Source organism: Rattus norvegicus, chromosome 15 (genome assembly GCF_021556685.1).
Source record: "Rattus norvegicus strain SHRSP/BbbUtx chromosome 15, alternate assembly SHRSP_T2T, whole genome shotgun sequence".
Taxonomy (NCBI): Eukaryota; Metazoa; Chordata; class Mammalia; order Rodentia; family Muridae; genus Rattus; species Rattus norvegicus.
Window position 1 is genome coordinate 10816332 of NC_141548.1, and position 72089 is coordinate 10888420.

The 72089-nt window shown below is 44.0% G+C and overlaps 1 protein-coding gene across 2 annotated transcripts; it reads left to right on the plus strand.

Moving 5' to 3' along the window:
- Positions 1-2536: 2536 nt before the first annotated feature.
- On the plus strand, positions 2537-28982 carry Nr1d2 (nuclear receptor subfamily 1, group D, member 2). Of its 2 annotated transcripts, NM_147210.2 has the most exon segments (8): positions 2576-2799; positions 11345-11611; positions 13012-13100; positions 16280-16424; positions 17785-18410; positions 21193-21378; positions 24688-24898; positions 26121-28982. In NM_147210.2, coding segments are annotated over 8 exon segments (1737 nt in total). In that variant the 5' UTR covers positions 2576-2783; the 3' UTR covers positions 26318-28982.
- The last annotated feature ends 43107 nt before the right edge of the window (positions 28983-72089 follow it).

A 72089-nucleotide genomic window follows, 5' to 3' on the forward strand; every position in this document is an offset into this window, starting at 1 on the left:
TGTGCTTGGAGTTCTCCGTCTTTGATAGTAACTGCAGACCTCTGGAGGAAAGAGTCAGGCTTCTCCATTTATTTATTTTTTTATTGTAGGGTATTGCCAGTTTATGTGTGTGCCACAGCCTTGCAATGCACGCAGAGGCCAGAAGAGGGAGCTGGACTCCCTGCAACTGGGGTCAAGCTACCGTGTGGGCACTGGGACTCAAACTCAGGTTTTCTGGCCGAGTGCTGCAAGTCTGCAGTCTTAGAACACTGGAGGCGTAGGCACAGGTTTTAGTTTTACCTATATTATTATTGATGGGTCAGGCTTATTTTCCTGGGAAATATTTTCAATTTTGATTATTTTAAAATTTAAATGTGTGGTTTCATATACTTTTAAGTTTGTGTGTGTGTGTGTGTTAGAAAGGCACCTCATGTGTTCTGGGCTTGAGAATTAATGTCCTGTCCTATCTATCTATCTATCTATCTATCTATCTATCTATCTATCTATCTATCTATCTATCTATCTATGTATCTGTTTTCAGAGCAAAAGTGGATGGAAAGTGCCCAGAGTTCCTATGTACCTTCTGTCCCCACAAAGATGAGACTTACCGCACAGTCAGCATCCTGCTCCACAGTGGCACACGAATACATTGTTACCACCAAAGCCCTCCTTAACTCCCGATATCAGACCTCCCTGTTATTTTGACAGACACATTCGCAAGCATTCAGTGCAACAGTGTCTTACAGAATGAGCTTCCCAGACCTCTCTACTTCCTTTGTGCTCAGTGTATTAAACTCTTTTCTGATGCTGCCTAGCAACCAGTGATCTTTTTCTTCACCTACTTGTAGTTTTGCCACTCACAATGCCATGTAGCTGTGATCTCACACTAGATAGCCCTTTAAGAGCACCATCCACTTGTGATTTTTCTTTCTAGACTGTTTGCATTATTTTACTTGAGGTAGATAGTAGTTGATACCTCATATGCAAAGGCAAGGTGCAACAGAAGCTGGAAACTTGTACTGACATCACGTGGGGAGGATAAAGCCCAGAGGCAAGGAAGTAGAGGACGTCTAGGTCAGAGACCTAATTGAGACTCAGGCAGAGTCCTTACATGTCTGAGCAGATTAGGGGAAGACCGTGGAGTTTTTTTCGGTGTTGAGGCAGAGTCGTAGGGTCTGTTTATTGTTTTAAAAATAACTGCTGGGGAGAAGAGACTGCTGGAGTCGACTCCAGAATTGTAGCAGCCCAGGATAGACAGGATCTAGGCTCACAGCCAATGCCCCCACCCCCGGCGTGTGTATGGGGAGAACAGCAGAGGGTAGACTAGCTCAGTTTGCTAAGGGTGGAATAGAGTACAAAAAAGTATAAAAAGAGAGAGCATGCTAGAAACTTTTAAATTGCTGATTTCAGGTTGATTCGCCAACATAAAAGATTGGCAGGAGGTGGGGGAACGTTCACACGTAAACTTGTTTATCTTACGACACGCTCCAACATTCTATACCGAAATATTTCAGCGCAAACTGAGATGCATTTTGCCACGGTCATACCCAAAGCCTAAACTTTACATCTTACTGTCCATCTGTAGGCGCCGACATCTGTAGTGCATTTAAAATGTATACCTCAAAGCACATCTTCCTGGATTCACCTGAGCACGTATATTTGTTTCCATTTTCAGTTTGCTAGAAATTTTACGCGCAAGGTGAAATGCACCAATCTGTAGCATACACTTGCTGAGTTCTAAAAATGCGTGTACCTGTCCACATTCTAAAATGAGAGGTCAAAAGGCATAGCTAAGTCGATTTATGGATATAGGAATCCAGAGCTGAGGTCTTCTCAGGAAATGTGAATTTGAGGATCACCACAACACAGGTTTATTTAAGCGATGAGCTTGGATGGAAACACCTTAGGGGACAGCAGGAAAAGAAAGGGTCGGTGACTCCGGAAGCTCGGCGTTGAGAGCCTTGGGCAGGAGACGCTAGCCAAGCTCAGAGTCCTGGAAAGCTTGGCGGCAGTAACCTTGTGGGACCGCAGAGATGACCAGATTGGCTTGTGATGGGGAAGAGCAAGAAGCGGGGAGGGAGCGAAGAACCGCTAGCAACCAGAGATCCACCAGCGAGAGGCACAAGGGGCTGACAGAGTAGCCGGGAGGGAAAGAGGGTTGAGGCGAAGTGGGCGGGGCCAGAGCCGGGAGGAAGGCCGGGCCAGACCGGGCAGAGGGGGGCGAGGCTCGAGCAGAAGCATCAGAGGGGGCGGGGCCGACGGGGCCCAAGTCCAGGGAGGGAGGGGGCGTGACCAAAGGAGGGGGCGGTGCCGGACGTAGGGAAAGTCCAGAGCAAGAGTGTGAGGAATGGAGGAAAAAGGAGAGGGCGGGTCTAGGGAGGAGCTGGTGAGTTCACGGATTGGAAGGAGAGGTCAGGAACGCGCATAGTGGGCGGAACCTGCAGAGAGGAAGCGGGCGGAGCCAAGAGTAGGAGCGGGAGAGTCGAGGAGAGAGGAGCGGGCGGAGCTGGAGGTTGGAGCGGGAGGCCTGAGGAGGAGGAGCGGGCGGAGCTACCGCACTGCCCGCGGCGGCGGCGGCGGCGGCAGCGGCGGAGGAGGGGGTGTGCGCGGGTCACATGGTTGAGGAGCCCTCCCCGTCAGCTGCCGTGCCCGCTGCCGAGCACTGCCACAGGAAGCCGCTGCGCCGCGCTTGTGCCGTGCGGCCCGCAGGAGCCGCCCGCACCCGGTGCTCATGAGGCGGGCCCGCGAGCCCCACCGCCTGCAGCCCCGGGCGGCGCGGTGAGGGCCGCACCCCGCTGAGCGCCATGGAACTGAACGCGGGTAAGAGCGGGAGGGAGGCTCGGGGCGCAGGATCGCGTGTCTGTGCGTCCGTCTCGCGTGGGGCTGCTGGAATCCCGCGCTCGGGCTCCCCGCGCGCCGGCCGCCCCCCTCACATGGCCTTGCCGCACGGGCCACGTGCACGGTGTGTTTACGTTCGGCGGCGCGGGCGCCGGTTGGCTGCGCGAGCGTGTGACGCGGCATTACATAATGCGCGCTGGGCGGTGGCGGGCGGAGACACGTGAGGCCGCGCGGTGACCCACATTCCCCGGGGCTGGAGGGACACGTGGGGGCGGCGCCGCTGGGGAGCCCACAGTCTGCGCGAGTCCCCGCCCCCGGGGCCTCCGCCGTGACGTGGCCGTGGTCCCGGGTCTCCCGCTGCTGTCCACTGCGGGACCGGCTGCGCATGCGCACGCGCCACAAGTTCGGGAGTCTGTCCCGCCGCAGTGCGCGCTGCAGCCGGCGCGTCCCGGGGTGACCCCGGCAGGGCTGACCTTGCTAGGCAGGGAGTGCGTGGGTCGTTCTCGCTCAGAGGCCCGAGGGAGTCGTGCAGCACCCTCCGGATGGACGGCGTGTACAGAGCAATCCGCCTCCAGGGGGGCTTAGCCCAGAAGTCCTTTCAAGCATGGAGGGGAGGGGCTTTTCTGCATGCAGCTCCCTGTGATCAGAACACTGGTGATTTAGGATTTAACAACCTTACATAAAAGTTTTATTTACATTAAAAATCTTTTAGCTTCGCACCCAAGTGTTTGAGGCAGATGGCCGCAGAAAGTTGCAGAAATGCCAAAAGAACAACAACAAAACCCAACCGTTTTTTTTTTTTTTTTGTTCTGGACCGACTTTGTCTGAAACCAAAGAAAGATAGTACATTTCTTGCAACATGGTCATACCACCTTCCCAGCTTCTCTTTAGTCGACCCCAGTGATGGCCTTTATACCTGAAGCAAATGAAGTTTTCATTTGGAATTTTTTGAGTTCTTTGCACTCTTAAAAATCATTCTTGTTCTAACAGATGTTTTATGACTTTTTAGACCACTGGTCAAAATAGTTTCATGATCGATATGATTGCCTATAGTTTTTCCTAATCATTGCTGCATATAAATATTCAGTCACCATTCATGGGGGTGAACCTTTTTTTCCACTCAAAATTGAGGTAGATTCAGCCAGCCTCTTCTAACCCTGCCCTCCACATGGATTCTTCAAGCTTTGTAACTTGATAATGTAATTGGATCAGTTGGGTTAGGTTCCTCTGATTTGAGCCTTTGGAGGACAAGATTGTTAATATTTAGTCTTGATTTTGGGAGCTCCAAAATGTGAACATTTTTTTTGGTGACTGTTGATTGCTTTTTTCCCCTGCCCGTCCCTGTTGCCCTCTGGGATGTAGGAAGTGGGTACTGTGGAAGTGGTTGGGCATTTTCCATGGTTCAAGTTGGGTTCTTTGCTTTGGACCCTGTTGTAGATTAATTCTTTGCAGCACCCCTCGCCCCCCACCCACACTTTGGCGTATTGCTCTGCTGACTTGGGGGCAGCTAGGAACCTTTTCATGGGAAGTATATGAAATTAGTTTTCATCCGTTGTTCAGAAATTGTCACCTGGTCTGAAATACATAAATTTGCAGTTAGTCATGAGTTTCTTCTTGATCATTTGACAATGAGTTTAGGTTACAGTTTCTGCCTTCCAGATGAAGCTGATAGCATTCCTTTTACCTTTGTTTTGAGTGTTGTAAACATTATCTTGTTGGCAAATTCAGTGGTATCAGTTGACACTTTGAACCATAGGTCATTTATCATACTGCCCTATGAATCATGGCATGCTGTCTCTGCTTCCCGTGCTTGACTCACAGAAATCCACTCTGCATTTTTGTCACGGAAGGATCTCGATCGTGTATACTAAACTCTCCAGAGTATTATAAAAGAGATGTCATTGCAGCCATTTCACAACCACAGCTTTGGCTCACATTTTGAAAATTAGGAAAATGTTCCTGTATGGTGTATTCTTAGGTTTCAGTTTGGTGGCAGAACATCAGAGGGACACACAGACAGAGGCTGCTCTTTGGAGAGAATCTGCAGGACAGTGGCCCTGGTCATGGGTGGAGTAGAAAGTGTTGGAGCAGTTAGTGAGGTGAGTGGGCTCAGAAGAGAGTTTGAAAATAACATCTACAGAGAAAAGCCCTGGACCTGTATTAAGGGACAGCAAAAGACTGGGCAGAGGAGAGGTGGGTAATGAGGAGAGGGGTAGTGTCTTTCCAGTACTCTGATAGCTTGCTCCCAGCACAGAGATGGCAGAGTAGTCATCACAGTGTCTTGTTAGTAATTTCCCTGGGTCAGGCCATATGCCCCTCATGTTAAGTCATGAAAGAAGGTACTGTTGTCAGCTTCCTAAAAATGAAAGGCTGTGTAAATTAAAGTTAGGTAACTTACCCAGGCAAACGGTTTAGTGAGACATGGAATCTACAAAGGCCACGTCACTGCTGTGCTGTAAGGGAATGTTGGCAAGTCCTTCTGCAAGGGGTCGCATATCAGATATCCTGCATATTAGATATTTACATTACAATTCATACAGTAGCAAAATTACAGTTATGTAGCAGCAACAAATAATGTTATGGTTGGGGGGGTCACCACAATGTGAAGAACTATATTAAAGGGTCACAGCATTAGGAGGGTTGTAAGCCACTGACTTAGAGGATCTTTAAAGTATAGGGATCTGTTGTGTGAGGTTGGAGACAATGTGTAGATCCACTCAATAAAGAAATAGGCTTGTGGGGGTTGGGGATTTAGCTCAGTGGTAGAGCGCTTGCCTAGGAAGCGCAAGGCCCTCGGTTCGGTCCCCAGCTCCGAAAAAAAGAACCAAAAAAAAAAAAAAAAGAAATAGGCTTGTGGCTGAGAAAAGGGTCAGGTGCCCCTGTCAGCGTCCCTGATGTCATCATTTTGCTGGTTCCCTTCTTTTAACCCTGTTGTTAGAGAAGCTAGCTTACTTTGCAGACCCAGATTAGCTCTTGTCTCCCCTCCTCTAGTGCTTTACATAGAAACCAAAATACTGCTAGTTTATCATATTAAGACCTCCTTTTTGTAATCCTACTGAAAAGTATAATCTATCACAGGATACATCATTTAGCAGTGGATGCGTTATTTACCCCTCCTGACCTCTGCCCTCCCTGCTCGTGGAGGGCCTCAGCCTTCTGCCCTTTCTTGGGTACCACTGCTCACAGTTCTTCACTTCATCGTTAAAGCTTTTTAGGAGGGAGACCAAATTGCTCCAGAGCCATGGACCCGCAGACACACCTGTGAGGAGGAATTACTAATAAATGAGGCACAAAACAGGAGAGTATAGTTGTGACTTGGTAGTGAGCCTCCTTTCCAGGAGGGTAGATAATCCCAGAGGAGGAGAGAGTGGACCCCAGCCCACAGGAGGGCACTGACTCCTGGCTTACATGAAGTTGATGCCTGGGTAAGCCCTGACTGGGAACCTGGCCCAGCTCCACTCCCCTTCCAGCTAAAAATAGAGAGGACTGCTGCCCGAGTTAATTTTAGCTCAAGGCTCTGAGAAGTGCATTCTGCTTGTTTCTGGAAGTGTTGGGATTTGCTGGATCAGGGATTTTACATTTCTTGCTTTGTCATCAGAGACTGTGTGCACAAAAAATATGATAACCTCTTTTATGTACACTTTCATTTTAAGTCTTGCAATTACTGGCAGATATTTCTGTTTTATGGGTGATGACTCAGGGTTGGTGAGGTGGAAAGAAACTTGCTTGTTCAGGTCTTCTCTGTAAGAGTGATCTTGTGTACTCATTCATTGGGTGGCTGGGTGACTTTTGTATCTGGTTCTGCTGCTTACTAGAATTCTGCCTCCTTACTCAGTGTTTTTCAGCTCCAGTTTCCTCATTTGCAAATGGGCTAATGGAACTTGGAAGGCTGAGATGTGACCTGGAGATTGAGTAATTTTATGGTTGGCTTTAGTACTGCCTGAGGACTTAAGAGTTTCACTTTTCTTTCTTCACAAGAGGAGCTGCTCAGTAAGCTTTACCTTCTAGGAAGTTTACATTTAACCTCCACTTTGCTCACCGGATTAGTAGATAGGTGTCTAGAGGAGAAAAGGAAAGAAAATCAGTATTGAAGATCTTACCAGAAGAGGCAGCTGCTTCTGGATGGGTCCCAGAGACTTCAAGGTGTTGAATACAAGCACTTGAACCTGCTAGAGACTGGAGATAGATATGACCTGGATTGGTCCAGGACATTTTCTTTTCTTTTCTTTTCTTTTCTTTTCTTTTTTTTTTTTTTTTCTTCGGAGCTGGGGACCGAACCCAGGACCTTGCGCTTGCTAGGCAAGCGCTCTACCACTGAGCTAAATCCCCAACCCCCAGGACATTTTCTTATGTTTTATTTTGGAGCTTTTGTGAAGGAAGTTTTAAAACTTACCACGGCCCAAGCAGCACTTTTGACTAGTTTTAAGTAATCTGGATTTGCTCAGATTTCTAAATTTATTTAGTGTGTGTGGTATGTGCAGTTGTGCAGAGGTCAGAGGAAGATGCTGACTTTCCTCCATTGCTGTCCTCCTAATTCCCTTGAGACAGTCTTTTCTGAACACAGAGCTGCAGACCGCCTGTCCCTCACACAAGTGCCGTCACTCCATGCCATGCTGCTGCCTGCACATGCCTCATTTGCTTGGCTGGCTGGCCAACCGTCCTGAGTCATCCTCCTGTCTTGAACCCTTCCTCCCAGTCCTGAAGTCACAGAGTTACATAAAACCACACCTGACATTTTATGTGGGTGCTTGGCATCTTAGCCTGCCCTACCCTGACCCCAGTAAGAACTGGCCTTGGACTTGGGATCTTCCTGCCTCAGCTTCCTGACTTCTGGCATTATGCTCTAAATGTTTATTTCTCAGCAGAGGTACTCAGAAGACCTCGGGAACTTCCAGTGTTGGTCCCAGGAAGGTTTTCAAGAGCCTAGTTTTTAATCTTCTCAGGTTGTGGGTATGCACTGAGTGCCTAAGGCTGTATTTCTTATAGACGCAGAGTGAGATGCTCCACTGGGAACATATTCTTCTTGGTGTCCTACTCTGAGCAGAGACACCTGTAAACCCAGTAGCAGTTTGCTAACCCTGGAGTTTGTGATGTTTACTTCAGATCTCCTAAGTTCTCTGCAGACAGCTGGTGCAGTGAATAGGCTTCAAGGCTCTCACTGAGATACACGGTGTTTCAGTGGACTGCACAGTTGTGTGTAGCAGACTGCAACCTCTGTCACTGGCCAGTTAATGCCCCCTGCTTGTTTTGTTTTAGTTTTGAGGCACACTTGTCATGTGTAACTCAGGATCCCTCTTGCCTTGCCTCTCAAGTACTGGGACTTAGGGGCATGCCCCACCATGCTCAACTTGCCAGTTTGTGTTTGAATTTTCTGATTGTAGCCATTGTTAAATTTCTATAGACAAAGAGCTTGTGAAAGTGCCCATTTCTGAGGCCATATTGTCCAGTTTGGGCAGGGACTGGGAAGAGTAGTTTACACTCTCGACCATCGAGCATCTTTTCAGTTTCTTACCTAGGTCACTTGCCTGAAAGGCAGGATAGCAAGATCCACGTTTGCTGCTGCCCTCCAGATCAAGAGGTTGCAGTGATCATTTCAGCCTCTCCATGGTTTTGATGCAGTAGAACTGGGGTGGGCTTGAGAATGTACATTGCCAACAAGTTCGCAGACAGATGCTGATGCTATTGGTCCAGAATGATTGACTAGGGACCACATTACAAGAAAAGTACAAGTTGTGGGGTCCTAGCTGCCCTTTGGGTAGATGAGAAGCACACATCAAATAGCATGTGGGTAGTGGGCCTGACCAGGAAGAGCAGATTTACACCTCCAACCTTTACAGATGTCAGACATGGGTTTAATGGGTGGCATGGGGATGGAGTTTCCTACATTAATGTGTGTGCATATATGCATTTGCAATATATAATGTATGTGATTTGTTTGAGAGAGGTTCTCATGAAGCTCATCTGGCCTCAATTTGATATGTGCCTGAGGATGACCTTGTACTCCTCATCCTCTTAACTTCCCATGTAAATGGAAATACAGGCATATGTCATCATGCCTGGCCTAGTAAATTATTGCTTTTGTCTTAAAAGTGAAGTGTAGAGGCTGGAGAGATGGCTCGGTCATTAAGAGCATATCCTGTTTTACTTAGACGACCAGATTTTGTTCCCAGCACTCATATTGGGTTGTTCATAACTGCCAGTAGCTCTAGCTGATCTATGTCTTCTTCTGGACTCTGTGGACACCCATGCGTACTTGGCATACATTCATGAACACAAACTCAGGCACATAAATGAAAAAAAGAATCTTGTGAAATGAGTGCAATTTTAACATACTAAGAAGTTCCCTAGCCAAGGAGACACTTGTCTCCTCTCCCAGAGAGCTGTGGTTGTGCCTTTCTCCTCAGAGGTTTCCAACGTGCATGTGGGTGATTAGTGTGAATATACAATAGAGCGAAGTGGCTGCAGGTCCTGTGCCTTCTTTTTCTTGTCTGTAAATGAAAGTATCTGGATGTGAAAGGTTGTTTGAACCTCAACTTTTTGTTGTGTAGTTTGTTTATATTGTATTATTACTATATTATTGTGCATATAGGTGCAGGTGTGTTTCTGTGTGTATACGTGTTGGCATGTGCACAGGTATGCATGTATGTGGAGGTTGGAGACTGGTGTGTGGTGTGTCCCTTGATTGCTGTCTACCTTATATAGTTAAGGCAGGTAAGTCTTCTTACAGAACTGTGTGGGCTATTCTGATTCCAGGGATTCACTGTCTCCTCCCATGCAAGCACAGTGATTACAGGCAGGCCATATGTCCACCTGGCATTTATTTTAAGGTGTGTATGTATGCACCTATGTACTTACAGTATGCAGGGTTCCCTGTGGAGCCCAGAAGTGGGTGTTGGCTTTCCTGGAAGTGGAGTTAAAGGTGATCGTGAACAGTCGATGTGTGCACTAGGAACTGAATTTAGGTCCTCAGCAAGAGCAGGGAAAGTGCTCTTGATGGCTAAGCATCTCTTTAGCTTTTTCTACCTGTCTTCTTCCCTGGGTTCTAAGAATCTGAATCCTGTCTGATCCTCACATGTGGCACAAGTCTGTGTCTGCGGAGCCGCCTTCTACCTCGTACTTAATTTTTTTAAACAACTGATAACACAGATCCATCTTTACAAAAATTGGGCCAAAGAACTATTATCTTTTGGACATTTATTTTCTTTTTTATTAGTACTGAGGATTGAACCCAGGGTCTCATCCATTCTAGGAAAGTGGAATTCTCTGAGCCATATCTTATCTCCTACATTTTATTGTCAAGTTAATGCTCCCACTGCACTTGAAATTCTCCAGGTCCTTATGTATACTATCATCTAGGTTGTCAGGGGCCCCCTGGCTTCCCACTTATATTTTAGTGCTTGGAATCTGTTAGTCAGTGTGGACTTCAGAAGTAGATGTTAAAGTATGTGGTGGGACAGGCTTCATCCCTGTAAAGTGTGCCGAGAATTACAGCACTGCCCAGGTGCTTATGGTTAACAGAAACATAGGTGGATGCAGGCAGATGCTGGGTGCATATAGTGCTGGAGAAAGGTGACCATTGTCTCTTGTCTCTGCTGTACATTGAGGAACCATTGAGTATTTGATGATGGGGGCAGGAGAAACACAGTGGACCTTGGCAGAGAAGAGGACTTATTTGGTCTGGGAAATAATTACTTATTTGGGAAAATTATATGTTTGGCCTTGGTGTTACTCTTGTAGCAGTTTATCTCTTTAAGGGAAGAAATTTAAAATTATACCCTAAGAATGACTTTAAACACTGTTGCTCATTCTGAGAAGATTACAGTTTTGCAGAGGCCAGGCCAGTTTGCATAGGGGTTGTGGTGTGTTTGGGGCCTAATAATAGGGTTAGTCTTTACCTTAATGTTGTTCTTGCACAGTTGTGTGTCTTCTGCCACTCTTCAACATGACCTGTAAATGTGTTAGAAGGGCACATAGTGTGTCTGCATAAAGATGAGTGTACAAGTGTAATGGTGTGTGGGTCCAAAAGGGAAGTGGACTCCCTGGGGAGTCCTGTCTTCAGTGCATGTCAGAGCAGCAAGATTCAGAGACCTTGTCTGCTGTTCCAAATGAAATCCCTGTCCCCTATTAGCCTGTGTCTCAGCTGAGTGCCAGGGAAGCCAGCTCTGGAATGATGGGGAGGCTGAGGCTCAGCCAGTGAAGGTTTTGTGTGTGGCAGTTTGCTGCTGTGAGCCGGGAAGGTACTGAGATTAGAAAACGGAAAGCCTTAGGTCACCTTAGGTCAGTGTGCTTGTGACAGACAAGCACTGAGGGTTTTCTCATGCTCAAATCAGTAATCAGTGGGTATAACATAAGTGTGACCTTTGTGGAAGGAGTAATATGACACATAAAGAATCTCAAAAATAGTGTCAATCACTTTTTGTTTCTGGAATTAGTGACATCTCTTAACAATTCAGTAAAGGAGTCTATTTACATGAGAAAGTCAGATGTGCGCATCATTCTGTATCTGTCTGCTTCCACTGCTTCCTAGGAGGTGTGATTGCCTACATCAGTTCCTCCAGCTCTGCCTCCAGCCCTGCCTCCTGTCACAGCGAGGGCTCTGAGAACAGTTTCCAGTCCTCGTCCTCGTCCGTTCCGTCTTCTCCAAACAGCTCCAACTGTGATGCCAACGGCAACCCCAAGAACACGGATGTCTCTAGCATTGACGGTGTTCTCAAGAGCGACCGCACAGACTGTCCTGTGAAAACAGGCAAACCTGGTGCCCCTGGCATGACCAAGAGTCACAGCGGAATGACAAGTAAGTCCATTAGTACTACACCGTTGTCACTAATGCAGGTAGTCTTTATGTCCCAGGCTTGTTACTTGGTGCCTCAATACTCTATTCCCTCTCTGGTAACCATGGTCAGTGATGAGGCAAAATATCAGTGATGCTTTTAACTTTCTGTTGGGTGCTGGCCGTTATGTGGTCCTATGGGGTTGTCTTAGTTAGGGTTTTAATGCTGTGAACAGACACCATGACCAAGGCAAGTCTTAAAAAAAAAACATTTAATTGGGACTGGCTTACATGATCAGAGGTTCAGTCCAGTATCATCAAGGCGGAACATGGCAGCACCCAGGCAGGCCTGGTACAGGAAGAGCTGAGAGCTCTACATCTTCTGAAGGCTGCTGCACAATACCGACTTCCGGGCCGTTAGGACTAGGGTAGCTGGGCTTGGGAACATTTGGGATTAGGAGACCCAAGCGGGATTGCACTGGTAAGTGAGGCAGCTTCCCTGAGCCGTGCGGGTGGAGCAGGTCTGGTAGGTCAGGCAGCGGAGGCATGGGGCTTGCCTGGCTCTTGCTGATTGGAAGCAGCGTAGCTCAAGACCTTGGCACCTTTAAGTTTCTTACTGATGCTGGGGTTCGAGCTCAGGCCTCATGCTCACTAGGCAGGCACTCTTTACTAATTATGTCCCCAGCCTTCTTTACATTTTCTTTTTTTGAAGAGATTTTACTTACTTGCTTGCTTTTTAAATTTATGTGTATGTATGTGAGCCTGGAAATATATGTGCACCACGTGTGTTGGAGACCTGATGATGCGGGACTGAGTTCCGTGTTATTAGCCACCACGTGGGTGCTGGGAGCTGAACCCTGGACTCTGAAAGTATTCTTAGTCATTGAGCCATCTCTTCAGCCACCATCACCCCTGCATTTTCTATTGGTTCATTTCTCTGTTTAATTCTTAATTTTTTTTTATCTAGAATTGTTTTTTTAATTCTTGTTGCGTGTCTGACATAAGGTAACTACAGAATGATAAAATTTCCACACATGCTTAAAATTGTCAAAAAAGTAAAGGTCAGCTCTTGCTGGGGCTGCAGTTTGGTGCACTTGTCCTCATGTGGGCAAGGGCCTCTGTAGGGGCTGGGGGGGGGGGAGGAGAAAGGACTGGTTTTCCTTTGTTAATTTTTTTTTTTTTTTTGGTTCTTTTTTTTCCGGAGCTGGGGACCGAACCCAGGGCCTTGCGCTTCCTAGGCAAGCGCTCTACCACTGAGCTAAATCCCCAACCCCCCTTTGTTAATTTAGTAGAGATTCTTTTTTTCTAGCCTACAAAGGTACTGTTTCAAAGCACTTGCAAATCGAATGAGATAAAATATTCAGTTGGAAAAAGTGTTTGAGCGACTCCTCCAGCTTTTTATTTCCTGTCTGTTTGTGCCCTAGAATTTAGTGGCATGGTTCTGCTATGTAAAGTCTGTGGGGATGTGGCCTCAGGATTCCACTATGGAGTTCATGCTTGTGAAGGCTGTAAGGTAAAGAAAGCTTTTATTTCTTACTAATAATCTAATTCTGGGAGTAAAGAAAGTGGGCTAGGTTTGTGAATGTCCAGTTTATTTAGAAGGGAGGGGGTGGGAATCTGTTCCTCTTCAGCTTTAAGAGTCTCGTAAAAGTAAATTGTTGTCTCAGGTTAGTCACTCAGGATGGAGCAGTCAGTTCTGGCCCGTTCACTCTCCAGTCAGGTAGGGGCCTTGATGGGCAGGAAACAGGGATAAGCCGGACAGATAGGGCAGTGTACTGCCTTGTTGGAACAGTTCTTTTCTTTTTTTTTTTTTTCCTTTTGAGGCAGAATCTGAGGTATTCTAGGGCTGGCCCAGAACTTGCTTGTACAGCAGTGGAGGATGACCTATTGCTTGCTGAGTATGGCAGTGGAAGATGTCCTGGTGTTTGTGATCCTGCCTTCTGCCAAGGGCTGGGATTACAGGCGTAGGCACTGCACATATAAACCAACATTTGAGTTAGGTTTTAGTCTGTTTGTTTAAGCAGAGCATACCACAGGTGGAGTAGTTTGAAAGTTAATTTGCCTCAGAAGTTTGGAGACTGGGGCTGCATCTTGGGAGCCTTTCTGTTGGAATGTGGAAGGCATTGAATAGAAACACAGTGCTCATGTGGAAGAATGTGAGCTTGAGTGTGTATAGCTCACTTTGTTTTGTTTTGTGTAAGGCAGGATTTTTCTATGTAGCCAGGCTGGCTTCAAGCTCACAGAGGTCTTCACCTGCCTCTTCTGGAATTAAAGGCACCACCATGCCTGGCTCCTGTAGTAGTCATAACAAACTCATTTTCATATTAACATTAGCCAATTCAAGAAAGCATGTGACCCATACAACACTGTATGTTGGGTGTTGGTTTCTAGAACATGATCTTTGGGGAACATAGACCATATCAGATCTTATCCTGTTAGGTGCTGTGGACAGGTAATAACTGCTAAGTTTTTACTTAAATGTACTGTGCTGAGAAATAGTGCTTGAGGCAAGAGGATTGTAGGCCAGCCTGAGCTACTTAGCAAGATCTTATCTTAAACACAGCACAAGCAAACAAATAACAGCAACAAACATAGAGCACAAGTGAGTCAGGTCGTTTTAAGTAGAACGCCAGGAAAGAGTTGGTTCTGCAGCCGGAATCTTAGGTAGCCTCCTTGACGTGGCCCTGCCTCCTCACCTACCTCCAGGAATCTCTCTTAAATCTGCCCAACTCTTTTTCCTGTTTCCAAAAAGTTTAACAAGATCACCATGTGTTCTTGCTGTTTTCTTGCTGTAGGCTAGAGTAGGAATCCAGTTTGCCAGATGTGGCAGGGTGAATAAGATAAGAAAGAGCAAGTCTTTTCTGGGCCAGTTCTGAATGAGTCGTATAGTATATATTATATATTAAAGTGAAGTATTTCAAAGTGAGATTCATGTTTGTTTACAGCTAGAAAATAAAACAATTTGAATGAAATGTATTATATATTATTCTCTTTTAAAAAAAGTATCTTGGGGTTGGGGATTTAGCTCAGCGGTAGAGCACTTGCCTAGTAAGCGCAAGGCCCTGGGTTCGGTCCCCAGCTCCGAAAAAAAGAAAAAAAAAAAAGAAAAAAAAAGTATCTTACTTTTTTATGTGTGTTCCTGTTTTACCTGAATGTATGTCTGTGCACCACTTGAGTTCCTGGTGCCCGTGGAGGCTAGAACAAGAGCTGCAATGGTTGTAAGCTGCTATGTGGGTGCCGGAAGAGCGGCTGGCGCGTCTAGCCACTGAGCCCTCCCCACCGCTGTAGATAAATACAAATAACTGATCAGTATCTTGTACAGATAAATATAAATAATTGATCAGTATCTTGGTGGTGTATGTTTGAGACAGTCTTGTGATGTACCCCAGGCTGGCTTAGATCAAAATCTGCCTCAACTTCCCAAGTTACTGTGATACAGGTTTGTATCACCAAATCATGCTAAATGTATACTTTTTGGGGCAGTGCCCTGCTGGGAGTGAAACCCAAGGTCTAACACAGGCTAGGCAAATGTTTTACCCGATCTACTTCGTAGACTCTAGTACCTTTTTATTAATTTGTTTGGTTTGTTTTTGAGACAGGGTTTCTTTGGGTAGCACTGGCTGTCCTGGAGCTCGTTCTATAGACCAGGCTGGCAGAACACACAGAGATTCACCTGCGTCTGTCTCCAGAGTGCTGGGATTCAAGGCATATGCCACCATCACCGTGCCCTTAGTACTCTTAAAAATGCATTTTTCTTAGCTCTTGCATAAATCGAACCAAGTGTACAGTATCAAAGTAGTAAAATGCAAAAGTCTTATATCTGGTTAATATTTAGTTAAGATGTATCATGTGTAGTCAGTTATAATATTAAGGGGATATGCAATTCAAAGTGATTTTGTGGTTGTTTTTATTGAGTTTTCTATTTTTCTTGGGGACCTTGAGCTAGGAGTAGATGAAGACCTGGCTTAGGACATGTGCTATTGGTTTATGTAGTCAAGATAGTTGTTCATGGTCATCAGTCTGGGAACCCTCTTTCCCTAGATCATTACTTGGATGTGGGCATGTGCTATAACACGTGCTGTTGACTTTTGGCCAGGGACGTCTAGAATGTGTGTCTGTTCTGTTGGTGTCAGCAGAGAATGTTCCAGAAATGACCAAGCTCTGCTATTGTAACATAAGGTTCTAGTGATAGAATTCAGCTATCAAACTGTCAGCTTTTATGTTTCAAAAGTTTTGAAAGCTCGATATGGTGGCATGTGATTGTCATCCCAGCACTTGGGAGGTAGAGGTATGAGGATCAGTAGTTCAAGGTCACCTTGGGCTAATTAATTAAAATCCATTCACCGTGCTCCCCTGACCCCCCCCCCAAAAAAAAAAGGAAGTTTTTTGAGCCTTGCTTTCAAGGTGAAGCTTGCGGCTGCTGCCGCTGAGGTCTAGCAGCAGGAGTGCTTATAAAAACAGTGCTTTGGAGCAGCACAAAGAACCTTCCGCTGGAAGAGGAGTTTTGTTTGTTTGCTAAGTGCAGTACCTACTGATTGGGACCAGTGAGGATCCAGTTGCCTTCTTGGTCAGGACTCTGTTTCTTTGATGTAGGTCTAGCTCCACATGTTAGCGTATGTGCTATGGGAATGTCCTGGTGAGGACTTGATGCGGCTGTTTTTATGTGGACGGATCCATCTTCCTTTACTCTAGGGCTTCTTCAGGAGGAGCATTCAGCAGAACATCCAGTACAAGAAGTGCCTGAAGAACGAGAATTGCTCCATCATGAGGATGAACAGGAACCGCTGCCAGCAGTGCCGCTTCAAGAAGTGTCTGTCCGTGGGAATGTCGCGGGACGGTAAGCGCCTGCCCAGGGAGAGTGTGCAAAGGAGGTTGGTCACTGATGGTCAGCAGGTACCAGGCTCCTCAGGGTGCTTAGTCCAGATTCAGAAAGCACATTGTGACCTCCTCTAGACTTAAACTCATTATGGTGGAATGAGCGCTGTCATCTCAGAGGCAGCCATTGGTACGGTTGCCCTTTATGTTGCTTTTTGTAAATTGACTCACATTTTTTCGTAAATGATTTTTTTTTTCGAGACAAGGTTTTTCTGTGTATCCCTGGCTGTCCTGCAACTAACTTCGTAGACTAGGCTGGCCTCTAACTTAAGAGATCTGCCTGCTTCTGCCTTCTAGTTCTGGGATTAAAAGGTGTGTGCCACCATTTACTGCTTCTCCTAAATGATTTTAAGTTTTCTTTTTCTGGGGATGAAGGGCAGGATTTACTTGGTGCAGAAAGATAGCTCAGTTGAATAAAAGCACACACTACTCTCGAAGAGAATTCAGATTCAGTTCCCAGTATTTACAGGGTGGCTCACAAGTGCCTGTAACTCCATACCAGGTGTCTTAGTTAGGGTTTTAGTGCTGTGAACAGACACCATGATCAATGCAAGTTTTAGGGAGCATGGCAGCACCCAGGCAGGCATGGTGCAGGAGGAGCTGAGTTCTACATCTTCACCCAAAGGAAGCCAGGGACAGACTGAGCATCCTCAGGCAGCTAGGAGGAGGGTCTCCAACCTGTCCCACCCCACAGTGACACACTTCCTCCAACAAGGCCACACCTTCTAAGAGTGACACTCCTTGGATCAAGCATATGCAAACCATCACACCAGGGGATCCTGATGCTTTCTTCTGTTATCTGTGGCACAGTATGTGCAATATATATGCATATACACATGCAGGCAAAACATCAATACACATAAAAATCATATATATATTATTTATTATGTACTGTATTATCATCACCTCGGGTCAGGTACTTTTACTTACTGAGCTGTCTTCTCATCGGTCTTAGTTTTTTTTAAACTTTCTTTTTGAGGTGGGGTCTCCCTGTGTAGTCCTGGTTGGCCTGGAGCTCACAGAGATTGTCCAGAGTGCTGTGTGGCTTGCCTGGCTTTAGTGAAGTGCTGGTATGCTTTCTCTTGCAGGTCTTATATTTCCATGTTGCTTAGATTTTTGCTTAAGTAAAATCATGTTTTTCTTTGTTTTGGAAAGTTTTCTCTTCTTTCCCATATCCTTTACTGGATCTACATGCAAAGTTAGAAAAACTTAGGCTGAGGACATGTAGATACTCTGTACTTATATGACAAGAAGCCATGGGTCTCAGAGCAGTTTTGTGTCATTTATTAGGATATAGAGGCTAATTAGCTTTCTCTTCATAGCTGTTCGATTTGGCCGGATTCCCAAGCGTGAAAAACAGAGAATGCTAATTGAGATGCAAAGTGCAATGAAGACCATGATGAGCACCCAGTTCGGTGGCCACCTGCAGAGTGACACCTTAGCAGAGCCGCATGAGCAGTCAGTACCACCGGCTCAGGAGCAGCTGCGGCCCAAGCCCCAGCTGGAGCAAGAAAACATCAAAAGCACCCCTCCTCCTTCTGATTTTGCAAAGGAGGAAGTGATTGGCATGGTGACCAGAGCCCACAAGGATACCTTTCTGTATAATCAGGAACATCGAGAAAACTCATCTGAGAGCATGCCACCCCATAGAGGAGAACGGATTCCCAGGAATGTGGAGCAATATAATTTAAATCATGACCATCGTGGCGGTGGGCTTCACAGCCACTTCCCCTGTAGTGAGAGCCAGCAGCATCTCAGTGGACAGTACAAAGGGAGGAACATGATGCACTACCCAAACGGGCATACCGTTTGTATTTCGAATGGACACTGTGTGAACTTCTCCAGTGCTTACCCTCAAAGAGTCTGTGATAGGATTCCAGTAGGTGGATGTTCTCAGACTGAGAGCAGGAATAGCTACCTGTGCAGCACTGGAGGGAGGATGCATCTGGTACAGTGAAATCGATTCTTTGCTCACCTTGTATCAAGGAAAGCTTGGAAGGTTTTCTTTTGGGGGGCTGCTGAGTTGGGAGGTGGGTCAGAAAGTCCAAGAGATTTCTAGAAGCCTCTTTGTGTAGTGTTTGTAGTGAAATGTTAATAAGCAGTACATGAGGAGTAACTCAATTTCACTCAACAGTAGGTACAAGCTTGTGCTTTAATTGCTACTGTGGGAATAAGATTTGTATAAAATATGATTGACACAGAGGGGCTGGGGATTTAGCTCAGTGGTAGAGCGCTTACCTAGGAAGCGCAAGGCCCCGGGTTCAGTCCCCAGCTCCGAAAAAAAGAACCAAAAAAAAAAAAAAATATGATTGACACAGAACTGATCCTATAATTCCTGGAAGTGTCTTTGGAAATGTAGGTGTTCTGATCGTTTAGTATTTCATTAGCTATGGGATCTTTCTCCAAAGGGTTGGTTCACCTTCTTTGATTTCTTTTTGTTGTTTTTGTGGGAACAATCTTGGGATATTGCCCGGGCTGGGCTGGCTTTGAGCTCCTGAGTTTAAGTGATCTTGTGGATCATTGGACTTCAGGGTGCATCACTGCTAAGCAGAGAGGTTTTACTAGTCATGTGGAATAGAAAGAGCTTTGGTGATAGATATTTTATAATTTGAGAATGAAGAAATAAATAACATAAATAATTTTTTTTTCAGATAGGGTTTTTTTTGTGTAGCTCTTGCTGTCCTGGAACTCAGTCTAGACAAGGCTGGCCTTCAACTCAGAAATCTGCCTGCTTCTGCCTCCAGAGTTCTGGGAAGGAATAATTTAGTAGACTAATTTCTAAGATTTTTATCCTGAGATCAGTTAATATTCATATCAAATTCATTTCATCATGATCAACATTCTACACAAAAATACAGTGTGTATGGTCAGCCAGAATTTCATCAGAACAAAAGTGTCCATGTCATTTCCAGTTTAAACCATGAGGTCTTTTGGTGTAGTGCTTGCTTTCAGCTGCCAGGTAATTAAAGTTATCTTTTTTCTTAATCTTAAAAACAGTTGATTCTACTACAGTCTTCATGTTCTCTTCCCAGTGTCTGAGGTCTGAGGGTGGCCTCCGGGTGCTTCAGGTGCAAGGACTCTCTCTCCTTCAAGCACTTGTAGGCTTTTTAGGCACTGGTTTCATAGCAGTCTCCAGGCTTAGGGCTCCTCTCCGTCCTCTGTTCCTATGGGTTTAAGGGAAGTTTAAGGGCTAGTTCTACTGATAGACCATGTTCCATATCTTTATAGCAGTCCTGCAGCTTCCCTGGCTTCCTCGCTCATGTTTAGAAGGTGTGCCTCATATCCACAGTCAGTTTCCTAACTGCACGGCTGGAGGTCCCTAAGTCTCAGCATTATTAACAAGAGAAAGGATCAGTGATCCCCCCCCCCCAATAATTTATTTTCACTTACTTTATACCCTGACCACAGCTCTACTCCCTTCTCTCCTCCCAGTTCTGCCCCTACAAGCTCCTCCTGTCATCCTCCCCCTTTTCAGAGAAGGGGAGCCCACCTTGGGTACCACCCCACCCTGTGACATCTAGTCCCAGGAGTGAGCCTCTTAAATCGAGGTACCTTACACTACCTTTCTTCTTGAACTTGAAGTGTTTTTGTTTATTGAGAATAAATAAGCTCTGAAATCAGAAGTAAATAGAGGTTTGTAACCTCACTGTGTTTGGATAAGGCACTGAGCCTTTCAGAGGATCATGTACTCAACTAAGAGAAGGTAATTATGGACTGAGCTGTAACTTTTGTAGAGGAGCTCTTTCTTAACTTGTGCTAAAAGACTCTGGATTTCATCTACTAGCAGAAAAGACAAAGATTATATGGGTATAATTGACCATAATAGCCAGGGTGAGAAGTAAATCTGTTTTCAAAATTCAAGGCACTGTACATGTGTACGTGTGTGAGGTGGCAGCTGTTGCCCGTGCAAGAGGTTTTCCAAGCTCTTGTTTATGCAGTGTTTTCCTCCTATAGGGTTACCTCCTACAGTCGGGTCCATAGCTGTTTAAATTAGGTTGCCATGAGGCTTTTAAAAGCACATTTGAGACAGGGTCTCATGTAGTCATGCCTGGCCTAGAACTCATAGAGATCTGCCTGTCTCTGCCTCCTAGTATTGGGATTAAAGCTTTACAAGGCTTTTAAAGTGTACAGGATAAGTGATTTCTATTTATTTTTAATTTTATTATTAATTGCTTTTTGTTTTGAGAGAGGTTCTTATTACACACTTCTGGTTGGCCTTAAACTAAATGTGTATGCCACTTGGTCTTGAACTCAGAGATCCTCATGCCTTTTCCTCCTTTGTGCTGAGATTAAACTCATGTGCCATCACATCTGGCTGTTTTAATTTTAATTACGTGTATGTGTGAGTAGTGTGGGTATGTGCACATGTGTGACGGTGCTGAAGGAGGCCCCTGGATGAGCCCCTGCTGTGTGTGCTGGGAACTGAACTGCAAGAGCAGTTTACTACTGCTAAACCCTCTCTCCAGCCTGAATATGTGATTTGTAAACCTCCATTTTAAAGTATTTACCCACCTTTCATTGCTTAGAACTCACACATTTTCTTATGTACATTGAAGATGTGTAACTGTATTTACTGTGGTGAGAATTCCTGTGTGGAGGAGAGATGCATTCAGAGAAACGGTTAATGGAAGACCTTGATTGAGTTAGAAGTCACTTCATGTTGTGGTTTCTCACGATTAAACTGAAACTTGGAATTCTATTTAAGAGTTTTTCTATTTCCTGTAAATTAGGTTTGTCCTATGAGCAAGTCTCCATATGTGGATCCTCAGAAATCTGGACATGAAATCTGGGAAGAATTTTCAATGAGTTTTACCCCAGCAGTAAAAGAGGTGGTAGAATTTGCAAAACGTATTCCTGGCTTCCGAGATCTGTCTCAGCATGATCAGGTCAACCTGTTAAAAGCTGGGACTTTTGAGGTAAGTTTCATTTATCCTGACTGTTGATGCAAAGCCATGTATTTAATTCTTCTTTCTTTTCTAAATAAATGTTGATAGTTCAGAGTCTCAAACTAACAAAACAGTAACTATCACAGGGTTCCAAGAAGGGAGGGACAGGTACATTGAGCTACTTGGGACTGGAGTATTGAACTCACCCCAGTGAGTTACAAGTTCTGCTGGTAGTTTCAGGTGTAGACATATTGTTTTTTTGCTTAAGACACTCAGAAGCTGAGTCTGCTGTTTTCTCTATTGAGTACAGAATAAGTAAGGAGAGTGGGTTGTGTGTGGCATGGTGGCGCATGCCTTTAGGCCCAGCCTTTATGAGGTAGAGATAGGTGAGTCTCTGAGTTCGAGGCAAGCCTGGGCTGCATAGTGAGATCCTGTGTCTCCAAAACAAACAAAAGTGATACCCCAAAAACCCAAGAAAGGAGATTGCCTTATGGTTTCTACTTTTACAAGTATATAGAATATTTAGGACTCAGTAGACATCTCTGTGCTGCCCTTTCTTGGGATTCTTGGCTGCTTGTCCTCAGTCACTGCTTTTGAGATAGGGTCTTGAGTAGTCCAGATTGCCTCAATTTCCCTCTCTTGTCTCGCTCCCAGTTGATGAGTTTGAGGTGTGCCACCGTGTCCTCCTGAGTTTGGGATGTGCCGCTGTGTGGTTCTGCCACTGCCTTTTCACTCTCCACTCCAGCTTCTCTTGAAGACATGCTTCATTCCTGTGCTTGGACAGCCATGACTGCCCCTCCTGTAGGTGGGCTGGCCAACTGCTGCCTCCCAGTGGTGACTTAGAGGTCGCTTACACATAGCTCTGAAATTTGAGGGGACAATAAGAGTTGAACATCTAGTGGGCCAGACCTTTAAACTCTGAGTGGAAAGAACGTAATCTTTAAGTCCAGGACTTGTGTTGGAATCCTAGGCGTGATATACTAGTCACCTCTGGGCAAGAATTACTTCTCCAAAACAAGTGGACTGCATCAGCTACTGACTTGAAACCCTCTGATTGAAAACCTAAGTTTCATTGGGTTCCTTTAAACTGAAAGGCCCAGTGTTGCTGGTTACTCTAGGGATGGTGTATTATCAAAGTGGTGCTTTTTATGTTCCAGTCTAGATAGTCCAGGCAACAGAGGCTGAGGCAAAGGCTTGTGTGGAAGTTGGGTAAGGAAAGAGGAAATGAGACCCAGGAGAGTGAGCAAAGACTAGAGGTTGCTCCAGCCAGGCACAGTCTGTGAAGGCCAGCACTTAACACCAAGAGTACCTGATAGTTGACATTTGTGCAACTCATCAGGGTCTAACATATGTTTGGTCCCTTATCACCCTGCTCAAGAGTTTAAAGGTCTGGCCCACTATTCAACTCTTACTGTCCCTTCAAATTTCAGAGCTTTGTATAAGCGACCTCTAAGTCACCACGGGGAGGCAGCAGTTGGCCAGCCCACCTACAGGAGGGGCAGCCTTGGCTGTCCAAGCACAGGCACAAACAGAGCATGTCTACAAGAGAAGCTGGAATAGAGAGTGAAAAAGCAGTGGCAGGCGAACAGCGACTTCAAATTAGCACCATTAGCAGAGGAGATTCGCTTCCCTTTGGGTGGTCTGGGCAGTCCACTTTTATTTGGGCATTGTAGAAGAATGGTTTTGCCCAATGTAAGAGAGGCATACAGACTGCATTGATGTCACAGAGAGATATGGACTCGTGCTGCAGTCCTGTGATACGGTCAGTCAGCACTGATGGGTGTCCTGAGCAGCGACTGTCCGTGCTGCAATGGCGGAAATAGAACTTGTCTTACACCATAGACACCCAAAGCATGCTTCAGACCCTAGGCAGTTTCATAAATGCCTTTGGCGAGCCTCATTTTTTTCCCCTAATAATTTTTTTTATTCACTTAATATCCTGCTCACAGCATCCCCCCTCTTCCCAGCCCCTCCCTAACAAATCTGTCTCCCCATTGACCAGAAGGGGAATCCCTCTTGCATATTACCCCCTAAGACAACTAGATCCAGCAGAACTAGGCACATCTTCTCACAATGGACCCAACCAGGCAGTTCAGGTAGGGGGAAGGGAATCCATTGGCAGGGACTAGAAACCAAGACAGCCCCACTGTACTTGTTAGGTGCACATCTACTACATGTGTGTAAGGGGCCTAGGTCCAGTCCAAGCATGCTCTTTGGTTGGTGGTTCAGTCTCGGTGAGCCTCCATGAACCCAGGTTGACCCTGTAGGTTTTCTTGTGGTACCCTTAACCCCTCAGCCTCCCTTAGTCCTTCCCCCTACTCTTCCACCAGCCTCCCTGACCTGTGCCTGATGTTTGCTGTGGTCTCTGCATCTGCCTCCATCTGCTGCTGGACGAAGGCTCTCAGGAGACAGTTACGCTAGGTTCCTCTCTGCGACTGTAGCAGAGTTCATTAATAGTGTCAGGGGTTGGCTCCTTCAAATGGATCAGTCTCAAGTTGGGGTAGTCATTAAGTTAAGTGTTCCTTCAGTCTCTGCTCCATTGTACATTTTATATGGAAGACAGATTTTGGGTTGAAGGTTTTATGGGTAGACTCATGTCCCCTTCTCTCCTCTGGAAGTCCTGCCTGGCTCCAGGAGGTGGTCACTTCAGTCTCTGTATTCCCCACTGGTAGGAGTCTCAGCTAGGTCACCCCCACAGACTCTCTGAACCTTCGTCCCCATCCAGGCATCCAGCTGGTCATCAGAGGTGCCCCCCAGTGATTTCCATTCTCATCCCGCCCTCTCCTGTCACTCCTCTCTGCCATCTGCATGCCATCCCCTTCCCCTTCTCACCCCTTCTTCTCAGTTCCTTCTCCGTCCACCTCTGATGACTATTCAGTTTCCCCTTCGGACCGAGATTCATGCGTTCTCCCTTGGGCCTTCCGTATTACTTAGTTTCTTTGGATCTGTGCATTGTAGCATCATTATCCTGCACTCTATGGCTAATGTCCACTCCTAAGTGAATGCATACTATACATATCTTTCTGTAGGCCACATTTTTAAACTCAGTAATGTCATTGCTCACTTTAATTTTATACTTGAATTTCTGAATCTTTGTTTATAGGATTTAAGAGTCTTCAGCATCTTGGCATCGCAGATTAGATTGTCTTTTGATGTTGGGATTTATTTTGCTTTCGTGGAGAATTTGCTGCCTTAAAGTGGTTCTAGATATACATTCAATTTTCTTTTCTATGAAATTTCTTTTGTATGAAGGATGTTTCTTAACTGACTTCAATAGTTACATCGTAGTTCAGTGAGAACTGAACTTCCTCTAATACATCTGAACTTTCTGTCTCTCAGGTTTTAATGGTGCGATTTGCTTCGTTATTTGATGCAAAGGAGCGGACTGTCACCTTCCTGAGTGGTAAGAAGTACAGTGTGGATGACCTGCACTCCATGGGAGCAGGCGATCTGCTCAGCTCTATGTTTGAGTTCAGCGAGAAGCTGAATGGCCTCCAGCTCAGCGACGAGGAAATGAGCTTGTTCACAGCTGTTGTTCTGGTGTCTGCAGGTAAGCAAGCAGGCCGCCCTAAACCTGGCCATGCCGACTGATCGTTTCATCCTTCTGTTCTTCACATTCCAAATTCTGCTAGAGAAAGGGGCTGCCCCATATGAACCTAGTGTGGGATTACTTACTGTTTGAGTAAGTGTCTTAGTCCATACATGGTGTTTCCTCCTGAGTCACATGATGTATTTAGCCCGCTTTCTTGTATTTAGGTTGTAGCAACTTTCTCTGAAGGTCTCTCATTCAGATAGTAGCCATCATGGTGCAGGTTTTTCCTCTCAGTGGTTACATTCATTGTGTGGCAATCAGTAAGTAGCCCTTTCAAGAGGAGAGGACAATAAGAGGTGTGAGTAGGGAATCTACTGTGCATGGAGTGGAAACGTACTTTGCATGTGGTAAAGATATATTTCTGCACTATATTGTTTTATCTTGCCAGTTAGAAGCAGTTGAAGTTAGCATCAAATTTAAAGAAATGGGAAACTGGGTTGGGAAGCTGTCTCAGCAGTTAAGAGTAATGGCTGAATTTTCCAGAGAACTAGGGTTTGATTCCTAGCAGCCACATAGTGGCTCATAACCATCCTCCAGTCCCAGAGGATCCTACTTGGCATCAGGCATGCACGTGGTGCAGGGACATACTTGTAAGCAAAACACCCAAACATGTTAGAAAAAAAGAAAATCAGAACCTCTGAACTTATATGAATGAAATTCCAACTCACTGAAGAATTCTGATTTACCAAGTGTGAGATTTATGTAGAATCTCCCATTGAGAATTTTCCTTTCCTGTGATTCGACACAGGGTTTGCCTGTAGCTGTAGCTGTAGCTGCCCTGGAAGCACCTGAGAAGGCCAGGCCAGCTTTGACCTCTGACCTCTGCCTGCCTTTGCCTCCCAAGGTTAAAGGCGTGAGGCGCACAGTGCCTGGCTGGAATGTTTTTCCCCCAAGGCAAGGTTTCTCTTTGTAGCCTTGGCAGTCTTGGAACTTGCTCTGTAGACTGGGCTGGCCTCAAGAGATCCAGCTGCCTCTGCCTCCGAGCGCTGGGATTAAAGGCGTGTATCCCTGGCTCGTTTTTTATTGTTATTGATGTTACTTTAGCTGAGAATTTTTACAGTTTATGTATGTTGCAGTGTATAAAACCCTATTTTAAATTTGGTAGTGGTCAGTGAGTAAGGAATCATTTATTGCTAACATGTCTTCCCTTCATATTTCTCTTTTCTCTACTTCCCATTAGATCGATCTGGAATTGAAAATGTCAACTCAGTGGAGGCTCTGCAGGAAACACTCATCCGTGCACTAAGGACCTTAATAATGAAAAACCATCCAAATGAGGCCTCCATTTTTACAAAATTACTTCTAAAGTTGCCAGATCTTCGATCTTTAAACAACATGCACTCTGAGGAACTCTTGGCCTTTAAAGTTCATCCTTAAGGCCTTTGAACATAAACTGATGCTAATGTACATTTTATGCTGAGATGTTTATTTATATGTGTATACCATATTGTGAAAATAGAAAAGGACTTAGCGCCAGGTCCTGGACTGTCTGTAGTCAGTCACCAGTAGCTGTTCAGATGAGAACTCATTGTCTTGTTAGACATTGGCCCACCCTCCCTGTAGACCAACCAGCTGTGTTGCACTTAGACTGGAGAAGTTACACTGAATTATAATCACACTGAATGTTAGACTTTTTCATCTGCCAAAGCCAAAATACCATTTGATCTCCCCGTGGTATAAATCTAGCGCACATTGCAGATATAGGAGGACTTAGACATTAACCCTTTGTGCCAGGAATTCGGTTGTACCACAAGACTGAAATGTGGTAAAGGAGACTGAGAGCCAAGAGGTTTGCTCTGCCACTGTCAAAGTACATGGTCCTGGCAGTCCCTGGGTTGTGGGAAATGATAATTGATAGTGTCCCCAATGTCCTGCCTCACAGAGATACTGAAAAAATGTCCATAAAGCGTCTTTACCTCTTGGGAGATAGGCACTATGTAAATAAGGTGAAGTTTTTATTATAATTGCTCATAATAATATTCTTGTCTTATTTCTAAGCATTTCTGGGAAACTTTGACAGTCCACACCAATTTATTCAGGGTTCCTGCTCAAGTGGGGTTCCCTACTGATAAACACATATTCCAGGTTTATGGACACCTCAGATAGTATGTGTACATAGTGTGTATGTGAATATAATTATATATAAAATCTTACTTCACAATATTTTAAACTGTGAAGAACTTTATCATACAATAAACTTAAACAAGAGGTGTCAAGGACCCAAATTAGGTGCATTTTACCTGTTGCTGCTGATGTATAACCATTGCTTTATGATGTTTAGATGGTAGAATACTGAAGTTAATTCTCATATTTTTGTTTAAGCAACATTTAATGTAAAAGTGTAATGAGCAGTCAAATCCAGGTCAGAAAAAACATGGATTTTAGAATACATCTTTGATACAATCTGCAGTTGAAGGTAATAGATGTTTCAGTGTTTCAGATTTCTACCTTGCGCTATTAATAGAGGTGGTGTTGCTGCTTCTTACCTGCTGCAGGTGGATGGCCGATTTGGATTCTGTGTGGAGGATGTTTTGTTTGGGAAAACTTTGTGACCTATTGGCATGTCTGTGCCAAGTCCACTTTTCTTTCTTTCCTTAAATAACACTACAGGGATTTTGTCAATTTAGATTTAATATAATTTGAAAAACCTTTAATAAGTGACCTACCTACAGGCTTAGAGATCGTGGTAGGAGAGGTAGCCAAAGTTAAAGATTCGTGAACAACACCCCTGTTCCCCCCTGAGCTGTAATTCATTGTATTTTGGGGGCAAAATTATTTTCTGTGTAATGCTAGATTATGTGAAATTGTAAAGACATTAAGAACATGCTTTACTATTTAAAGCATGCCTATTACTTTTATGACATGTAAGCAGAATGCCTTATTTTGTAGTTCTAACTTGTTGCTACAGGATTTGAACTTCTGTGGTACAGTTAAGAGAGCTTGAAAAAGATAAACCCCTGTTGTCGAAGAAGAAAGCTGATGGTGCGTCTGTTATGCAGTAGGGACCATAACTGCTGTTTACATTCAGTGGGTATGGCTTTCGTGGGATACACAGCTAGGGTTTGTGAATTCTTTACATGATAGCATTATCATTTTATATTTTTTTCAAGGATAAACCAATGCATAGTTTTCTTCTATGGGGGATAGAGAGCTTTGTGAAGTAATACTGAAAACCTCAAAGGTTATGTTGATTCTTCATTTTTGCCTTTTTCATAAGTGTCTTTATAACATGTATCTTTAAAGCAGTTTGCGTCTTTGGAAATATGTAACCAGAGCTGTTAGTGTTGCTTGTGATGCTTGAGTTAGGGTCAGTATATACATGTACACACCTAGATAGAAGCATGTAGATTTGTATTTTGTCTCGTAAAATTTTATTTCAATAAATTCTTCCTGAAGTAACGGGAAACAAAATCCATAGTTCCTATGCCACCTGTAGTATTCCTGTATTTGGAAGTAGCCCAAGGATGAGCATTCTGATTCTACAATGAAGCCAGCAGCCGCATACAAGCACATTCTTGATTGAGTCATGGTCTAACAATAGATGATCAGCCAGATAGGGAACTTCTGGGGCACTGTGGATAATTAACAATGTACTGTATGGATTAAGTGACGCTTTAACTCTGACTTTATGTTTCAAGGCTAAAATATGGGCATTATCTCACCAGACTTACGGGCATTATGTTAACAAGATGAACCATTTTTTTTCCTGTGCTTTTAGTATGTCTTTACATGATATGAGAAAGGATTCCAGCTTCCAGAGAGAGAACACTGAAGAAAAGGAGAGACATCTTGGGATGAAGTATGGTAATGGTTAATCGCAGATAAAAATTTTTGAAGATTATTTCAGTAGATTAGTATATAGATTTCATATCTACATTGTAAGAAATTGCCATTGTGATTGGGTCAGAATTGATACGTGTTATGTGAACATTGCAAAGCAAAGCTGTGAGAGGAGCTCAGGTAGATGTATTCTTGTGCAGGAAAGCAAACACCTGTCTCAGTTGTTCTTTATCTTTTTGCAATATAAAGTTTGCTGAATGTATAAGAGTTTATTGTTTTGTTCTCTGTTCCCCTAGCAGACCCAATCCCTTAGGCTTGCCCCTAACACTGTAATAGAACACCAACTTCAGCCTTCCTTCCCCACTACCTATACCCAGCACATCCCCTTCTGGCCTCCCTCCCTTGAACTGTCACCATGTCCCAGCCCTCAGCTCGGATGGACACCCCTTAATCAACTACAGGCCACTCCTGCTAGAAGACCAGGTACTCTGCTCTCAGACCTCCTCTGCTCTCTGTGTTCCCCTAGAAAACCCAGTCCTTCAAGCTCATCCCAACTACAGCCTCCCTTCCCTGTTCACACTTCCTGTTGATCTCACAGAACATCCCCTCCTGACCTCTGTAAAATCTCAACTTTCACCTGTAATCCCCCTAAACTCAGATGTTTAGATACCAGTGTAAAAACACAGTAACAGCGAGGACAATGTTTCCATCAGAGTCCAGCTATCTTACCACAGTAGACCCTAAATATTCTAACATAGATGAAGCACAAGAAAAAGACCTTAAAACCACTATATGAAGATGATACAGGTCCTTAAAGAGGAATAAATCCCTTAAATCTAGGAAAGCACAGATAATTGAATGGCATGAATAAATCCTTTAAAGCCAGGAGAAAACAAAATAGTTGAAAGAAATAAAACTGTTAAGATCCGCAAATGGAATTAGAAGCAATAAAGAAAACAGAATTCTGGAAATGGAAAATATCCTGTTGTTGCCCTGTGTCCTGGAGATACTACAGCTTTCCATCTCCAGGACCGGACCTATCATGAGCTCCAATAGTTAATAGTCCAACGGAATAGATGTGTGGTGGGTCAATCAAAGCCCTGGATTTGGTGCAGGGTGGTAGATATCTTGTCAGCTCTCCTGCACTCGTGCTACCAGGGCCAGCTCTCTAGTACTACCCCTCAATCAGCTTACCCTAATGCAATAGCCTGTGAGGGGAGGACCAGCTCTCCCACCCTGCTCAATTTGGGAGGCATGGATAGCTCTCCTGTACACACTCCTACTCTTTAGGGCTGGCTCACTTAACCCCGCTCCCCAACTAAGGCCCACTCTACTGCACTGTCCAAGCAACATGTGGGTCTGTTCTGCTGAGTGCTATAGCAAGGGACGGGGCCAGCTTTCCCACATGCCACAGGTCTGTGTCCATACTACCATACAGCCAGTAAGAGGCATAGCCAGCTATTCTGTGCTCATGCCCTCTGGGGCAACTCACCCGGATCCCCTCTTCTCAGTCCTCCCCACATACACACTCATATTCCAGGACCTACTCTACTGTTCTGCCTGGGCAAGGTGTATGGACCATTCTTCCCAGTATTGAGTATCTGAGTCCTTGGACATCAACATGGCCCTAGGCAGTAGCCTAGACCAGGGACATCTGCTTGGCCTCTAGTGGTAACATGGGTCATGGACATGGATATAGGCCCCCCCACTGTTGCAGGGCCTCTGTGGCAGCATGAACCATGACCTCACCATGGCCTAGGTGGCAGGGTTCTTTACTACCCTTGCTAGTTTCTTCTCTCTTCATTGTGCATACACCATTCTGATTCTCTTTTTCTCTTAATCTCTTCACCACTTACTTGCTCATCTTAGTGTTTCCAGGGCCTCTGGGTATTTTCTACCCTGCCCATGCTGAGTCGTGGTGGATGGGGGTAGTTTGAACAAGCTATGTGGGCAGGTTGGGGGAGAGGTCTAACATTTCAGTTCTTAACATTTATGCTTCAAACGTAAGGGCACACACGATTGTAAAAGAAACACTACTACAGCTAAAATCACACTTTGAGTGTTTCACACTGATAGTGGGAGACTTCAATACTCCACTCTCACTCGTGGACAGGTCATCCCGACAAAAACTAAACAGAAATAACGGAGATAACATGTTATAAACCAGATGGACCTAACATACATAACATTACATAACATTCTACCATGGACACAAAAAAAAGATACCTTCTCAGCACCTCATGGAGCTTTCTCCTAAATCATCAACATACTGGGACACAAAGCAGGTCTCAACAGGTACAAGGAAATTGAAATAACATCCTGCAAACTGTCAGACCACCACAGGTTAAAGCTGGATATCATCAACAGCAAAAACCAAAAAGCTTACAAACTCATGGAAACTGAATGACTTTTTCCTGAGTGAAAAATGGGGCTAGACAAATAAAGACTTCCTAGAATTCAGTGAACATGAATACACAGCATACCAATACTTATAGGGCACAATGAAATTGCTGCTAAGTAGCAAGTTCATAGCACTAAGTGCCTACTTAAAAAGCAAACCAGACATCTCATACTAGCTACTTAATAGCCCAGCTTAAAAGCTGTAGAACAGGGGCTGGAGAGATGGCTCAACAATTAAGAGCACTGACTGCTCTTCCAGAGGTCCTGAGTTCAATTCCCAGCAACCACATGGTGGCTCACAACCATCTGTAATGAGATCTGATGCCTTCTTCTGGTGTGTCTGAAGACAGCTACAGTGATTCATATACATAAAATAAATAAATCTTAAAAAAAAAAGCTGTAGAACAAAAAGAAGTACATTCAAGAGTAGGAGACCACAAGAAATAAACCAAGGGTTAAAATAAATAGAAACAGAGAACTACACAAAGAATCAGTGAAACAAAGAGTTGGTTCTTTGAGAAAATCAACAAGATAGACAGACAAACCCTTATGCAAGCTAACTAAAAGAGGGGGAGAGACTGTCCAACTAACAGAATGAGAAAAGAAAAGGGGGGGGGCATAACAACAGTCAATGAGGAAACCCAGAGATTGTAAGAACATACTTTAAAATTTTACACTTCGGGGTTGGGGATTTAGCTCAGCGGTAGAGCGCTTGCCTAGCAAACGCAAGGCCCTGGGTTCGGTCCCCAGCTCCGGAAAAAAAAAAAAAAAAAGAAAAGAAAAAGGAAAAAAAATTTTTACACTTCACAAAATTGAAAAGTCTAAAAGAAATGGAAAATTTTCTTATTAGATAACCACTTACCGAAATTAAATCAAGTTCAGACAAAGATTTTAAATAGACCTATAATCCTTAGTGAAACAGAAGCAGTCATTAAATCTCTCACAACAACAACATAACAACACCCTTCTCCCAAAACCCACCCACAAACCCAGGGCTAAATAGTTTTAGCACAGAATCCTTCTAGACTTTTAAAGAAGAGTTAATGGTAATACTCCTCAAATTATTTCAGAAAATGGAAACAAAGAACATTGCCCATTTTATTTTATGAGGCCACAGTCACCCTGATACCCAAACCACATAAAGAATCAACAAAGAAAAAGAATTAAGACCAATTTTCCATATGAACATAGATGCAAAAGTATTCAATAAAATACCTACAAATCAAATCCAGGAACACATCAAAAACTTCATCTTCCAATGACTAGGTAGGCTTCATCCCAGAGATACAGGGGTGTTTCAATATCTGAAAATCAGTAGATGTAATCCACTATATAAACAAACGGAAAGAAGCTGGAGAGATGGCTCAGTGGTTAAGAGCACTGACAGCCCTTCCAGAAGTCCTGAGTTCAATTCCCAGCACCCACGTGGTGGCTCACAACCATCTGTAGTGGGATCTGATGTTCTCTTCTGGTGTGTCTGAAGACAGCTACAGTGTACTCATATATATAAAATAAATATTAAAAAAAAAAAGAAAAGAGAAACTTAAAGCCTGGAATGACATTAAAAAGGTCTATGCCTCTCAGAGAATGAGAGCTGGCAAGGGCAAAATGAGAAAACAGGTGGATCCAGTGCAGGGGACCCTGCATCATCTATAATGAAGATAATGGTATCATCAAGGCCTTCAGAAACATTCCTGCTACCGCTCTGCAAGCAAGCCGAACATTTAAAAAAGAAAAAAAACAAACAGAAAGAAAACACACAACTCATTAAATGCAGAAAAGGCCTTTGACAAAATATATCACCCCTTCACCATAAAAGTTCTGGAGAGATTAGGGACACAAGAGACATACCTCCAAGTAATGAAGGCTGTATACAGCAAGCTCAGAACAAACATCAACTTAAAGGAGAGGAACTCAAAGCAATTTTACTAAAATCAGGATCAAGACAAGGTTGTCCACTCTCTCATACCTATTTAATACAGTACTTGAAGGCTTAGCTAGAGCAATAAAACAACTGAAGGAGATGAAGGGAATACAAATTGGAAGGGAAGAAGTCAAAGTTACTTTATTTGCAGATGATCTGTTATGGTTTGTATATGCTTGGCCCAGGGAGTGGCATTATTAGAAGGTGTGGCCCTGTTGAATAGGTGTGGCCTCATTGGAGTAGGTGTGTCACTGTGGGTGTGGACTTTAAGATCCTCATCCTAGCTGTCTGGAAGCCAGCATTCCTCTAGCAGCCTTCAGATGAAGATGTAGAACTCATCTCCTGCAACATGCCTGCCTGGATGCTGCCATGCTCCTACCTCTGTGAATCTCTGAACCTATAAGCCAGCTCCAATTAAATGTTGGTCTTATAAGAGTTGCCTTGGTCGGGGGTTGGGGATTTAGCTCAGTGGTAGAGCGCTTGCCTAGGAAGCTCAAGGCCCTGGGTTCGGTCCCCAGCTCCGAAAAAAAGAACCCCCCCCCCCCCAAAAAAAAAGAGTTGCCTTGGTCATGGTATCTGTTCACAGCAGTAAAACCCTAACTAAGACAATATGATAGTATGTTTAAGTGACCCTAAAAGTGTCACTGGGAAACTCCTACAGCCAATAAACACTGAGTGAAGTGGATGAATACAAGATTAACTAAAAATATTCCTGGCTCTCCTATATACAGGTGACAAATGGACTGAGAAAAAAAATAAGGGAAACAAACACCTTTATCAACAGCCTCAAATAATATATCTTGGGATAACTCTAACCATGCAAATGAAAGACTCGTGTAACAAAAATGTCAAGTCTTTGGAGGAAGAAATTGAAGATATCAGAAGATAGAAAGACTTCTCATGCTCATTGACTGGTAGAATTAACGTAGTAAAAATGTCCATCCTACCAAAAGCAATTTACAGACTCAATGCAATCATCATCAAAATCACATCACAATTCTTTACAGACATTGAAAGGATATGGAAAAAACAAAAAACCCAGGACAGCTAAAGCAATCCTAAACAGAGTTACAGTAATAAAAACAGATTGATTAATCTGAATTGGATAATCAGAATTGAATTGAAGTCCCAGACAAAAGTCCACACACCTATGGACATTTGATTCTTTTTTAATAAAGAAGTCAGAAATACACATTAGAAAAAGATAGCATCTTCAACAAAAAGTGCTGGTCAAACTGGGTGTCTGAATGTGGAACACTACAGATAGATCCATACTTAACACCCTACACAAAACTCAACTACAAATGGATCAAAGACCTCAGAGTAAAACCAGATACATTGAAATACAAATAGATCCATACTTAACACCCTACACAAAACTCAACTACAAATGAATCAAAGGCCTCAGAGTAAAACGAGATACATTGAAATTTCTAGAAGAGAAATTAGGGAATGACCTTGAACTTACTGCACAGGATACTTCTTTCTGAACAGAACATCAGTAGTGTAGATTCTAAGATCAACAATTAATAAATGGGACCTCATGAAACTGAGAATCTTCTTTAAGGCAAAGGGCACCATCAATTGGATGAGGTGGCAGCCTACCGAATTGGGAAAGATTTTTACCAACTCCGCAACTGATAGGGGACTAATATCCAACATATATAAAGAACTCAAGAAATTAGATACCAAAAAAAAAAAAAAAACCAATTAAAATGGGATACAAACAGAATTCTTAAAAGAGGGATCTCAAATGGCTGAGCAACACTTATAGACATGTTCAACATACTTAGCCATCACGGAAATGCAAATCCAAAGCCTCTAGATTCTGTCTTATACTATTAGAATGGCTAAGATCAATAACACAAGTGACAGTTCACGCAGGCGAGGTTGTGGAGGAGACACCCATCCATTGCTGGTGGGAGTGTAAACTTGTACAACTACTGTGAAAATCAATATGGGAATCAACTGGGAATCAATCTACCTGAAGACCCAGCTATATCACTCTTGGTCCTATACCGAAAGGATGCTCCACCTTACCATAATGACCCTTGCTCAACTATGCAAATTGCAGCTTTACTCACGATAGCTCACAGGGTCTGGAGGATCTTCAGAAAGCACAGGATAATGCTAGGACAGAGGGTTACTTTCCACAAGGACAGCAGAGTGGGAGTGGGGGAGTGGGTAACTTTGCTGAGGAATATCCAGACAGTTAATTGAACATGGAAAGGTGGAGTCAAGTGCATGCATGGAGCCTTCAATCTTTAGTCTCTTTGGTGTGGGAAGGTGCTTTGCAGGCTATGAAAAGAGAAATGTGGCCACCAATCCAGACACAAAACCATTGAACTGCAGTCTGTCCAGCCAAGAAGATGTGCTGGGGCAATGGTGGTGCAGAACTTGCCGAAGTGGACAACCAAATGTCTGATTTAACTTCATACTGGCCATTGCATAGATGGCCAAGAGCTGGAGACTGGATATCCCAGAGACTTGGGGTAGAACCAAATTTTAATGGTGAAAAAAACAAAACAACGCCCTCCCCAACTCAATGAAATGATTCTTAATGATATTTGGGGCTTTGTTCAGTTGTCATTAGAGAGACTTCACCCAGCAGCAGATAGGAACAGAAACAGACCCACAACCAGACATTACATGTAGAGAGTCAATAATAGCGGTCTCCACCAGGTCCCTCCTTTCGAGTTCAGGGAACCCTGCAGAAATGAAGGCAGAAAGATTGTAGAGAAGATGGAGCACGTGGATAAAACCTTCATGTTCCTGAGAACTGATGTGCACATGGGAGGGGAGGGTTAATATTATATCTGACCAACAATGGGGTTTGATGTCTCCTTATATAATGTTTTTGTAAAGCAATTTCTATTTATTATTTTATTTTACACTTATGTATTTATGTATTTATTTATGTTGTATGTATGTATGTATGTATGTATGTATGTATGTATGTATGTATGTATTTAGAGCAGTATCTCACCCCAACCTGGCCTTAACTATGTTACAGATCTGAGGCTACCCTTCAATTGCTGATTGTCTTGTTCTGGGATTACAAGTGCGTGCTACCATGCCTGGCCAGAATACATCCATGTCATAGGTCCTCCTCTCCCTGAACATGGCTGGATCACCCATTTTAACCTCTGAGTTGGTATCTTTTTTTTGAACGGAAGAGTTTACTGTCTGAGGGGCTTCTGTAAGTACTGTTGCTAGTTTCATCATGTTAAATCAGTAGTCATTGCTTGGTCTACAGAGCTCATCTTCGGAGGTGGTAAGAAGGAGGGTGAAGTGCTTCAGCAAGACTTCTCCCTAAGGCGGCTGAATGAGGCGGCCTTTGCAGCTGTGAGGACACTGACGGCAGACTGGAGAAGTATTCCTTGATTAAGAAAACAATGTGCTTGGCTTGGCTAGAAATTCTTCATGTTCTGTTTTCTAATTAGCATTTCTTCCTTCCTTCCTTCCTTCCTTCCTTTCTTCCTTCCTTCCTTCCTCCCTTCCTTCCTTTCTTCCTTTCTTTTATTTATGAGTACACTGTAGCTGTCTTCAGAGACACCAGAAGAGGGCATCAGATCCCATTACAGATGGTTGTGAGCCACCATGTGATTGGTGGGAATTAACTCCGGACCTCTGAAAGAGCCGTCAGTGCTCTTAACTGCTGAGCCATCTCTCCAGCCCCTCTAACGAGTAGTTTTAAGGAGAATTTACTTACCTATTATGCGCACAGTATTTTGCCTGCATACATGCCAGAAGAGGGCACCAGATCTCACTATAGTGGTTGCTGGGAATTGAACCCAGGACCTATGAAAGAGCAGCCATTGCTCTTGACCTCTGAGCCAACTCCCTAGCCTGTGTTCTGCATCTTTTAAGGAAGGGCTTAATAGGTTGCCTATCCCCTAAACTTTATCCACTATTTAATCCCCTTTTAACCTTATACTCAGTATGATCATATTCTGTACATTACTGCACACATTTGCGATTTCTTTCCTTTGCATGGGCAAAGCTTAATAACACTGTGCTCCAAAATAAATGTGTGATAGACAGGGAACAAGATGCATAGAATTTCTAGATTTTGGAGCTATCGTCTAAGTAAACGAGTAAAACCTCAGTTCATGAATCTCGTTAGGGTTTTCACACTCATTTCAAACCTATTAAAATTTGTTTTATGGGGCTGGAGAGATGGTCTAGCAGTTGAGAGCACTTGATACTTTTGCAGAGGACCCCGGTATTGTTCTTAGCACCCACAGACAACTCAGAGTTGTCTGTAATTAGTTCTAGGGGATCCAGTGACCTCTTCTGGCCTCCAAGGGCACATGGTACACATACATGCAGGCACGCATGTGGAAAAGAATACCTAAAAAGAGCTTGTTTCTTTTGGTTCCTCTCGAGTTCTAAGTGAGGCAGCAGCCATGACACGTGTTACCGTGACCATGTCAGATTTGCCCATCACGCTGGGATGCTGATGATTTTCAGACAATAAAGTGTCAGGTTCAGTTATGGCAACACTGAGTAGGCATACCCACCTAGACGGTGATCCTCCACGAGCTTAGTGCCTCTGCAGAGGCCGTGCCCAGACTGAATGAACTCAGCAATGTCTGTCTGTCTGTCTCCGTCATAACCACTCCCCACCTGTCTGTCCATGCGTGCGTGCATGCGTGCGTGCGTGTGTGTGTGTGTGTGTGTGTGTGTGTGTGTGTGTGTGTGTGTGTGTGTGTGTGTTTTCTTAAGGGCCATTTGATCCAGGTGAGGTGACATCTCAGTTTGAGTTTGCATTTCACTCACAACTAAAGATGTTGACTATTTTGTCATGCATTCATTGGTCGTCAGACACGATTTAATTCTTTATAATAACTACATTAAGACTTCACTGTGGGCCTAGTATGGTAGTGCATGCCTTTAAATCTAGCACTCAGGAAGCAAAGATAGGCAGATCTCTGAGAGCTCAAGTTCATCTTTTCAACACAGTGTGTTCCAGGCCTGTCCCAGCAGTAAACCCAGCCCGCTTGTGTGTGTGTGTGTGTGTGTGTGTGTGTGTGTGTGTGTGTGTGTGTGTGTGTGGGTGTCTGGTTGAACACCTAGGCTAGTTCACTCAGTTGGCCATTGTGATGGTTGCCATGGCTGTGCAGGTGTCCTTTGGATGCGTTCTGTTGTTCCTTAGACTGCATTTTAGGGTAGTTCTACCTTTAATCCTTTTCCTTCTTGCATCTATGGTAGAACTTGTAATGTTTTGGGGGTTGGTGATCGTCACTTCTGAGTGGGGTAAGATGAAATATCTGGCTAAAGATGTTTGATATTTTTCATGTATGATTGGTTATTTGGACTTATTGTGAGCTCTGTTTACTACCACTTACTGTTGGGACGGTTTGACTTGATAGCAGAGAACATTTTTTCCCCCACTCCTCTGCCTTGCTTCAGTTAAGAGCTGCTGGCCTAACTTGGCAGAATCTAGACCACTCATCCGTAGGCCACATTTCAGGAGTGGACAGAATAGCTTTCTAGCATTGACCACTCACTGTTCGTGGGCACACATTATAGGAGTCTGAGTTGGGATGTTTTCCATTGGAGGCTCAGGCCTGGAGAGTCTGAGGGCTCCTGGCAAGAGTGTTAGCACTAGATGCCCTTCCAGCCTTGATTTGGGCATCCCAGAGTACTGCTTCTCAGAGGTGGTCTTCCAGCTGCTACCCAGTTTTACTCAGTTTGTCAGAAGTGCAGATTCCAGGGCCCACTGTCACATTCCCCAAGGGAAGCTAGGCATCTATAATAGGACCCTAGACTAGGAGGCTTAAAACAACCAAAGTTAATGTTCTTATATCTGGGAGGCTGGCTGTTGGTGTCAAGGTGTGTGCAAGGCTGAATGGAGCTTTATTCTAGGTCTCTCTCCATGGCTGCTTCTTCTCCTGTCTTCATGCTATTTACATAAATCTAGACCCAACTTTCTCTTCCTATGGGGACACTACTAAACTACTAAACGAGGACCCACTTTAATCACTTAAAGATCTATCTCCCAAGAAGGTCATCCTCTGAGGTTATATGATAGGATCTTTCTTTCTTTCTTTCTTTCTTTCTTTCTTTCTTTCTTTCTTTCTTTCTTCCTTCCTTCCTTCCTTCCTTCCTTCCTTTGCTTTTTCCTTTCTTTCCTTTTACTTTTCTTCTTTTTGGTTTTTCAAATCAGGGTTTCTCTGTGTAGCCCCAGCTCTCCCGGAACTTGTTCTGTAGACCAGGCTGATCTTGAACACAGAGACCTGCCTGCCTCTGCCTCCTGTGTGCTGGGATTAAAGGCGTACACCACCATGCTCAATCCTCAGTGGTAGGATTTCCACGTCTGATGGAGGAAAACAACCACGTCGCTGGCTGTCTCCTGTTCAGCTCTGTCGCCATTGTGGCTCTCCTATTCTGAACATTGAGAAGGCTTTTGGGTGGGGGACATCTATACAGCTTACTGGGCTGGCTATGCCCGAGATCTGAGGAATGATAAACCCTGACATTTCCGTGGCCATAATTAGAGGGCTCTAAATTATTTAGAAGGACCATTTATCTTTTGCCTTTTAAAATTATTGTACATTTATTGTTTTATTGAGACATTTTCTCCCCCCCCAAAAAAAAACGATTTATTGAAAGAACAAATATCAAAGCACAAAATTATACTTTTTCAAACAAAAGTCAATTAAATTGCCCTGTCCTGTACTCAAGGAAATTTCTTCCAAATTATAGATTAACTCAATCTATTAATTTTAGCTTCTAAAGTCTCTCTCCAAAGAAATGAATATTTTTTCTAGTTAGAAGTTTTTCTTTTTGATACAGTGTTGAGTTCTCATCTTAAAATACACACTTAAAAAAATCTAGTCTCGTCATTTATATACATTTGGTATATTCGGAATTTTGTGTATTAAACTTCTTTCTGATACCTGTAAGGATCGGTGTTTTGTATTGGTTACCGTATTACTTGGTGCGGCCAGTCTGTTCAGTGATGTCATCTGGCCTTGGACTTTCTTATATTTGGAAGTATACATAAACACCATGGAAAATTATTCAGCTGTAAGGGAAAAATGAAATTCTGAGATCTGTATGTGAGCGGATAGAACTAGAAAAGATCCTATTGAAGGAGGTGACCCAGACCCAGAAGGACAAACATCACATGTTCTCTCTCACGAGAGCTCCTAGCTTTAAATCTTCACATGTGAGTATATATCCTGGAGCAACTGCAGAGACCAGGAAGGTAAAAAGGGAGAGAGGAATAGTAGGATACAAGCCATCTGCTAGGGGGTGTGGGGATGGTAGAGGGCTCTAATTAGAAAGGGGGGAAGGAAGGAGGAAGGAGGAAAGAAAAGTCAGTAATAATGTGTGAAAAGGTCGTAAGGAATCATAGCATTCATTGGCTATCAGCCTAAAATACCTACAATTCATGTAAGTCAGTGTATACATATACATATATGTTTAAACAAAAACTTCCCATCTGGCCTGACAATGTCCCCTATAAGAGCCAAAGTTTATTTAACAAAAACGGACACCAGGCATGAGAAGTCCTCTTTCCGGCTGTCAGGTGGTCGGGGCTGTCCGAGAGACTCTGAAAACATTAGAGACTAATGCCTTTGCCCTTGGCTGCTCTCCAGACGTGAAAGAAAAGTCCTTATTGTTGAAGACACCACTCAAGTCAGACTCAAGGCTCGGAAAATTGGCCTGAAAGCCTTCTCCTTGTCGACTAGCTTACATGGTCCCAGAAAGTCCCATGCATATGTTCAGAGGGAAGTAACTAACAGTGACTATCCATGCCTGTGACCATCCGTGGTGCCTGGGGCCATCCTCGAAGCCTGTGGCCATCTGTGATGCCTGTGGTCATCCGCGATGCCTGTGAAGCACAAGGCAGGATAACCCTAAAGGCATAATAGCGGGACACACACTTTAGAGGTAACCACGCACTCTGTAATTGGACTTAGGACCTGCTTAACAAGAGAATAACGCCTAGTGCGGAAACTCGGCCAGCTGCCCAAGCCTAGTGAAGTTATGGGTCTTGGAGGAGAACCTACAACTGCCACTTTTATTAAACCAGTATAATCGCTAAGTACAATTTAAATATTTGCCCTCGTACCCACAGGTGAGTGTAGTGCTCACTTCTCAAGGAAACTCATATTTGCAACAGATAAAGATGATTACAGAAATCAAAATGCACTGTTGTGCGGCCCAGTCCCAGTTCTACAAAGCCATCTCCCCACCTAAGATTCACAGGACGTTATGGAAAAGGGGGGCAGAACGATTGTTAAGAGGCAGAAGATCAGGGGGTTTGCTGTGAGAGTGTCTTCCAGGAAGGTTAGAAGCTAAGCATATAACATCTTACCAATATGACTGCCCAAAAAAATGAGAGACCAAAGACAACAATAGACAAGTCGAAATGGATGGGGAAGGTCCAGGAGTTTCAACCCTACACAAGTAGCTACAGGCAACGGAGGAATGCTGGGAGCAGGAGAAATAGTTTGCCCCAGGGAAACATCAGCAACTGGCTATCCAGTACCATATGATCGGCCCTGAACATACATGTAGCATTATACAGACTGATCAGGTTGTATGTGTGGGAAAAAAAGGCTAATGAATTTGGAAGAGAGCAAGGAGGGCTATATAAATGAAGTAATTATAATCTCGAGAAATAAGAGAAATAATTAAAACCAACCGAACAAATGAATCCCAAGCGATTGGGAGGAAACTGCACTTTCTCTTGATGGAAAGAAAAGCCACGTTCAGCTGGAGCTATGCTACAGAGACAGCATCGTCTGTCCTCCTTCACAGAAACACTACTGAGTGGAGTTGAAGGTGTTTTCGTGATCGGCAACTCCCCACTCACAGCCCACTCAATTTGCAGCTCCTGTTGGCTGCAAGCCCTGGACTTTGCCCAGAACAATCAGCTGCAGGCACAGGGATTGAGGTTAGTGGCTCAGCCCATGAGGGCAGGGTATTAAATGCAAACGTGAAGAGGGCATGGTAGGGCCTGGCTGCAATCTTAGCAGGAGTGTCACAAGTCCAAGGGTTATACAGTGACGCCCTGACCCCCAAAGTCTCCTCTGGTTCTGAAGTGAGTGGGTCAAAGGTGAACTATGCCAAAGCCAAAAGGGATAGACACTCTGGGAAGCTTTAGGGAGCTCATCGATGTGTTGGAAACCTATGGAAAGAACGGCTGGCAAGTGTTGAATTAATCCTTTCCCCCGGAAGGGGTCCAGAGCAGCAAGGTCTTGAAAACCAGGCCTTTTTCCTTTCCAGTGTTAGAGATTCCTCACTATTCGTATGAAAACACATTTTTAAGAGACATGACTCTAGGAACAGCCCTACCAACCTCTTTATTTTTTTCTTTTTTTAGTGTTAAATGGGATTTTCTTTTTTTCCCCATCTTTATTAAATTGGGTATTTCTTCTTTACATTTCAATTGTTATTCCCTTTCCTAGTTTCTAGGCCAACATCTCCCTAACCACTCTCTGTCCCCTTTTAGATGGGTGTTCCCCTCCCCACCCTCCCCCCATTACCGCCCTCCCCCCAACAATCACGTTCACTGGGGGTTCAGTCTTGGCAGGACCCAGGGCTTCCCCTTCCACTGGTGCTCTTACTAGGCTATTCCTTGCTACCTATGAGGTTGGAGCCCAGGGTCAGTCCATGTATAGTCTTTGGGTAGTGGCTTAGTCCCTGGAAGCTCTGGTTGCTTGGCATTGTTGTTCATATGGGGTCTCAAGCACCTTCAAGCTCTTTCACCCCTTTCTCTCCTTCAACGGGAGTCCCGTTCTCAGTTCCGTGGTTCTGCTGCTGGAATCTGCCTATGTATTTGCCATATTCTGGCTGTGTCTCTCAGGAGCCTGCACTTCTTTGCTTCATCCATTTATCTAGTTTGGTAGCTGTATATGTATGGGCCACATGTGGGGCAGGCTCTGAATGGGTGTTCCTTCAGTCTCTGATCTAAACTTTGCCTCCCTATCCCCTCCCAGGGGTATTCTTGTTCCCCTTTCTACCAACTTCTTTAAATGAGCATGCAAGAAATAAATGAAGAAGGAAGGCTTTTGAAAGAAGAAGGTTTTATTTTGTGGCCTCACAGTGTGAATCATCGAGGTTATAGTTAAATGTGCCTCCTGGCCGGATGTTTGTGCTTTCCCAATCAGAATCATCCAGTTATCCTCACGTTCCAAGGCTGGAAGCCCTTCAGAGAGGAGCCTCTCGAGCCCCTGTATGGCCATGCTAGATACCTGCTGGACTGACCTCTTTAGTCTAGAAAGTAGCAAAGCCGTTCTCTGCTGTTTACATTTTCTCACACTTCATCCAAGAGCCTTTCAGAGTTGAGAACATTCTATATTAAAAAAAAAAAAGAATAAAGGCTTTCAAGACATATGTTACAAATGCAATTCAGTGAAAGTTGTGAAACATGGCAGGGGGCTGGTTAATTACAAGTTGAGTATGATGCATGGTGTAGCTAAATACACTGTTGCTGTGAAATTGAAAAGGCCAAGTGTGGGAATGATACAGTGCTAGTCCTCACAGAGCTCACTAGGAATGGGGCGACCAGCTGGCTGGGTAGAAAGTGCTCGAGGAGAGCAATGTGGCTACAGTGTACATGTTTGAACCTAGTTCTTCCTCCTCTCAGCCCTATGCTTCCGGAAAAGAAGACGCAGACTCAAAATAGATTTACAAATACTGTGGCCATATAGCTAGGCACTTCTCTGACTAAATCTTAACTTACTATAATCCATTTACTCTATTTCACCTTCTGCCCTGTGGCTGCTTACCTGTGCTCAGGTACCAGGCATCCATCTTGTCAGATTACGTCAGGTGAATCCCACACTTGGCTCTATCCCAGAATTCTTTGTGCCTCCCAGATGTCCCACCTTCTATTCTACCCTTCTTTACAGGCCATAGGTTTTCTTTTTTTAATTGACAGGTGATGTATCCATATAGCACACAAGACAGTTTCTCTACCCCAGGGGTCACAGCAGAACCATCAGCAGCACAGGCGCAATGGCAGAGCAAGTCTTTGCAAGTGCCCTCAAGACTTCCCTGTGCATATGCATTCCCTTGAGCTCGCAGGAGAAAGAACTCTGAGGTGTGCAGTGCATGGTTATACTTACAAACAAGAGCTTTGCACGCACCAAAACCAGGGAAAATTAAATATACTCACGTTCCAGCACTGAATGTCAGTGTAAAAATAGAGTAAAAATGACGGTTGTGAAGGTGGACGCTGCCACACTAGCCTTCCAGAGGATCACATTTCTCTCTAAGGTGAGCAGAAATGAGTGTTCCTATAGATGGCTGTTTGACTTTTTCTCCAACGAGAAAACAGAGACCTCAACTCCAGATGCCTTCCACTGTCGCTGACCAGGCATTTATGTACACATTGATTTAAAAAAATTTTTTTTCAAATTATTTCCTAATCCAGGCAACTTAACGGCGAGTAAGCTTGTCTTTAAAGTCAGCTCTATTGAGGGTGGCAGACCTGACTAGCTCTTGGGAATTCTTCACGTGCACACACAGATTTCTAAGACAACCGTGTACCACAGCAAAGCTCTCTCAGTCTTGACAAGATGCAGCCCTTTCCCATCAGTGCAATCTTATGGTTTCCGACCACCTTTATCTTTTCTGAAAAAGACTTTTTCAGTGGCTTTGGATGTAGTTATACTGCCCTCGTGGGAGCCCACTGACGGGGAAAGAGGTACATCTGCGAACGAAGAGGGACCATTTCCTTCCTCCCTCATCAAATTCTCATCGGAAAGGTCAGGAGTGAGTTCAGCGGTTACATTGAAGCTGCTTTTGAGGGTCTTAATGTTATTCCATCGGTTAAATAGTCAGATGTTACCACGAATCCCTCAACTTTACCATCACAGTCACCTGCGGATGGCGTGAGGCATACCTCTGATTACTTGCTGAGAGCCTCCATCCAAACCTTATTACATACAGTGAGGTCAAGTGAAAAAGGAGGCTCCGGAACGCACAGGCTCAGAGCTCCATCAATCTGACTGCTGTTTGGAACCCAGATGTCTTCTTTGTCCACGAACAGTGAAGGAGCCAGCGGAGCAAAGATGAGCATTTGTAAAATGTCTAAATAACAAATTTTTCACAGTGGAGGCCGAGGCAAGAGCTCAAGCCCTGAGAGCTACATCAGGAGACCCTCCCTCCTGTATCAAGGAGAAAGGCTGCGTTACCTGCTAATTCTCAGTTGCCCAGCAGGAGGCGCTCCAGCACCAGAGATTTCACCGCAGGTTACAATCCAGAGACATGAGACCCGTTTTGGCTAGCGTTTGTTTTTCAGGCTAAAAAGGAAAGCTGTTAGGAAAAATAAACAGTTTATCAGGGACTGCGACGAAGACGGTTGAGGGGAAAGACAAGCTGTCTCATCAAGGGCAGGGAAAATGTCCCTGCACAAGTAAAAGCCGAGCCGCCTATAAGCATGGTTTTAAAAAAACAAAACAAAACAAAACAAAACAGAAAAACAAAAACAACAACGAAACTTCAGAGGAGGAAGAAAAACAAAAGTTTGGAAATCAGAGGGAACCAGAGGACGTAGAGACCGTCCACAGGCCTTGGTAGATCAGCGGGAGCAGCGGAGGGAGTGCGCTTGGGAAATGAGATTGAGTTTGCACTTAGGGTGCTGGCAGGTCCCAAGTGCACAAGCCACGTAGGTCTGACCTGGGCTGGCTTTGACCTCAAGATCCTGGAAATCGCCCTGGTATTGCCGGGAAGTGAAGTTAGTAGAATGAGACGGGGCTGGGGCTGTTTGACAGCCTAATAAAGTCATTTACGGCGGAAATGGTTGTATTTAGGGAGTGCCATTTGTGTTGGCCTATCGAGGGTTATGGCGATGCCCCGAAGGCCAGGGTTTACTCCTGCACGTGACTGGTAAAATAGCTTTTCTTCAGAATTTTTTTTTAAACGATTTATTTTACTTTTAATTCCGTGTGTGCGTGTGTGTGTGTGTGTGTGTGTGTGTGTGTGTGTGTGTGTGTGTGAATGTATAGGTGCTCTTGGGAGGTCAGAAGTGTCAGATTCCTGGAGATGGACTTAGAAACTCCTGTGAGCCAACTGAAGTTGGTGCTAGGAACCAAACATAGGTCCTTGGAAAGAGAGAGCAGTCTGCGATACTGACCAGATAATAAATAAATAAATAAATAAATAAATAAATAAATAAATAAATAAATGTGGGAGAGTTCAGGAGAGGTGGCTGGTGAGACGTCCTAGCAGACTGCAGAGTGCTGGGGTCATAGGTCTTCCGTATTTGGGATTCTTGGTGTGCGTGTCCATGTGTGCATGCGTGTTGTGAGCACTTGGCGTGCTCTCCCATGGCGGTTGTTTACGTTGTGCATCTTCTCACATCTTTCCTGTGACCGTGTCAGCTATGTTGATTGGTAACAACGCACAGGAGAGCCTAGCAGGGCCATGTACTTACTGGCTCGCCCTTGACAGACGGTTGGTCCTCCTCTGTTTGGGGAAGGGAGCACACAGCTTTAGGAGGGACACACGTGGAGCAGTGAGGGAGGGAGGGAGGCCTAACCAGCCAGATCAGCGGAAATAATCCTGGGGACATCTGGGGACATTCAGATCAGCTGAAGCAACAACTGGGTGACAGATGTCTTTGAATAGCTGTTTGGAACCCCAGGTAGGGAACAGGTAGCTAGCTACTCTCCTGTCTCCACTCTTCATCATCGCACTGAGGTTATGGAACTGCGCACAACCTGGCTGGCTTTTTTGCTTGGTGCTGGGTTTGAACTCAGCTCCTTAGGATTCCACAGCAAGAGCTCTTACTCACTGAGACATCTCCATAGCCTACCAAATTATTAAGTTTTTAACTTAAAAACTTTCAAACTCGCAGAGAGGGAATTCTCAGGGTACTGCCCACTCCTATTTTTCCATCCCTCACTCCTTCCTCCCTCCCTCCCTCCCTCCCTCCCCCTCCCTCCCTCCCCCTCCCTCCCTCCCTCTCTACCTCCCTCCTTCCTTCCTTCCTTCTTTCCTCTTTTACTTCTTTCCTTTTTGGGTGGCTGTGCTGCTCAGATTTTTTGGCAATTTGACAAAGGTACAGTTCATTTGATGGTCCTTTAGGTAAGCCCAAGGGGGCGTTATCTTAACTAATGATTGATGTGGGAGACCCATAGCCCAAAAGCAGAGTGAGCCATTAGGAGCTGCGTCTGTCTATGGTCTCTGAGTTCCCGTGTAGGTTCCGGCCTTGAGGTCTTGCCCGGATTCCTTCATGATGGACTGTAAGCCGTAAGGGCGGTAAACCCTTGCCTCTCACGTCGCTTTTGGTCACTGTTTCATTACAGCAGCAGTGACTCCCTCCCCTCGTCTTTAATTATGTGTCTGTATCTGTGTGTGGATGTGTTCACGTGTGTGCAGGTCCTTGTGTGGGCCAGAAGAGGGCGCTGGACTTCTTGGAGCTGCACTCACAGGTGGTTGTGGTGACCTTGTAGGTTATGGGCACATACAGCTTTGATTTTACTAATGAGATGTTGAGTCATTTTCTGGAATGTTGAACCCATTTCTACTCCTCGTGTGGTATGGAGTTCTGGGTGTCCAGGGGCACACTTAACTCTAATTCCTTTATGGAAATAACATGTTTTCGTTTTGTCTTTTGAGACAGGGCCTTGTTTCTCAGGCTGGTCTCCGACTTGCTATGAAGTAGAGAAGGATAATGGCCTTGACACTCACCTCTGTCCTTCCTCTCTGGAGCTGAACCAACTGGCTGGCAGTGCTGCACTGAAGTTCATATATATTATTTATATTATATTTTATTATATACTACTTATGTATATATATAATTTTTTATTTTTAAACTTTATTTTTCTTGGATATTTTATGTATTTACATTTCAAATGTTATTCCCTTTCCCACGTCTCCCATACTCCCTCCCCATCCCCCTGCTTCTATGAGGATGCTCCCACTCCCACCCACCCACTCCCTCCTCAATGCCCTGGCATTCCCCTACATTGGGGAAACGAGCCTTCCCAGAACCAAGGGCTTTTACTCCTATTGATGCTGGACAATGCTGTCCTCTGCTACATATGTGGCTGAAGTCATGGGTCCTTCTATGTATACTCATTGGTTAATGGTTTAGTCCCTGGGAGCTCTGGTGGGGTCTGGTTGGTTGATTTTGTTGTTCTTCCTATGGGGTTGCAAACCCCTTAAGTCTTTTCTCTAACTCCTCCATTAGGGTCCCCGTGCTCAGTCCAATGGTTAGCTGCAAGCATCCTCATCTGTATCTGTAGGGCTCTGGCAGAGCCTCTCAGGAGACACCCATATCTGGCTCCTGTCAGCAAGTACTTCTTGGCATCAGCAATAGTGACTGGGTTTGGTGGCTGCATATGGGATGGATCCCCAGGTGGGGCAGCATCTGGATGAGCTTTTCTTCAAGTGCTGCTCCACATTTTGTCCCTGTATTTCCTCCCATGAGTATTTTGTTCTCCCTTCTAAGAAGGAATGAAGCATCCACATTTTGGTCTCCCTTCTTGAACTTCATATAATCTGTAAATTTTTTCATAGATATCCAAGCTTTTGGGCTAATATCCACTTATCAGTGAATGCATACCATGTGTGTCCTTTTATGACTGGGTTACCTCACTCAGGATGATATTTTCGAGTTCTATCCATTTGCCTATGAATTTCATGAAGTCATTGTTTTTGATAGCTGAGTAATATTCCATTGTGTAGATGTACCACATTTTCTGTATCCATTCCTCTGTTGAAGGACATCTGGATTCTTTCCAGCTTCTGGCTACTATAAATAAGGCTGCTATGAACATAGTGGAGCATGTGTCTTTGTTATATGTTGGAGCATCTTTTGGGTATATGCCAAGGAGTGGCATAGCTGGGTCCTCAGGTAGTACTATGTCCAATTTTCTGAGGAACCGCCAGACTGATTTTCACAGTGGTTTTACTAGCTTGCAATCCAACCAACCATGGAGGAGTGTTCCTTTTTCTCCACATCCTCGCCAGTATCTGCTGTCATCTGAATCTTTGATCTTAGCCATTCTGACTGGTGTGAGGTGGAATCTCAGGGTTATTTTGATTTGCATTTCCCTGGTTACTAAGGATGTTGAACATTTCTTTAGGTGCTTCTCAGCTATTCAATATTCCTCAGTTGAGAATTTTTTGTTTAGCTCTGTACCCCATATTTATTTTATTTTATTTTATTTATTCATTTATTATATATAAGTACACTGTAGCTGTCTTCAGATACACCAGAAGAGGGCATCGGATCTTTTTACAGATGGTTGTGAGCCACCATGTGGTTGCTGGGAATTGAACTCATGACCTCTGGAAGAGCAGTCGGGTGCTCTTAACCGCTGAGCCATCTCTCCAGCCCCCTCTGTACCCCATTTTTTTTGTTTTTTGTTTTTTTTTTTTTGAACTGGGGACCCAACCCAGGGCCTTGCACTTGCTAGGCAAGCGCTCTACCACTGAGTTAAATCCCCAACCCCTGTACCCCATTTTTAAATAGGGTTATTTGATTCTCTAGAGTCTAACTTCTTGAGTCCTTTGTATATGTTGGATATTAGCCCTCTATCTGTTGTAGGATTGGTAGAGATATTTTCCCAATCTGTTGGTTGCCATTTTGTCCTAATGACAGTGTCCTTTGCCTTACAGAAGCTTTGCAGTTTTATGAGGTCCCATTTGTTGATTCTTGATCTTAGAGTATAAGCCACTGTTGTTCTGTTCAGGAAAATTTCCCCTGTGCCTATGTGTTTGAGGCTCTTCCCCACATATTGATGATTTTCTAACCACATTTTAGTATGTTTATTATTATTATTATTATTATTATTATTATTATTATTATTATTATTATCCTTCCAGAGATGTCTATATGTGTTTGTTTCCCATTTTTTAAATAATTTTTCTCTTTTGTTCATTGGTCTTTTGCCTACGTGTATGTCTTGTATGTAGGGAGTGTCAGATACCCTGGGATTGGAGTTATGAACAGGTATAAGCTGCCACGTGGGTGCTTGGAGTTGAACCTGGGTCTTTTGAAAGAACAGCAGCCAGTGTTCTTAACTGCTTTCTGCTTCTGCTCTTTCTCTCTTCTTTCTTCCCTCCCTCCCTCCCTCCCTTCCTTCCTTCCTTCCTCTCTCTCTTTCTTTCTCTCTCTCTCCCTCTCTCTCTTTCTGGTACTTTAAGAATATTTATTGAGCTGAGCAGTGGTGGTACACACCTTTAATCCCAGCACTCGTGAGGCAGAGGCAGACAGATCTCTGTGAGTTCAAGACTAGCTAGGTCTACAGAGGGAGTTCCAGGACAGCCAGGGCTACACAGAGAACCCTGTCTTGAAAAACTAAATCTATCTATCTATCTATCTATCTATCTATCTATCTATCTATCTATCTATCTATCCATTCATCCATCATCTATCTATCTCTATATCCATTCTTGGGCTGGAGAGATGATGCAGTGGTTAAGGCTGAACTGGCCGAGAGCCAAAGTTCCATTCTCTGCTCCCATGCAGGAGAGCTCAGAACCTCCAGCATCTGACTCTCTCCTAGCATCCATGCACACCAGTACACACACACTCACATACCAACACACACACACACACACACTCACACACCAATATACACTCACACACACTCACATACCAACACACACACTCACACACTCACACACACACTCACATACCAACACACACACACATACCAACACACACACATTCACATACCAACACACACACACACACTCACACACTCACACACATTCACATACCAACACACACACTCACTCACACACACTCACATACTAACACACACTCACACACACTCACATAGTAACACACACACTCACACACCAATACACACTCACACACACTCACACACTCACACACACATTCACATACCAACACACACTCACTCACACACACTCACATACTAACACACACACTCACACACACTCACATACTAACACACACACTCACATAGTAACACACACTCACACACCAATACACACACACTCACATACCAACACACACACACTCACATACCAACACACACACACACTCACATACCAACACACACACACACACTCACACACTCACACACACATTCACATACCAACACACACACTCACACACACACTCACATACTAACACACACACTCACTCACACACACTCACATACTAACACACACACGCTCACACGCCAACACACTCACACACACTCACATACTAACACACACACACTCACACACCAACACACACTCACACACACTCACATACCAACACACACACTCACACACCAATACACACTCACACACTCACATACCAACACACTCACACACTCACATACCAACACACACACTCATACACACTCACACACACTCACACACACTCACATACCAACACACACACTCACTCACACTCACATACTAACACACACTTACACACACACACTCACACTCATGCAATGCACACACATACTTACATACCAACACAAACACACATAAACTCACACATGCACAATTAAAAATAAAATTCCTGAAAAACCAGATAAAACTCTTTTTATTTTTAGATAGGTTCTCTCTCTGTGTAACCCTTGCTGGCCTGTGGTTCTCCTGCCTCTCCCTCCCAGAGCTGGGTCAAAGGTGAGTGTAAAGCCTTCTTTATAAGATCCTACATACTCCTTATGCATTTTGTAGTCATCGAATGTCGCATGCTCTGTTCACTGTCTTGCCCTTCTTGCTTCCCTGCAATCTTACAAACCTCACTCGATTCCTTCCTAATTTCCAGGAATTCATTAACATTTCTGGTAAGGATCCTTTTTGTTCCTGCCAATATTGTTATAGAGTTAATTATTTAAGAGTATCTCTTCTGCTACTTTTAAGGCATTTGGGGTCTGGCAGACTGTAGCACGTATGTTCACTTTGTCATTTTGTCCAATTTTAAGCATTTTATTCATTTATTTAAATTACAGAATTATATGTATATGTACATATTGAATGCATGCATACAACAGGCTGTTTTGAAAAATGACTAAATTGTGAAGTGGCCAAGTAGGGCTTATTATCTTATTTATTACCTTACAAAAGTTACAAAAGAGAGAGAGAGAGAGAGAGAGAGAGAGAGAGAGTGTGTGTGTGTGTGTGTGTGTGTAATACGTGGCCTGTGCCTTGCCAGGATTGATCAAACCTCTGGGAGTGGATTGTTCTTGAGGTGAGCTGCTATCATTGTGAGGTGGATCCCTGGAAGATCTGAGATGAGAGGGGTGCCCAGCAGGGGTATGGGAGAGGAAGTCTGTCTACTAACCCCAGCCAGCACCCATCTGCCTTGAGTAGGAGCACTGGCCTTCTGTCCTGACGTGTCTGTTCTGTCATGACTCCTCCCTGCTCATGAGTGACCTTTGCTCCAACGGTGGAACACAGAGCGATGCTGTTCACAGACCTTTTTTAGCCCATTTGCTGGCTGCTGGTCAAAGTGTGATCTGATTGAATTGCCCTTCAACTCGAGGTTTGCTGGGGAGTGGCTTCTAGATGGTTTTTAAGGTGGAATTAATCTCTTCTTTTGTTTTTTTTTAGTTGGTAAGTTTTATATCAACTTGACACAAGCTAAAGTCATCTGACAGGAGGGAACCTCAATAGAAAAAATGACTCCATAAGACTGAGCTGAAGGTGGACCTGTAGGGCATTTTCTTGATTAGCGATTGATGGGAGAGGGCCCAAGTTGTGGGTGGTGCCAATCCTGGTCTGCTGGCCCTGGGTTCTATGAGAAAGCATGCTGAGCAGTGCCCGTAGAGCAAGGCAGTAAGCAGCACTCCTTCACGGTCTCAGGATCAGATCCTGCCTCCAGGTTTCTGCCTTGCTTGAGCTCCTGTCCTGATCCCCTTTGATGATGAGCAGTGCTGAGGAAGTGAAAGCCACATAAACCCTTTCCTCTCAAGTTGGTTTTGGTTGTGGTTCATCAGAACAATACTAACCCTAAGACAGTTGGTATACAAAATGTTTATTATGACATTTTATACATATATGTCAGTGTTCTTTGTTCCCGTTTGCCCCTTATCCTTTCCACTGTGAATACTCTATCACTGGGCTCACCATAGATGGTGCCCTAGACATACATACATACATACATACATACATACATACATACATACATCATACGTATGTAACACACACACACACACACACACACACACACACACACACACACTCCCCTAATGAGAAGGAAGAGTTATTAACTGAGAATAAGCCTTAAGGAATCATTTGAATGCCTGTGTATGCCAAAGCTCTCCATGTGACTATGGCTTTGCTTGCAAGAGGAGGTGTTGGTTTTCAAGCTAGCTTAGGAAAGGGCCAGTTCAGACTGATTTGGACAGGTTTTAGTGGAGTGGACAGGTCTCATAGAAAGCTTTCTTTCTCTTTCTCTCCCACTCTCTTTCTCTCTTTCTCCCTCTCCCTCTCACCTTTTTCTCTCTCTGTCTTTGAGACAGGGTTTATCTGTATGGCCCTGGTTGTTCTAGAACTCACTCTGTAGACTACTCTGGCCTCCAACTCAGAGATCCAGCTACCTCTGCCTCCCTAGTTTACTTTAAAGACATGTGCCACCACCAAATGTAAAGAAAAATGTTCCCTTTTATTTAATATTAAAAAAAACCCCTAAATTTATTTCATTTACTGAAGCTAAAAAAAGTAAAATAGGACTCAGTCTTAAGATAGAGGTTTCCTACCCACAACTACAGAGGAAGCCGCCTGTTCCACCAGAGACTACACTGGCCTCCAGAACTACAGATAGGCTGTCTGCATAGAGACCCCTCCAACTCTCTCAGTGCTTGCCTACCCTGCCCCCAATTCCTCTCCCTTCCTTCCTGCAGTGTTCGAGACTCCAATTCTGGTGGGGAGTTCCCTGCTCCACCAGAGGCCACTCTGGCCAGAAGATGATCTAGGAAACAGAAACCAAGGAACAAAACACCCATACAACAAAAACAAACTCAGAATGTGCCTCCTGGCCCTCAATCACCCCAAACCCCGATGTCTGCACTCAGTGTAAGAACACAGTCAACAGTGGCCAGGGCAATGTGTTACTGTCGGAGCTCAGCTACTTTACTACAGCTGAAGCCCACAGAAATGACCTAAACCAATCTTATACAGATGAGAGGTTCTTGAAGAGGAAGGGAATACATCCCTTAAAGAAAGCCAAGAAAAACAAACAATGTGAGGAAATGAATAAATCTGCTCAAGACCTGAAAATGAAAATAGAAGCAATTAAAAAAAAAAGAAAAACTGAGGGAATTTTGGAAATGAAAAATTTAGGCACATGAACCAAAACCACAGGCACAAGCATCACCAACAGAATCCAAAAAATGGAAGAGAGAATCTCAGGCTTAGAAGATCCAAAAGAAGAAACTAATACATCAGTCAAAGAAAATGTTAAATCTAAAAAAATGACTAGCATAAAACATCCAGGAAATCTGAGATAGTCTGAAAAGATCAACCTAAGAAAAACAAGAACTTAAAGAAGAGGAATTCCAGCTCAAAACCCAGAAGACTTTTCAACAAAATCACAGAAGAAAAATTTCCCTAGCTTGAAGAAGGAGATGCCTATAAAAATACAAGTAGCTTACAGCACACTACATAGACTGGACCAGAATATTTCTAGGCTTCATATTAACCAAAACACTAAACATACAGAAGAAAGAAGAAATATTAAAAGCTGAAAGGGAAAAGGCCAAGTAACATAGAAAGGTAGATGTATTATAATTGCACATGACTTCTCAATAGAAACTCTAAAAGCCAGAAGGGACTGGGCAAATGTGCTACTGACTCCAAGAGACTACAGATGCCAGCCCAGCCTACTATACCCAGCAAAACTTTGAATCACCATTGATGGAGAGAAAAAAGATATTTCTTGATAAAGTTAATTTTAAACAATATCTATCTACAAGTCCAGATCTACAGAGGAGCTAACAAGAAAATTCCAGCCCAAGAAGTTTAACTACACCCATGAGATCACCAGAAATAGATAACCTAACACCAGCCAAACCAAAAGAAGGGACACACACACACACACACACACACACACACACACACACACACACACACCACTACCACCACCAAGATAACAGGAATATCAATCATTACTTTTTCAGTATCAATCAACTCAATCCCCCAGTCAAAATCCACAGAGGAACGGAAAGAGGATCCATCCTTCTGCTTTATACAATATCTTTGACTCAATATCAAAGACAGGCATTACCTCAGAGTAAAGGGTTGTAAGACCTTTTCATGCAAATGGACCTAATAAACAATCTAGTGTAGCCATTTTAATATCTAACAAAACAGGCTTCAAACCAAAATTAATCAAAAGAGGAGGGGGAAGGACAATTCATACTCATCAAAGGAAAGATTCGCCCAAGGTGATCTTTCAGTTCTTAACATCTATGCCTCAAACACAAGGGCACCCGAGTTTGTAAAGGAAGCACTACTAAAACTTAAATCACACATTGGCCCTTAGACGTCGACAGTGGGAGACTTTAATATCCCACTCTCACCAGTGGACAGGTCATCCAGACGTAATAAACAGAGAAATATTACAGATGTTACGATCCAAATGGGCATAACAAATATTTTATAGAACATCTCACCCAAACACAAAGAATACACCTTCTTCTCAGCACGGCATAGAACATTCTCCAAAACTAACTACATACTTGGTCACAAAGCAAATCTCGCCAGATATAAGAAAGTTGAAGTAACTCTTTTTTTTTTTTTTTTTTTGGTTCTTTTTTTTCGGAGCTGGGGACCGAACCCAGGGCCTTGCGCTTCCTAGGTAAGCGCTCTACCACTGAGCTAAATCCCCAGCCCCTTGAAGTAACTCCTTAAATCCTATCATACCATTACAGAGTAAAGCTGAATTTCAACAACAACAGAGACAACAGAAAGCCTCATGGAAACTGAACAGCTCTCTGTTGAATGGCTGCTAGGTCCAGACAGACATAAGGAAAGAAATGAACGACTTTTCTAGAATTCAATGAAAACGAATGCACAACTTACACAAGTGTATGGAGCACAATAAAATTGATGCCAGAAATACACTGGGAAAAAGGACAACATCTTTAGCAAATGGTGCTGGTCTAATTGGATGTCAGCATGTAGAAGAAAGCAAATATATCTGAATAGAGAATTCTCAAAAGAGATATCTCAAATGGCTGAGAAATACTTAACAAAATATTCAACATTCTTAGCCATCAGAGAAATGAAAATCAAGACAACTTTGAGATCCATCTTTTTTACTATATTCTCAAAAAAACTTTAAAAATTTTTTAATTGCACTTTTTATTTACATTTTTATTGGATATTTTTTATTTACACTCAAACGTTATTTCCTTTCCTGATTTCTGTCCATAAACTCCCTATCGCATCCCCTTTGCCCGTTCTTCTATGAGGGTATTCCCGACCCAACCACCCACCCCTCCCTGCCCTGACATTCCCCTACACTAGAGGGTCCAGCCTTGGTAGGACTAAGGATTTTTCCTCCCATTGGTGCCAAACAAGGCTATCCTCTGCTACATATACATCTGCAGCCATGGGTCTGTCCATGTATATATTTTGGAGTTCTGGTTGGTTGGTATTGTTGTGCTATGGGGTTGCAAACCCTGTCAGCTCCTTTTTCTATCTCCCCGAATGGGAACCCCATTTTCAGTTCAATGGTTGGCTGTGAACATTTGCCTCTGTATTTGTCATGCTCTGGCAGAGCCTCTCAGGAGACAGCTATATCAGGCTCCTATCAGCCAGCACTTCTTGGCATCAGCACTATTGTCTGAGTTTGGTGGCTGTGTGTGTATGGACTGGATCCCCAGGTGAGGCAGACTCTGAATGGCCATTCCTTCAGTCTCTGCTCCAAACTTTGTCTCCATATTTCCTCCTATGAATATTTTTGTTCCCCTTTCTAAGAAGGACTGAAGCATCCACACTTTGGTCTTCCTTCTTCTTGAGCTTCATAGGTCTGTGGATGATATCTTGGATAATCTGAGCTTTTGGGCTAATATCCACCTATCAGTGAGTGCATACCATGTGTGTTCTTTTGTGATTGGGTTACCTCACTCAGAATAATATTTTCAAGTTCTATCCATTTGCCTATGAATTTCATGGAGTCATCGTTTTTGATAGCTGAGTAATATTCCATTGTGTAGATGTACCATATTTTCTGTATCCATTCCTCTGTTGAAGGGCATCTGGGTTCTTTCCAGCTTCTGGCTATTATAAATAAGGTTGCTATGAACATAGTGGAGCACGTGTCTTTGTTATATGTTGGGGCATCTTTTGGGTATATGCCCAAGAGAGGTATAGCTGGGTCCTCAGGTAGTGCAATGTCCAATTTTCTGAGGAACCTCCAGACTGATTTCCAGAATGGTTGTACCAGTCTGCAATCCCACCAACAAGGGAAGAGTGTTCTTCTTTCTCCACATCCTGGCCAGCATCTGTTGTTACCTGAGTTTTTGTTCTCAGCCATTCTGACTGGTGTGAGGTGGAATCTCAGAGTTGTTTTGATTTGCATTTCCCTGATGACTAAGGATGTTGAACATTTTTTTTTTTAGGTGATTCTCAGCCATTCAGTATTCCTCAGTTGAGAATTTTTTTAATAGGGTTATTTGATTCTCTGGAGTCTAACTTCTTGAGTCCTTTGTATATGTTGGATATTAGCCCTCTGTCAGATGTAGGATTGGTAGAGATCTTTTCCTAATCTGTTAGTTGCCATTTTGTTCTAATGACAATGTCCTTTGCCTTACAGAAGCTTTGCAGTTTTATGAGATCCCATTTGTCGATTCTTGATCTTAGAGCATAAGCCATTGGTATTTTGTTCAGGACATTTTCTCCAGTGCCCATGTGTTTGAGATTCTTCCCTACTTTTTCTTCTATTAGTTTGAGTGTATCTGGTTTCATGTGGAGGTCCTTGATCCACTTGGATGTAAGCTTTGTACAGGGTGATAAGCATGGATCGATCTGCATTCTTCTACATGTTGACCTCCAGTTGAACCAGCACCATTTGCTGAAAATGCTATCTTTTTTCCATTGGATGGTTCTGGCTCCTTTGTCAAAAATCAAGTGACCATAGGTGTGTGGGTTCATTTCTGGGTCTTCAATTCTATTCCATTGGTCTATCTGTCTGTCTCTGTACCAATACCATGCAGTTTTTATCACTATTGCTCTGTAATACTGCTTGAGTTCAGGGATGGTGATTCCCCCAGAAGTCCTTTTACTGTTGAGGATAGTTTTAGCTATCCTGGGTTTTTTGTTATTCCAGATGAATTTGCAAATTGTTCTAACTCTATGAAGAATTGGATTGGAATTTTGATGGGGATTTCATTGAATCCGTAGATTGCTTTTGGTAAAATGGCCATTTTTACTATATTAATCCTGCCAATCCATGAGCATGGGAGATCTTTCCATCTTCTGAGATCTTCAATTTCTTTTTTCAGAGGCTTGAAGTTCTTATCATACAGATCTTTTACTTGCTTGGTTAAAGTCACACCGAGGTACTTTATATTATTTGGGTCTATTATGAAGGGTGTTGTTTCCCTAATTTCTTTCTCGGCTTGTTTCTCTTTTGTGTAGAAGCAGGCTACTGATTTATTTGAGTTAATTTTATACCCAGCCACTTTGCTGAAGTTGTTTATCAGCTTTAGTAGTTCTCTGGTGGAACTTTTGGGCTCACTTAAATATACTATCATATCATCTGCAAATAGTGATATTTTGACTTCTTCTTTTCCAATCTGTATCCCCTTGACCTCCTTTTGTTGTCTGATTGCTCTGGCTAGAACTTCAAGAACTATATTGAATAAGTAGGGAGAGAGTGGGCAGCCTTGTCTAGTCCCTGATTTTAGTGGGATTGCTTCAAGTTTCTCTCCATTTAGTTTAATATTAGCAACTGGTTTGCTGTATATTGCTTTTACTATGTTTAGGTATGGGCCTTGAATTTCTGTTCTTTCCAGGACTTTTATCATGAAGGGGTGTTAAATTTTGTCAAATGGTTTCTCAGCGTCTAATGAAATGATCATGTGGTTTTGTTCTTTCAGTTTGTTTATATAATGGATCACATTGATGGTTTTCCGTATATTAAACCATCCCTGCATCCCTGGGATAAAGCCTACTTGATCATGATGGATGATTGTTTTGATGTGCTCTTGGATTCGGTTTGCCAGAATTTTATTGAGTATTTTTACGTCGATATTCATAAGGGAAATTGGTCTGAAGTTCTCTTTCTTTGTTGGTTCTTTGTGTGGTTTAGGTATAAGAGTAATTGTGGCTTCATAGTAGGAATTTGGTAGTGCTCGATCTGTTTCTATTTTGTGGAATAGTTTGGATAGTATTGGTATGAGGTCTTCAATGAAGGTCTGATAGAATTCTGCACTAAACCCGTCTGGACCTGGGCTCTTTTTGGTTGGGAGACCTTTAATGACTGCTTCTATTTCGTTAGGAGTTATGAGGTTGTTTAAATGGTTTATCTGTTCCTGATTTAAGTTGGGAATCTTCACTCTCTTCTATACCTATTATCCTTCTCATTGTGTCCTGGATTTTCTGGATGTTTTGGGTTAGGAGCTTTTTACGTTTTGCATTATCTTTGTCTGTTGTGTCAATGTTTTCTATGGTATCTTCTGCATCTGAAATCCTCTCTTCTGTTATCTCTTGGATTCTGTTGGTGATGCTCGCATCTGTGACTCCTGATCTCTTTCCAAGGTTTCCTATCTTCGGGGTTGTCTCCCTTTGTGATTTCTTTATTGTTTCTATGTTCATTTTAGATCCTGGTTGGTTGTGTTTAATTCCTTCAGGTATTTAGCTATGTTTTTCTATAATTCTTTAAGGGCTTCTACCTCTTTACCTGTATTGTCCTGTATTTCTTTAAGGGAGTTATTTATGTCCTTCTTAAAGTCCTCTATCATTATCATGAGATGTGATTTTAAGCCATAATCTTTCTTTTCCAGTGTAATCGGGTATCCAGGACTTTCTGTGGTGGGCGAACTGAGTCCTGATGATGACTAGCGGGCTTGGTTTCCATTACTTATGCTCTTGTGCTTGCCTCTTGGCATCTAGTTATCTCTGGTTTTAGTTGGTCCTGCTGTCTGTGAGCCTGTGATCTTAGGTTATCAGCAGTCCTGGGAGATAAGCTCTCTCTGGGTGTGAATTGGGTCTGGAGTGCTGTGCCACCATGTTCACTGTGGGGCAGAGATGGAGACCAGAAGGATACTGTCCCCCTCTACCTAAGTTAAAAAAAAACCCTTTACATTTTAAGATAGCTTTTGTGGTGAAAGACATAATTTTTTAATTTTTATTTAATGTGTATGGGTATTTTCATGGCATGCATGCCTATGCTTTATGTTTCTGCGATGCCTGTAGAAGCCCCAGGAGGGCATCCGATTTCTTCCTATTAGATGTACGATGGTTGTGACCTGCTGTGCGGATGCTGGGAATCACACCCGATCCTCTACAAGAACTCCTAACCACCGAGCCACATCTCCAGTCCACAAACCAATTTAAGAAATCTGAGAGCTATAAATTGTGTCGCAGTATCACCTACATTTTTTGAATATGAGATTTTTGTGGCACAGTACACAACCTTCATACATATGCCACATGAGCTTGACTTCGAATAGGCTGCAAAGTCAATTGTTTTCTTCTTATTTATTATTGTTGTTGTTGTGTATGTGGAGGGGCATGGGTCTGGAGGTTGGAGGAGTCTGCCGTTTGCTCTCCCTCATCTACTGGTACGCGGGTCATGAGGCTGAACAGAGATGGTCAGGTCATACCACTAGGGCTCTACTCACTGAGCCTTTCTTACCTCTTTAGTGAAGATGCATTGTTAATTGTGTGTAGATGTTGGGGTGAGGTGTATAAAGGGCTTTTGCTGAGTTGCTTGTTTGCTTGACTTCCCTTCCTTCTATCGTCTGGTTGTCTTGGTGGGTACCAAAGCAATTCAAGTCATTTTAATGTTTGGCAACATTTCCCAGATGATTCAGAGTTATTTCTGGAGTTGAAAACTCTGGCTGTATGTACTGTGGTTGACTCAGTAGCAGTAATGGGGAGTTCTGAGGCCTCTGTGAGCTTCTGCTTCTTCTGTGCTTGAGGTAGTCACTGCAGACCTGAGGGTGCAGGCCAGCTCTTTAAAAATATCCTTTGAAAATTTCATATGTATATATGTTGCATTTTGATAAGTAATATCCACTTTACTCTCCACTCCAATGACTCTGTCTCTCTCCTCCTATCCCTTTCCCACGTGATAGTCTTTTGTTTTTTTGTTAATAACCCACTAAGTCCATTGAGTACTGCCCATATATGCATCGATGTGGGGACATCCATCAGAGCATGGGCAAACTTACCAGGAGCCACCCCATCAAAGAAACATGACCCTCCTTCTCCAGCAGCCATCAACTGCCAACACCTCCTCAGTCAGGGGTGAGATGGTGTTGCTGTGCTATGAGTGCTGTGCTCCTGTCATGCCCATGACAAAGTATTCCACAGCAATCGCCCATAACCTTCTCTTCCAAGCCTGTGGTGGGAGATAGAGTGTGATATAGACATCTCACAGAGGGCTGTGCCCTTAGTGAGTTCTCTTGAGCCTCAGTGGAATGGGGGGTGACTAAAAAGTAAACAAATCGTAACTGCATGAATTGTAATGCAGAGGTGCTGAGAGGGAAGCAGGCATGGGGACACAGTGTCTGCTGCTCTATCATATCGGTCGATGAGAATTAAGCTTCCCGTGTAGTCTTGGATAGACTCTTCCCCTTGAGCCTGGTTAGCTCTGTCACATTTCTTGATGACATCATGGCTTTGCTTCATAGTTTCGATCTCTTTGCCCCTTTAACCATACATTTTGAGAACCCTTTATGCTTTCATTAACATCTCCCCAGCTGCACCCATTTATGAACTCCCCACCTCTGATCCCTTCCCTATCCTTCTTCCAAACTCTCCTTCTATTGGAGCATTAGAATTCCCCTTGGGTGGTAGTCTTTCTTATTTGTTGTCTTGTCCTGTTGGAACCTTAGCCTGGGCTCACCTTTCTTCTCTGTCCACCGGTGCTCCTTGGCTCTGTCGTTCTGGTGCTATTGATAATGAGATCCTGGTACCCGGGGACCTGACTGAGGACATCCGGCATCTGCTGCGAGCCCCTCCCATCCCAGGCTGCACTCTCCTGGCCCAGGCAGTGCCTGGCTGCTGGCATCCGATATCCTCACCAGATGTTTGGTCAATTTCCCCAGCCCCATCCTGCTCCACTCAGCTCAGCAGTTTTGCCTCCTTCAAACTTGGAACCTCCCTGGGATGACTCTCATGGCCACAGACACTCTCTTCCAAGCATGTATTGGACCGGGCCAACCTTTGACTTTATTGAATCTGTTTTTTATCCTTGTCCTGACACGAGTGGCTAAGGAAAATGATAGGGAATAAAGGCAACCTAGAATTAAAAGCTGGCAATGACAGATTGGAAACTCTGATGATTTATTTCAGAGAATTCAGACCTGCTAAGACCGTTTTGGAGCTCTAGTGTAGTAGAAACAAATGCAGGGCCTCCAAACTAGTTTTGAGAGAGCAATTACACCCACACAGAACGGAGAAAGCATAGTTTGGTTGCAATTTGTCAGAGGACAATCTAGAGCTTGTGGCTTATTACGAGCCTCCAGAAGGCTCTGCAGTCAGTCGACACCGCTCAGAAAGGGCAGGTTTCATATTCTGTTTTTAAGGGTGAAGCATTTTAGCATGTTTAATTAGGTCTTTTTGCCTCATCATTTAATGGGGATGTTAGCACCGACATTTTTCCTACTGTTTTTAAAGTTCTATTCGCTGTCTATATACATCATACAGATTTATTTAGACTATAATAGGACATTTTCTGGTGACTCATGCCTATTAGATATTTAAGATAAAAAAAATACTATTTAAACTATTTATTCCAAGTTGGGCCAGTCACTGGATGGCCTTTCCTTCAGTCTCTTGGAATCCATCCCATGGGCAGGCACTCAAACCTGACACTATTACTGAGGCCACGTTTTGCTTGCAGACAGGAGCCTAGCATGGCTGTCTTCTGAGAGGCTCTACTAGCAACTGACTGAGACAGATGCAGGTACTTATTTCCAGCCATTGGACTGAGGTCAGGGATCGCTATTGAAGAGTTAGGTGAATGACTGAAGGATCTGAAGAAGATGGCATACCCACAGGAAAACTATCAGTGTTAACTAACCTGGACTCCTCAGAGCTCCCAGAGACAAAGCCACCAATCAGAGTATACAGGGGCTGGTCTGAGGCCCCTGGCACATAAGCAGAGGACTGCTTTGTCTGGCCTCAGTGGGAAAAGATGGGTCTAATTTGGTAGAGCCTTGATGCCTTAGGGAAGGGGGATCCTGGTGGGGCATTTGGAATGTAAATAAATAAAATATCAATTAAAAATTAAAAACCTATTATTTACTGCACATGCTCACACACCTGGTGTGTATAGGTCTGTGCACCTGTGCTGAAGAAGAGGCCAGCGGAGGTCATCCCGAGTCCTTTTCTACCTCTCTTATTGATTCCTTTAAAGCAGCGCCTCTCCCGGAACTTGGAAACATGGTTTCCTTGGCTAGATTGGAGACATAGGCTCCAGTGATCCTCTCTTCTTTACTTTCCTTGGAGCTGCTGGGTTGCAGCTATGTCCAGGTTGGTGTGTGTGTGTGTGTACACATGCATGCCTGTTTGTCTATCTGTCCTCAGAGGCCAGAGGATGGTGTTGGATTTCCTGGAGCTACAGTTACAGTTGTGAGCTGCCTGTGTGGGCACTGGGAACTGACCTGTGGTCTTCTGTAAGATTAGCAAGTCCTCTTAACTGCTGAGTCATCTCTCCAGCCCCTCACTGTGTCTGAACAGGCTCTTTGTGTGACCAGAAGCTGTTGTGGTTTGCCCTGGAGTTATCTGTATTTTGATGCTAATTCTACTGCCCCAAGGTACTCAGGACTCAGGTGACTTCTCTAGAACCTTCTCCCCATTGAATTTGTAAAATACAGGTGAGGGGCAGGTACAGGATAGAGGGAGGCCTGTCATTGGAGGAGAAGGAAGGATGGGTGGGAGAGAAGTTTGAAGGAAAAGGAGGAGACTGGAATGGAAAGGAAGAAGAGACAGGAAGGAGAGGGACAGAAGCCATGGCAGGTGGCGTTAAGATTCCGCTCTGTGTATTTACAGGTTGTTATGAATGTTCTTAAGGGATGGATGTGTATTGGACTTTGTATGTTTAGGTGGGCAATTATATCTTATCAACTTGGCCAAAGGTTATTGTGTTGTGTGTTCTTTTATATGACAGTTCGAGTGTAGGAAAGTGTGTGGCGGTGGGAGACATTGGGCCACCGCCACAGAGTTGGGATGTGTTCCCGCCAAGATATCTAGCAGATATCTTGGGACCCTGTGGTGCCAGACCTAGTGGGGGTAAAAGACAACCCTACTTTTTTATTTTTTTATATTTTACAACAGGAAGCTGAAAGGTAGGACCTGCCTGAAACTATATAGAGCAACTAGTCTGGGCCTGAAAGGGCTGCCAAAACTCTCACTAGAGAGCCTCTCCTTACGTTGGGAGATCTGCCAACAACTGAACCTATATTTATGTCAAGACTTACAGGGGACAGCGAACTCAAAATGTGCTGCTGCTAAGAACCTTTCATGTTTCAGGTATATACTGGTAGGGTAGACAGTTCCTGGGTAGAGGAGCATCCTGGTGTGTGGAGTTGTGGCTTCTCTCACCCTTTCTTGTGGCTGGTGATCTCTTACATTTGAACAAGTGATGCAATTCAGTAGGAAAAGACTCAGGGCTGGAAGTTTGTGTCATATTGGGAGCCTGGAGTCCCATACCTTGGATGGAGAGGTGCTAATCAGTGGTGGAATTTTCTGGAGAGTTCTAGGCCTACCTGAGAGGGCAAAGGGGAGCGGGAGAGAGAGAGAGAGAGAGAGAGAGAGAGAGAGAGAGAGAGAGAGAGAGAGAGAGGATGATATTGGCTTTAAGTAGCTTGCTGGCATCAAAGTGAAGAAAATCTCTTCTAGGTCAAAGGCTGGGGCTTAGCTACTGACAGACTCCACTAAGAGCAGAGACTGAGGGAAAGTCGAGAGCCTGAGAGGGAACCAGCTCTTCCATGGGTGAAATCCTCAGCACATATGCCTCTAGACACCAGAGGATGAACCACATGCTTTATGAGAGAGGATGAGTCAGTTATAAGAGACCCCATTCTTTGTCCTCACCTTCCTACTGGTGCTAGCTGGTTTTACATCAACCTGACACAAACTAGAGTCATCTGAGAGAAGGAGCCTCCACTGAGAACCTCCATATGATTAGATGTAGGCAAGCCTATTGGGGATTCTTTTTTTAAATTAGTGATGGGTGAAGTGAACATCCTTGGGCCTGTGGTTCTGGGTTCTGTAATGTAGACTGAGCATGTCATGGAGAGCAAGCCCAGTAAGCAGTACCCGTCCATGACCTCTGGATCAGGTCTTGTCTCCAGATTCCTGCCTTGGCTTCTTTCAGCGGACTGTGACGCAGGATGTGTAAGTCAATAAACCCTTTATTCCCTAAGTTGCTTTTGGTTATGCACCTCAATTCTAAGGTTGTATGTAGTCTACCTACATACATTCAGTCCTCTGAATTCTGTGCAAAATGAAGGACTCCCCTTTTTTAGTGGGGCTTTCTTTTCTCTGCCTGACCTGGGGACAGACCCCTAATCTTTTACCCGAGGAATGTTGTGTAGTCCTTCTCAAACCTACAAGTTCAACTTACTCTTTCCTGATAAGAATCCACCCAGAAAGTACCTGAGATTCCTGGAATGCCTCTCCAAACAAATGAGGCATTTACAGTACTTTAAACTCCAGCCAATGATTTTATATTCACCTGAAAACTCTTTTTCAGCCCTTGGTCACCCTGAACAAACTGTATCCACACAGCAGTTTCACTGAGGATTGTTGGAGAAGACCTTTGTGTAAAAGAGCTGCAACACTAAAATCCTCAGAGAGAAGCTGTTCTAAATGCTTTGATTTAATCGGGAATCTGCATGTTTAAATGATGAAGGTTCTTGTTCCCAATTGGTTTTTGATCAATCAATAAAGAAGTCAAGAGCCAGTGGCTGGGCAAAGGGAGACAGGGTGGGACCCTTAGATCTGTGAGGGCTAGGACGCAGAAGAGAGGAGGAGGGAGAGAGGATCATCATGACTTGTGGGCAGGGGAGATGTATGGACCTAGGAGCTGTAGGAGAGAAAGCCAACCAGACATGTGAGACTTCAGGTAAGTGTTGAGTGGCCACTTACCCAATTGGCTAAGGGTAGCAGGCGGAGGATAAGAAGTGCCCAGTCATCATTGAGTTAGCCAAGGCATTTCAAAAATAAGCTTGTGTGTGTGTGTGTGTGTGTGTGTGTGTGTGTGTGAGTGAGTGAGTGATTTGCAGATCCAAAGAGCTGCTGGGTGGATGGCTGGTAGCATGCAACCCTCTCTGAGCATAAAGCAGAGAAGCTAAAAACTCACCGATACAAGAAGCCTGACCAGGATATTACAGACCCCACACATTTTGGACTCTGCTTCATCCTTCCAGCCTGGACACCCTGCGGAAAGGAAACAGAAGAACCCAGAACCACAGCTGGAGCCCAAAGAAGGCACACACATACTTTAGTCATGGTGTTTCATCATAGCAATGGAAACCCTAACTAGGACACTACCATAGCACAAGAGAGGGAAAGAAGGAAGAGGCCAGACCCAGCCATACTTACTCTACCACTTCTCGGTGACAGACTCTCTGAAGGACTCTCAGAAAACCACCCGGGAAAATTGACATACTAATACACTACTATTAAACTATAATATTTCTTGTTTGGCCTCAATATCTCCTACTAATATTACAATGGGAAGGATTTTAACTTCTAAAAATCCCAGTCTTCAGAAAGTCAAATATTTTAAAAGTTAAATCTCTTTGAAATAGTAAATGTTTCTTTAAAAGTTCAAAGTCTCTCTAAAATATTCAAGGTCTCATAGCTGTGGGCTGGATAGACATAATCTAGAGTCATTTGGGAAGAGGAACCCTCGATGAGAAAACACTTGTATCAGATTGGCCTGTAGACAAGCCTGTGGAGCATCAATTAGTGCTTAATCAGTTATTAGCGATTATGGTGGTTTGAATGAGAATGGTCCCGATAGGTTCATGTATTTGAATACTTGGTCCCTAGTTGGTAAAACCTTTTGGGAAGCATTAGGAGGTGTGGCCTTGTTGGAGGAAATGTGTTAGTGGGGGTAGGCTTTGAGATTTTAAAAGTCCACACCATGTGTTTGTTCTCTCTCTCTCTCTCTCTCTCTCTCTCTCTCTCTCTCTCTCTCTCTCTCTCTCTCTTACTCTTCCTGATCCTTGTAGATCAGATGTTGGCTCTTAGCTACTGCTCCAGTACCATGCCTGCCTGCCTGCCTACTGCTACATTCCCTGCCATGATGATCATGAACTAACCTTTGAAACTGTGAGCCCCAATATAATATTTTTTGCTTTGCATTGTTTTTGAGACAAGATCCCCTATTATATAGCTCTGGGTGTTCTACAACTGGCTGTATAAACCAGGAGGTCTTGAACTCACAGAAGCCTACCACCTCTGCCTCCCCAGTGCTGAGATTAAGGGTGCGTTCTATCATGCTCAGCCTAAATGCTTTCTTTTGTAAATTGTCTTGGTCATAATGTTTTGTCACAGCAATTGAAAAACAACTAAAGAGTCACTTAAGGAAAAGTAAACTAAAAGTGATGATGTGAGAGGACCCACCCTTATTGTGGGTGGTGCCACTTCTGGGCTGGTGGTGCTGGGTTCTATAAGAAAGCAGACTGAACAAGTCACGAGGAGCAAACCAGTAAGCAGCATCCCTCCATGGCCTCTGCACCAGCTCCTGCTTCCAAGCTCCTGCCTGGAATTTTTGCCCTGCCTTCTTTTAATGATGGACTATGATGCTGACTTATATATGGAAACCCTTTCTTCTCTCTACATGGCTTTTGGTCGTGGTGTTTTGTTATAGCAATAGAAAGCTAACCAAGACACTGTGAATTTCTGTAAGATTAAAAAAGCAAACTCTTTCTCATTTCAAGAGGGGAAAACCAGAGCACAGTTACATCAAAGCCAAGCAAAACCCAAGTCCTGTCAGTCGTGCACAGCTATCATTTCTGGGCTCCAAGAGCTTCTGCAGCCCCACCTCTCTGGCTCTGCCATCTATAGCTTACACAGTGTACTTCGTAGGCTTAGTCCGACTCTATTCCACAGCTACTGCAGTCTTTGGTGGTCATTCCCCAAATACTAGGATCTCTTCTGCAACTGGGAAGAACCTTCGCCAGTAGTTTTCATCAGAGACTCTAACCTTGCTATCTGGCTAAAATCCTCAGTTAATATGATCCCTTCTGTCGTGGTTTGAATAGGCATGGACTCTATAAACTAATGTGTTTGAATGTATGACACACAGGGAGTGGCACTATTAGGAAGTGTGGCCTTGTTGGAGGAAGTCTGTCAGCGTAGGGGTGGGCTTTGAGGTCTCCTATGCTAAAGCTCTACCCAGTATGGCATACCATTTCCTTCTGCTCTCTATGGATCAAGATGGCGCCTCTAGAACCAAGTCTGTCTGCATGCTGTCATGCTTCCTGCCATGAAGATAATGGGTTACATCTCTAAAACTGTGAGCCAGTCCCAGTTAAATGTTTTCCTTTGTAAGAGTTGCTGTAGTCATGGTGTCTTTTCACAACAATGAAACCTTAAGACACCTTCAATTCTGTTTTTTTTTTTTCTCTCTCTCTGACCTACCCTCGTCTCTCCCGGTGCCAAGGCTCAGTTGTTCTCCACAACCCCCTTCATGCCTTCACATTTAGTAATATTTGGAGACTTCTTACACATTACTAAGTTCAGCTGCTAGCATGTGGTATAGCCTTGCCCCTCTCTGGAGTGGCTTTGGTGTAATGACCCTGAGGAAACATTTACTAGATTCTTCTCTCTTTAACCACAGCCCCAGTAGTATCTATTGTCCAAACAACGCGAAACTTCACTTTAGTGGATCTGGTCTTTTGTTAATCACAGCTGATTCTTCAGACCCAGGTAACCACCACAGGTTCTAAGTTAAAAATATTAAATAAATGGACTTACTAAAGTCTTTCCTTTGAAACGTCACAATCCAGGCCTCCCTAACCTACATTGCTCTGATTGTTTTTGTTCAATTTTTTTTTTAAGACAGGGTCTCTATAGAGCAAGCCTGGAATGTTCTCTGAAGACCGGAATGTGCTCAAACTCATAGAAATCTGCCTGCCTTAGCCTTCTAAATTCTGAGATCAAAAGTGTGCACTACCATGCCCGGCTTGCTTCTAGCGTTCTTATCTTCCAAGCTCCCAAGGATGACCTTCTAGCCTCTAAGCACTCAATGACTTTTCTAGTCCAAAGATCAAACGGTACAATAATACTCTCAAAAACACACATTGAGGTCTGTTATAGCAAGACTCCATGACTCGGTATCAGTTTCTGACTTAGGGTTTCTCTTGCGGTGGTGAAAGTCCCTAGCCAAGAGAAGGAAAGGGTTCATTTCATCTCACATTTCTCAGGCCACACCTCATTCCCTAGGGACGTGATCGGGACAGGAATTCCAGGCAGGAAGGAACTGGAGCAGAGACGATGGGGGCATGCTGCTTACTGGCTTCCTCCTCTTGGCTCCTCAGCCTGCTTCCTTAGAGAAGTCAGAACCACTGTCCCAGGGGTTGCTCCTGCCAACAGTGAGCTGAGGTCTCTCACATCAAGAAAAAGCTAGGCAGACTTGATTACGGGCAATCTTACAGAGACATTTTTCTCAGTCGGGATTCCTTTTCTCAGATAACTCTAGCTTGTATTAAGCCGAGGAAAAACAGACAAAACCAAACCAAAGCAATCAGGACAATTGGTGTATGTACATAATGTATTTGGTGGCAGCAGATGTACCAGAACACGTATATGGAAGCAAATGGCAACCTTATGGAGTTGGCTCTCTCCTTCCACCATCACATGAGGTCTGAGGATCGGACTAAAGGCATCAAGACTTCAGGACAAGTAAGTGCCTTTTCCTACAAATGGTGTCAGCCTCCAGTGAATTGTTTAAGATAATGATATGATAAAACATATAATTGGGAAATGACTTTGTCCATGTCCAACAGAGAGAGAGAGAAAATATGAATATGCACATAGCAATCTGAACAGGGGAAGATTAATAAAAAGAATTCCTATTTTTGGTTGTGAGCCTAGCCTTTAACGGCTGAGCCATCTCTCCAGCCCAAAGAATTCCTTAGGAATGCTAAGGGTGGCTTGGTGGGAGAGTACAGTGTAGCATTTCCAAGACCCTACGTTTCAATCGCCACCACCCATGACAGCAAAAACAACAAAAAGGAGTTAACTCAAGCAGGGATTGCAGAATGAGCCTAACAAGAAGGAAAGGGCTTTCTAGTTAGCACGGAAGGACAGTAGCTATGAGGATCGGCCCGCCCAGGGTTGAAAACAACTGTGGCCGTCTCCACCCATCCCAAGTTTGTACAAAATTTGAGAACACATCTGGGTGTTAAAAACCTGTGTAGCTTGATTTTAAAGTTTACATTTTCCCTTTATGTTGAAATACGCACTCCATTCCCTTCCTACAGAGGCAGCCAAGACTGCTCTCTGAGCTCTTACGGAGCTTTGCATGGTTTCATAAGCTCCTCTCCTCAGAATATCCCAGTGACACAGGCAAGAAGGCACGAATTCACCTGTCATCCGTCCACTTGTTCATTCTCTGAGCCCTGGCTGGGAGCAGGGCTATCTTCCATTGCTTTTCTTGAAATATGTGTGTTCTGGGTCTGGGCAGGTGTGAGGGCTAGAGTTTGAGGCCCCAGAAATGATGCAAATTCTGGGTTGAGATGGTGGCCTCGGCAAGTGGAGATAAGGGGATTCTCCAAAGAAAGCTGCATATCAAACTAGCTATGTCAGTCCTTGAATTTGGAGTTCGATTGAGAGGGCTTGCTTCAAGAAGTCATGTGGAAGATGTTTGTGACATCAACTTGACATCCACCTATAGGTGTTTCCACATGCATACTGCACATTTGCACAAACGCACATGCACGAAAATAGGGGAAAGAAGAAAAAAATGTGTATTCAGGCATATGTCATCATCCCTGCCCTGCGTGGTGACAGGACCCAGATGTTAACTCATCTTGGCTGGACCATGAAAACAGGAGAGGTGCCCAGAAATAGCACTGTTGACACTTGGTCACAAGAGAAGTGAGGTCAGTTCATGAACTTGGCTTTCCCCATGGAGTCTAGTAAACCCAGACTGCATTCCTTTTGGAAATAGTTGCTACAGACAGGAAGGTACCTCCCTTTGGCTTGCTGACCCAGGAACAAGGAGTAGAATTCTCCCCACCTGTACTCAGTGTCTCCACTGTCAGAGGCACTGGCCTCATTCTCATCATGGAGGCTAAAAACTGGACTCTTCTCCTGGGCTGGTGATCAACCATACTGCAAATATTAGTTTGTGTCATATTTTGGGTTATTTTCAAATGCAGATCATCTTCTGTACTTCTCAAGTTCACATGGGAGTTTGCAATTCTCCATAGAGGGTTTTACATGAAAATCTCCAAATGTTCTTTCAAAGGACCCAGATTTGGTTCACAGAACCCACATAGAGGCTAACAACTGTTGTCCACAGTTCCAGTTCCAGGGTATTAATTGCCCTCTTCTGGTCACCATGGCTACTGTATGAATGTGGTACCCAGACATACCTACAGGTGAGACACTCATACACATAAAAAAATTAAAATAATACATATGTTGTCTAGGGCTAGCAAAATGCTTTGTAGTAAAAGATGCTTTCTGACAAACCTGACAACCTGAGTTCACCTCCCAAGACCACAAGGCAGAAGGAGAAAACTGACTCCCACACACTTGGCAGGATTATGTGATTACATGGGAAACAGTGCTTTCAGTCATGGACACATGCTTCGTGTGCAGAATTCTTTCTCTCATCTGCCTTGCCATGAATTCCACACCCCAACACATTACGAAACCATCAGTTGGAGAGAGGAGAGTGCCAGGGGAAGGGGGGTAGACGAGCAACACTGGTGTTGAGGAAACTAA

Coding starts and splice junctions, on each gene's coding strand:
- Nr1d2 (XM_087585071.1), top strand. CDS start 16,352: ATGAGGATGAACAGGAACCGCTGCCAGCAGTGCCGCTTCAAGAAGTGT. Junction 21,379..24,687: donor TAAAAGCTGGGACTTTTGAG/GTAAGTTTCATT, acceptor TCTGTCTCTCAG/GTTTTAATGGTGCGATTTGC. Junction 24,899..26,120: donor TGTTGTTCTGGTGTCTGCAG/GTAAGCAAGCAG, acceptor ACTTCCCATTAG/ATCGATCTGGAATTGAAAAT.